At 32.9% G+C, this 72,089-nt stretch overlaps 5 protein-coding genes across 11 annotated transcripts in view; 1 reads left to right on the top strand and 4 right to left on the bottom strand.

Moving 5' to 3' along the window:
* LOC132754249 (dentin sialophosphoprotein-like) overlaps positions 1-12,510 on the bottom strand; it is a 14,198-nt gene extending 1,688 nt beyond the window's left edge. Inside the window, exons 1-5 of the mRNA XM_060744872.1 lie at positions 12,195-12,510; positions 10,021-10,164; positions 5,156-5,263; positions 3,680-4,886; positions 1-505 (exon numbers count right to left, since the gene is read on the bottom strand). The exon at positions 1-505 is cut by the window's left edge and continues 1,688 nt beyond it. Coding sequence (XP_060600855.1) covers positions 1-505; positions 3,680-4,886; positions 5,156-5,263; positions 10,021-10,164; positions 12,195-12,299 — 2,069 coding nt within the window. The 5' untranslated portion in view covers positions 12,300-12,510. The remainder of the gene's footprint in view (positions 506-3,679; positions 4,887-5,155; positions 5,264-10,020; positions 10,165-12,194) is intronic.
* Positions 12,511-28,181: 15,671 nt separating this feature from the next.
* Positions 28,182-57,459, bottom strand: LOC132754248 (putative neutral sphingomyelinase). Its single transcript, XM_060744870.1, has 8 exons — positions 57,374-57,459; positions 56,594-56,696; positions 55,791-55,867; positions 32,685-32,868; positions 31,821-32,024; positions 31,107-31,227; positions 30,233-30,355; positions 28,182-29,516 (listed from the first exon to the last, which is right to left on the bottom strand). Exons 1-8 carry the CDS (start codon positions 57,403-57,405, stop codon positions 29,194-29,196), a joined length of 1,167 nt encoding a protein of 388 aa, XP_060600853.1. The 5' UTR covers positions 57,406-57,459; the 3' UTR covers positions 28,182-29,193.
* On the bottom strand, positions 33,217-54,240 carry LOC132754246 (uncharacterized). Of its 7 annotated transcripts, none has more exons than XM_060744864.1 (15): positions 53,219-54,240; positions 51,800-51,925; positions 51,469-51,539; positions 45,746-45,823; positions 45,034-45,216; positions 44,485-44,616; positions 43,542-44,081; positions 42,929-43,075; positions 40,949-42,518; positions 40,609-40,732; positions 39,217-39,343; positions 37,111-37,229; positions 36,599-36,794; positions 36,177-36,246; positions 33,217-35,762 (listed from the first exon to the last, which is right to left on the bottom strand). In XM_060744864.1, the coding sequence occupies exons 1-15, from the start codon at positions 53,227-53,229 to the stop codon at positions 35,441-35,443; spliced, it is 3,816 nt and encodes a 1,271-aa protein (XP_060600847.1). In that variant the 5' UTR covers positions 53,230-54,240; the 3' UTR covers positions 33,217-35,440. The 7 variants fall into 7 exon arrangements, with proteins under 7 accessions (XP_060600847.1, XP_060600846.1, XP_060600848.1 ...); XM_060744863.1 differs by lacking the exon at positions 53,219-54,240 and adding an exon at positions 52,861-53,209; XM_060744865.1 differs by lacking the exon at positions 53,219-54,240 and adding an exon at positions 52,854-53,208.
* A 3,026-nt stretch (positions 57,460-60,485) lies between the features above and the next one.
* LOC132754244 (caveolin-1-like) lies at positions 60,486-62,320 on the top strand. Its single transcript, XM_060744862.1, has 2 exons — positions 60,486-60,604; positions 61,670-62,320. The coding sequence occupies exons 1-2, from the start codon at positions 60,551-60,553 to the stop codon at positions 61,991-61,993; spliced, it is 378 nt and encodes a 125-aa protein (XP_060600845.1). The 5' UTR covers positions 60,486-60,550; the 3' UTR covers positions 61,994-62,320.
* Positions 62,321-63,164: 844 nt separating this feature from the next.
* Positions 63,165-69,630, bottom strand: LOC132754243 (con-Ins Im2-like). Its single transcript, XM_060744861.1, has 3 exons — positions 69,400-69,630; positions 67,532-67,775; positions 63,165-65,176 (listed from the first exon to the last, which is right to left on the bottom strand). The coding sequence occupies exons 2-3, from the start codon at positions 67,761-67,763 to the stop codon at positions 64,944-64,946; spliced, it is 465 nt and encodes a 154-aa protein (XP_060600844.1). The 5' UTR covers positions 67,764-67,775; positions 69,400-69,630; the 3' UTR covers positions 63,165-64,943.
* Between the last annotated feature and the right edge of the window lie 2,459 nt (positions 69,631-72,089).

The raw sequence follows: 72,089 nt of genomic DNA, 5'->3' as shown, positions 1-72,089 counted from the left end.
ACAAATTCACTCGCCTGTTTAACCGTATTTTGGAACGTGTCCGAAATGTCACTTACAAAGTCGTTGACGTGACTAACTGGGTTTTGAAAATCATAACTTAGATTTGGGAAACCAGAATCATCCATGTTTGTATAGTCTCGCATTGTGTCAACACCGTCACTTATTCTGTCTGAAATATCTATATTTGATAATGGGTTTTGAAAACTAAATCTTTCTCCAATATCTACGTCTTCTGAATCCTGTGTTTCTGGTAATCTTCCACTGAGAACACCGGAAGTCGTCTCAAGAATCCTTTCCGTTAAATCCGAATCTTCGTCATTTGAACGCTTGTTAGAAAGAATAGAAAGTAAGCCGCTGTCATCGCTGTCGTCTGCTTTTGAAGAAGGAAATTCAAATCTTTTAGAAAGGGAATCGGAACTAGAATCATCTGAATCTTTAGTGGCAGAGTCATCTTTATCATTTTTGTCTTCTTTATCATCATTATCCTCTGAAGTGCTTTTTACATCTAAAATGTAATAAATATGTTACTATTAAAATCCGAGTGATACAATGACGTGAATATGGCTGAACTCAAAGGACGGACTGGTACAGACTTTAGACTTCTTAAATTCTTTACATATATATTTAAATAGTAAGGATTAAGTGTAAGTACATGTATTTACATTTCAAATAGCATTGTTGTCTTTCTTTTCACGTGAATCTTTATTTCGAATCTCGGGAATGATTCGTATCATAAACAATTCGTACTCTTAAAGTACACTATTTAAAGTTTAATGTAACGACATATAGTATGACAAAGAAATAAACAACGGATTTGTATGTTTCTTTCCTTTTTTGAAATATGTTGATCATGCTTTAACATATCATGCAAAATAAACAACAAAAATTACAAAAACCGCTACTTCATGTTTCAACTTTCGCATTTTTTTAATAAAGAAAAGAACCTAAATGATCTTGATGCTATAACTACGGAAAAAGAATCGATAAGATCTCTAAAGATCGTGTTAATAAGTCACATGAAAGATCATTTTAGAGCAGGCTATAAATGAGTGTGTCAAGAGATGACTTACTAACTGAACTTTTTGACTTCTCGAGGGGAAAATCAAGCCAATGTCGTATTAATTAAGATCTGTGAAATGTGTCCAACTACTTTTCTACAATAACTTATTTAATATGACGCTTATAAATGTATCACGACACTTTTGAGTTATTTCATCATTAAACCAAAGAGTTTTATCACCAATTTAGGTAGTTTGTGAACTTTTGCCATTTTGTTGGTCATCTATTTGGATAAGCAGCACTTGTGAAAGGTCACCTAATTAAAATGTAGAATAATATGACGGATTTAACATGTGACTCCCTTTCAAAGAATAATTAATGATTGTTGTGCTCTAATTAATTCACTTATTAGAAGTGAAAAAATTGTCAAAAGTTTTGTTTTTTGTTTTGCTTTTGAAGGGGGTCCTTTTTCTTTTTTATGCTTTGTAGATCTATATGAAATATATTTTCCAAATACAAAAAAAATAAATTCAAAATATGTACGTCTTTCACTTTGACCGTATGCTGGTCTCTTTATTGTATGTACATATTTTACCACGTTTTATCCGTTGTTAATTTATGTTTATAGGTGGGTCACTTATGATTGACATTCTCAATTACATTTATTTGTTAAGTTCACATATCTGCCGTATTTATTGGTTTGACCTGTCCCTTTCTGACGACACGTTTGTGAAATATTTCTCAATCCACAATTAATTACGATGAATTATTTCCCTTTTTACAAATGGCCAAATAACCTAATGACCTGATGCACTCACTTTAATCTGAACAAAATACTTTCATATGCAATATTTTATTGTTAATCTTATTTAAAATGTCAAAAAACAGTGTTGTCTATATCCCGTCGTCCGCATAGCTTACAATATATATAGCTGGTAACAATGTCTTACCATTGTGTTGTTTGTATTTATTGCACAGTGAATAACGTTTTTTGATTATCAAACCTAACTCTATTGTCTTATGATAGACATTTTAAGTGCATGCCTTAATCTTTAACTATGTTCTTATGTTCAGTTTAATTATTTACAGCGTTCATATATTCATTTTATAATTGAAAAACAAAAATGCACCGCACCTATAAATCTGTCAGAATGATGCATAAGATACCAATACAAATGTTGCATAAAAAGAACTAGATGGTGTACTATAATTAGATAGCTTTATACGTAACTATTCAGAGCAATAACCGCAAAGCACGGTCGTTGTCCTTTTTAATGTTATTTGTTTTATATCACTAAACAAATATCATGTATCAAAATAATATATATACATGCATAAAAACCAATACTCTTGTGTTAATTATTATTTAAGAAATGTCATATCATATAATTAATTGATGATAATTAAAACAAACAATTATTACCACGATACGAAAGTTCAATGGACTCGAAAAATAACCCAAAAAAAATCGAAAATCATGCGTTATAAAAATCATGCAATATCGCTCTTGTTTAAAATCAATCAATCAAAAAAGGGCTATTTTAAGGGCATGCGTCACATGCTAAACAAAGTTCAATCATGCATCAAGACACGCCATTCTGCAGCAAAAATAAAAAAGAAACGCCACGCCACGCCTTTCATGCCAGCTTGCTTGTTTGAACTTACCTTTAATTAAAAGATGAAGTAATTTTATGCTCGTGCAAAAAGTCATGCATACCTTCAAATTCATGCAGGGTACCAACCATGGTCATTTCCGGTAAAATTTCATGCCACGTGATGTCTTACTTTTATATATCCAACTTCTTTCTTTTAACAGAAATGTGGCGGATCTGTTTCTCCAACATATGATTTTATTAAAACCTGTCTTATGTGCGACTTGTGTACTTTTTTAATCAAAATTCATGGACATGTCTGTCTAAATTACTTTGCTTGGTATTTTATGTACACAAACATATATTTGATAACCATGATACACTGGCTAATCATGCGGTCAGTTAAAAGTTTTTGATTACCGATTACGTACAGGAATTTTAGAAGATTATCATAATGATAAACATTTATTTGCTTCGTTACCGAATGAATCATTTCAGACTTTGGTATCATTATTTAGTAAAACATTTTTTTCAACAACACATAACTCATAATTCATTGCTCAATTTAAGCATTTGCAACAAACATCTCCGAAAATCCAAAACAATACCGCCACATTCCTTTATGTAAATCATTCATTACCTGATATAAACATGCAAAAGGTCCATGCAGGGGGAAATAAATTGGTATAGCATTCAATACATTGCCTTTTTCACGGTATTCCACCACATCATGCTCTGCTTTGATTAACTTACCTCGTCGACCATCTCGATGCCAGTGTCTACTACACGGTCTACAAAGTCTACAATATGGTCACCACCTTCTTCAACAGCATCGCCAGCCTGTTCAAAAACTGAACTTACGCTATCAGAGACAGAATCGCCAATATGACTATACAAATCTCTAAAATTATCTAAATTGCTGTCGTCATTTGCGTAAATCACATTAAAGGGCCCAAAAGCATCGCTAGCAGTATCTGCTATATTAGCAGTATCTGCTAAATTAGCAGCATTTGCGTTATCATTGGCTTGCTCAAGAGCATTATCTATCAAGTCACTAAAACTGTCTACAGTACTATCAAAATCCATACCATCAGGAATATCTTTGCTGTCGAAAATTTCTTCAAATATATCGCTTATATCATCAGTTTCTCGACCGTCATCATTAGTGTCTTTGCTGTCACTTTCGTCGCTATCTTTGCTGTCACTTTCGTCGCTATCTTTGCTGTCGCTATCCTCGCTTTCTTTACTGTCACTATCGTCGCTATCTTTGCTGTCGCTCTCTTTGCTTTTACTATCATCGCTATCTTTGCTGTCGCTGTCGTCGCTATCTTTGCTGTCACTATCATCGCTATCTTTGCTGTCGCTATCGTCGCTGTCTTTGCTATCATCATCGTCACTATCTTTGCTGTCACTTTCATTGCTATCTTTGCTGTCACTATCGTCGCTGTCTTTGCTGTCACTATCGTCGCTATCCTTGCTATCATCATTTGAATCGTCTTTGCTGTCGTCCTTACTATCATCACTGTCGTCACTTTTACTATCGTCATCATCATCGTTGTCATCACTGTCACTATCATCGCTTTTACTATCGTTTTCGTCATTATCTTCGCTGTTATCATCACTGTCATCATCTTTATCATCACTGTCATCGCTGCTGTTATCACTGTCATCATCATCATTATCATCCTTGCTATTACTTTCATCGTCATCATCACTGCTATCACTATCGTCGTCACCATCATCATCCTTACTGTCACTGTCATCGTCATTTGATTCGCTACTGTCACTGTCATTGGAATCATCATTTACATCTCCTGCTTGCTCAAGAATTTCCTCAATAAGTTCGTTAGGCTCGGTTAGAAGTTCTAGGGCATTTTCAACTTGATCTTCCATTGTTTCTAGAAGGTCTTCCATGCTTAATGCGTCCGATTCTGTTAATGACTGTTGGTTTTCTATCATTTCTTCGACGTTATCATTCACATTTTCTGACATTTCATTCAGGGTTTCCATCATTGAATTATCTAAATCACCAAGTAGTTCCCCTGCGTGTTCAGCCATTTCACCGGGCATCTCAAGAAGATCGCCGACGATATCAGCCGCTGTATCAGCGACATCAGCCACTGTATCAGCAGCATTGCTGACTGCCTCGTTCATGTTTTCTGAAATATCACTAACGGTGTCTTGGACATTTTCGATAACATCTGTACCAGACGCTGCTAATACTAAACCAGCATCAAAGTTATTTTGTACCGGTGGCGGGGGCGTCGGTCTTTGTGTAGTTGCCGCAATCCCGCCCTGAAAATGAAGTATTTCCAGCTGATTAATGATTATTATAATTGACTTCAATACGTCTTTTAAGCCTTAATTAAATTAGATAAATTTTTGTTGAATTTATCAATAATTATAGTGTCTTTGAGCACATTATAGTTTATTACCGTGTTGCTGATTCAACGTTATTCAGTTTGAAAAAAAATAGTACATTGAATTACGTTCTGAAGACTTGTGACTTGAATTATTTCTATAGATATATAAAATTATCATGATGGACATGCTAAAATACTAACCAAGGCGTTCAAACTTCCGTCAAGTTTTCTTTTGTCTGCTCCTCCAGCCATCGCCCCGCCAGTTAGAGCGTCACCCCGTCCAGCCAATGCATTCTCTTCTACCACCGGCTGAAACAATACAAAAAATGGAACATCCTGAGCAAAGTCAACGTGTTAGAAGTTATCGTGACTGTTTATTTTCCAGGGACAGAATAAAAATAAGTGATTAATTGTAACAAATTGAAAGAGAACATCTTAATCAAATGTACTTTTTTTATTTATAGTCAATATCACAACTAGACCAACTTTTTCGGACTTGAGACAAAAAGCAATTCCGTTCACCGCCCTTGTTGTTACATATTATTGTTTCATTTCAACTTATACTCTCCGATAATAAATTTTAGGAGGAAATGATTTTGAATTATGGGTGGTATTACATCATATATCTAATATAAGGGGCCCTTAATGTCAAATTTGGCGACTTCTGTATGCCAAACAACTTATTTGGTACATCTATATGTCAAGGTTAAAATCATTATGGCTACACTGTTGTTCTAGTGAGTTTGTAGTGAAAATGGCGGTCTTTTCTGCATGAGATTTCTTGAATTTTATAATTTTATCAGTTTATGTACATGTGAATAATGACAACATGATATTCGATTATACATGTTCAATAAAAAATACATGCAAAAATGTATCACAGAACAGACGTTTCATTGGCAATTGGCTATCACAATTTTGAACGAAATTTACATTTACTAAATGATAGTTTTAAGATTATCTACATTTCTTTTAAGATTATCTACATTTTCTTTTGGTGTACATGTACATTCACTCTCAAACATTGTTAGTCTATCTAATCTGCTAGTACCACTATGATAAATTAAGCGGTCTATGACATTTTAGTAAATTTACTACATTTGTATTACATTCTTTTCATTGTTCAATAGTATTGCGAAGTTTTGAACGCTTAACACCCGTACGCAAAACATTGTTATAGTATCAAATTAATCTCAAAATTGCTGAAGAGATTGCCGTCAAAAGGTTGCTTCAGCTTAGTATAAAATTGTTAAACTGTATTATACTTTGTTAACATATCAATTAGAGTATGTTTAAAACTACTGATTTGCCGATACAATCAGCCTTTTTTAAGTTTCTATAGACCAACTCATAGATATTCAAATAGTTTTATATTTTTCACATATTTTAAAAGTATGACTCTGCTTTTATTTATTTATTTATTTATTTATTTATTGTCAATTTCGGTATAATTAGCATAAAATCAATCATTTTGCATTAATACACCATTCGTGTAAATCCAAAACGGAAATGAATAACAGCGTAAAGAGTCTGATGGTTTATAATCATAAATTTAAAATTAATATGTCAAATTTAATACTGACTTATCAAACTTATAATAAGATACATGCAATGTTCGGGTCGTCAGAATTAAACTTATAATAAGATACATGCAATGTTCGGGTCGTATCAGGAAATGGAATGTCGTGGGCCGTATAATAAAACAAATGGCAGAAATGTTAAATCAAAGCACAGAAGGCGCAGAATTTGTTTGGGTCTCAGAATGTCAGAAAGGTGAAGGTTGTGAGATTATAAAACAATTTGTTTTTGTATAGTGCCACCAATGCTTTCCAGCGTTTTAATTGTAGAGGATTGGCTATAAGACTAATTGCAACACTGATATTCAATCCAATGTTTATTTGACTTAAACAATTTGAAAAAAAAGAGTTGCCTTAACTGGGATTTGAACTCCAGACCTCTCACTTCCTAAGCGAGCGCGCAAACCACTCGGTCACGGTGAATTTATATGTTAACGGCCTGAAGAAAACCATATTATTGTAAATTAGGGTTTGTAACGGCGCTAACTGTTGTTTAACACAGGTGTAAATAATCATGGAGCTTACTTTAAGCATGTATATCTATAAAGAATAAAACAATATTAGAAATCTTCGACCATTCGGGAATTATTTTGCTTGAAAATTAATGCGCTTGTCATGTGACCATATTTACGCAGTGATCTCCCCTGATTTTTTTCGGCCTTAGTGTTACATATAAAGGGAAGTAACCGCTTCAAAAAAACGGACTACTTTCGGCATTTGCAATTAACAGCATTAGAGTCTGAAATTTCGCTACCATTATTTGTTTGGTCTGACGACCCAAACAAATAAAAACGTGTCAGCAATCAAAAACTTTAAACTATGAGTGAGTAAAGTTATTTATTTCATGTTAAATTGATCTATATAATTATAGTGAAATTATTTATTCTTATAAATATAATCATTATATATGTAGGGGCACGTAGATTTTTTTGCCAAGAACACATTATTTTTTATCATTGCATGGAAATAATTATATGTATATGTATATCTTATAGCTACAGTTTCAGGAAAAAAATATATTGACATCATCAAATAATTAGCATAGGCCTATTTATAATTTAAGACATACAAATATATTCATTTATGTATATCATTATTAAATCATTTTAAACATAGCTACATTCAAATGTCTATAAATAGCCTTTATCGCTAGACATGAGACATAGCAAACTTTCCTAGCTTTACAAAGGAAGTTATTGTTTCAAATGAGGACATCAAAATGAGTGTCTCAAGGCAAATTTATACAAAACTTAATGCATTAATAATTTACATACTTTAACTGTATAATTATAAGTAAGTTTCATGGCAAAATGCGGAGTGAGAAATTTTTATAAATATTGCCCACAAAAGGCTACATCCGAGTACTGTTCATGATGCGAACATATTTTTTTATCAATTGTATTTTTCATAATTAATAATTGTCACTTATCTACACACAAGGTATACCTGTGTAAACTGTCATATTGTCATTGATTTATAGGTATATTTTCAAACCTTTGACATTTGCGGGGATAATGTTTGCCTGTTCAGCACGCATGCATGATATATACCGCTTATTATATTGTAGGCAAATAATTTGTTGATTGTCAAGCCGGCCGAGTCAAAGTTAGCGCTAATTGAAGAAACAACGACTAACTGCCTAATTGCGGTCATTAGTTATAACCATGTAAATTATGTGCAAAAATAATGATTTTCTTGTAAAGTCATTCCTTGTTGCGATGTTTTTTGGTTATGATACAGTATGGTGTTACGTTGTGACCACACTTTGCTAAATTTAGTTATATATGACGTCATGAATAAGAATGCATATTTGTAATAACCGAAAATACCTATTTTTGTTAATATTGCGAAAATTGGAATGTGTCCACATGACTGTCTTCAAAACTTACATAGGTTTATAAATCTACTGTACGTTTGAATCTAAAATGTACACATTTTGGTATCCTTTGCCTTAACTCCAATGACGTATGAAAGAGGTCAGAACTATTTCAAAATACACCTGATTAACTTAGGTCAAACGTTACATATATCTATACAAAAAATAGTGGTCTATGACCTAAAACTTGTTTTTGTTTTTTTTCTATTAGTCCACGATCACATTGTCGCCAAAATTATTAATTATGTTGTTGTAGTAACACTAAAAATAAACAAACAAATTTGGTAATAATCATGTGATAACTGTATACATTGAATACAAAACATTCGACCTAGCAATTACATGCAATACGGATTTGGATTTTTGAAATACCAAGAATTTTGTTCCGTCTAGTTTGTTTGCGGCACATTTACTAGGATATGGTTAAGCTTGCTACAATTTTGATTATTAACCACTTCTGTTAAAGTGCTCACACTCAACAAAAAACGCAAATGACTACAATGTATTATAAATTAAGAAAGTAGCACAAAAATGTCTTCAAAAACAGTCCAAAATGATGATGTTGAATTTGACAAAAAATGTAACAATAGTTTTCTCTTCCATTCATATTACAAACACTCATAATTCATATATAAAACAATGCTTTATCATGTTATAAAATGAGGGCTTTTATTGATTGATTGATTTTCTTTAGACAGGGCGGTCAAGCATAACCTACGAAAGTGCAAGCACTTATTTCCAGTAGGTCCTTACCTCAGCAGACTCTAGAGACAGCTATGAGATACAAGGGAATCCGGGAACCAGTCCCTAGCTCCTATTGGTTCTTTTACATGCCCAGTGTATAGCACTGATACATGCGAGGATTACCTGGGTTTCGTATCGGTAAACCTCTAGTTAGGTGGGAAACACTGAAAGTGTTTCTGAAAAATCCCAAGGTTGTTACCCAGGATCGAACCCGGAACCTCAGGAGTGGCAGTCAGTGGTCTAACCAACTGAGCTATCGCGCTTTCTGTGGAAGTGCTTTAGACTTGGGGGATAGGATAGGTTCCACATGTAATGGGAATAAACAGTAAAATAAGGAGCAGAATTAATTCATTTTCATTACTTTTGGTGTGTTGTAGAATCACAATAAGGGAGTTGTTTTAACTATTATGTCATAGATGAATAAACTAAATTCACATACGTACATCATGTGACGTTACTTTGACGTCGTCCACGCACATTTTGAATTAATTACAAAATTATTTAATATACTAGTATAAACAGTTTCAGATATAGATTCAAACATGAATTAAAAACCCTCTGCAAATGAAAGCCACATAACAACCAGTCGAATATGCCTATATATTACATGTTTTTCTCTAATTCTTCAACAGTTATCTTTGTGTAAGATACAATTATTGACTAGAGAGCCATTGAATATGATGTGATATTCGCCGTAAGATGACATATTGACCTAGGCGATATGGTTAATTTGACATGCATGATGGTATTACTTTTTCAGTATTCTAAGATGATATTTGTTTCTTTTAGTGGTTATTCTAATGAAATACGATTTTTTATAAACTCAGGGTTTAACATGTAAGGACTTAATACGGTTTATCTTCACTTACCAGTTCTTGCTTTTCGTCTTTTAAGTTTCCCGACAAATAAAGTCCCACCATGATCCCGGCAAGGGTCAACACAGCCACACTGCCCACTGCCACAGAATGTGCGATCCATTTTTTCGTCCGTGCGTTCGCTTTTAATATGGCTTCCTGGAATTCATTGACAGTAATTTCAGTATTTCAGTGCTTTAATTTCTTAAAATGTAGTCATTTTAATTAGTCTGAAAATTAACGTGTTTATACATGCCGTCTGGCAAATCGGGAAATGAGCGTGTAGACTTGTGTGACTCATTTTTAGTTGTGTTTTACGTCGCATCAACACAATCAAGGGCAAAGCTTTACTGGATAGAAAGACCTTATGTGCTCCTCCGTTTATTATTTCAGGTCAGGTACGAACGGGCACCGGAGAAGAACCATCGACGTTCACTAAGCTAGCTTGTATTGCAACCTAACATCCTAGTGGGATGCGAACTCATCGCGGTGCGGGACAAGTGCTTTGATGTCAACGACCTTAACCACTCGGTCACAGACGCCTCTGCGTGACTGATACATATATAAATATTGTAACTATAGTTAACTTGACATGCATGATGTTTTTACGCGTTATACTTTCAGTATCCCAAGACGACCTTATGTCACAAATGCAAACTCTGCACTTCATTACAAACTGTGAACTTCTGTCAAATCGCAAATTAGTGTTGTTATTAATTAATTGTTACACTTTACATGACGTGATTACGTCAACGGTTAAATATAATACGTAACGTAAACATTTACAAATACGGAAAACAAAGGATAACGTTATTATTAATTTTCTTTCTATCCTTAATCTCTACTTTTCATAGTTGTAATAAACTAATAATAAAGAGTTTTTACTTTTCGCCTTTAGACATTATCCTTATTCATTACTTTTTGTACTTGTTATAATAATGAGTTTTTACTTTCCCCTTCAGACATAGTATCTAATACATTTTTGCTGTATTTATTGTGGGAATAAAACTACAAAATGTAAATTCTTCAGTAGGTCATCATGAGAAAATCGTGTACGGGATGACTTTAAAATAGTCATCAACTTAAAAGATGACATTTGAAGCCAATGACGTTTATAGTCTATAATGTGTGCACTGTCAGAACACGGAGTTTGTCTTCGCTTTTTGTTAGGTCATTACGTAAGCTTAGAAAAGCTACAGTATAGTTCATATTTGAAAGCAAACTTCAGACCAATGTCTTTTCGAAACATAAGTGTAATTTTTGTTATTGAAAATATATTAAAGTTAGGTTCGAAAAATATCGAAAAATATAAAAAAGAAGTACGGTAGGTGTATGAATATGTACGGATATATTGTACTGAATAAATGTCATCAGAATCAAGAATTTTTTTTAAATGGTTTCATATCTTACAATTGACGCGACATAACTATACAGGCTTCATTTATTCTTCATGTTTAGATATATTTAATGGCGACTAGTTTTTTATATTCAGAAAACAAGAGTCTGAATTTGTAAAGTTGCCTGTTTTATAAACAATGCTAATAATAAAGAAAGACAAATGCAAAAGAAACGCTATTATCAGTTATTTTTATCGATTTAAAGTAATATTGTCAAACATTATTCAAATCTCGATAAAAATGCAAAAAAGTTCAACCTTAATGTTGCATATCTTTTAAAGAAAACTTATGGGGACTTCCTGCTCAAAGCATCGAAAGTAAGGACAAGTATTTTTCTATGAATTTCTTATTTTCAGATTGGTTTCTAATACTTTCTTCCTGCCAACGTGCTCAAGAAATGAAACCTCCCAGTGAAATATATTTCATATTCACTGTAAATATTTTCACTTTTTATTTTTACTTGATAACCAAGTGTTTCAATTTTCAAGAGTTATGCATGTCAGCATTTTCTATCAGGTCTATTCTAATTTAGTAAGAAAACAAAAAGAAAAAGAAAAAAATGAATAATAGAAAATAATGAAATATTCGTTAAAAAGTGATTTAATAGAGATCACATTTCACAGTAGAAACATCCTAAATATATTTCACAATATAGAATTAATCTTTAAATATTACCTTATTTTCTTTACTATGAATGAAAATCCGTTTGTGTTTTTATACTCTTAATATTTTATACTCCTTTCTATTAATATGATATTTCGCGGATTTTTTTTTAATTCCATTACAACTTACGTGAGCATCAAATCCTTTTTCAGCATCAATTCTGGGTAAATATTTACTGCTGTAGGTCATATTGCTGTATTGTCCCGATACCTTCTGGTCTGTTCCTCCTTTCATTATTTACAAAACAATTTTCACTAACTTCTTACACGATCTATTAATTATCACGAACCAATTAAATGTGGGCGACTACAGAACACACGTCCATTCACGTTAGCGACACTTTCGTTACCGTCTTCCCAAAACTCCAGTCGCGGTAAAAGAGGAACGAATTTAAACCATGCGAAACGAAACGTTAAATAGATTAACACGTTTTTCTCGTCTTTGCGTTACGTTACCTTTATAATAATAATAATAAATATATTTTACGGTACGTGATAATACCGTGCCGCTGTATAATTATGCAAGATTATGCGTAAACGTCGTAAAACGCGACGTAACGTTGACAGGGCCTGGTTATTACGGCTATGAAAAACCATGTTCGTGACAGCTTTTAATTAGAATAAAACCGATATACCTTGTCTAAACACAAAGAGACATTTGTTGTTTAAGTTTAAGGTATAATAATCAATAAGTAAATTATCAATAAGCCCTTTGAAAAAAATGCATGACGCATACGTATTTTAATTTCGTCTAAGCGTTTGAGTACTTAATAGAAACGGCGTACTAGAAATAATTGCGGACCACATTAGGTGCATCACGGTAAAGTGGTTATATAATGATTCAGCATTTTTACTTATTAAGACAATGATGAATTGACACCATTATGATGATTTCTGGACAAAAATAAATAAACCCAAAGAAACCCGCATTCAAAGAAAAGTGCTTCTGTTAATTTGGCCATTTATTGCATTTAAAATGCCTATAATATTATTTCAAGCATATTGTTGAAGAGAAATTATGTTGAAAATTATATCTATGACCTGGCCAAAACAGATTATTTATTATTTTACAGCATATATTTTAATACATATTATTTGGTATTTTAAAAGAAGAAAAAGAAAACTTCATCCATGTCTATAAAGCTTGAATCGGCCATCCATCTTAAATGTCATTGTCATAATTGGTTCAAACATAAAGCCTGTAACACCCGGATTTCACACGATCACGGTACGATTCACACGAGTGCACATACGGTTCCAAACGATCGCCATACGACCAATGCGGTTCAAGTACGAATCATAATTATGTGACATACACGGTATAGTACGGGTATAGACGGTCTCACACGGCCTCGTACGGTCTTTCTACGTCAGCACGAATTGCACAACGAAAACCTGCTGCCACCCTCGACTGCTAGATCTACCCAGAGTACTTGCTGCATCGCACTAGAATGCATCCAAAGAAAAAGGTTCCCACGCATAGAAGGGACATCCGGGCCCGCCGATCACTCCAACCTCGTGACCCTGCCGAGCCTGGTGAGCTGGGGGACGCAACAATATCTATCTGTCTGATCATGATTTCTAATTCCCTTATTCTGTCATATATTGCATCTGGCATTGTTTTATATAACTATTATTCACATATATAGGTGTTTATTCGTTGAAAGTTCGAAAACTTATTAAGCCAAAGCATCAATATGGGTCAATATATATCAAAATATACAAAAATATGTAATACTTTGAGCATAACTCGAACAAAAGTCGGTAGAACCCTATATAAACCCTGTGAAAGCCGAGTAAATCGATCGAGTAAAAGACTTGTTTAATCGTATCAGACCGCACTAGTCCGTACTTGGAATCGTACGTACAACAATCGTATGTATTCGTATGTAAAACGTGTTCAAACCTTGCTAGACCGAGTATGCCCGTGCTTTATTCGTACATACTCGTGCTACATTCGAGTCTAACTCGTACCAACTTATCTCATGGCACGATTGGAGCTAAATACTCGTACCAGTCAATCCGTTTATAACCGAGTATACCGTATGGGAACCGTATGCCCAACCGTGCTCTGTGTGAGATGGGCTTAAGCTATTTCTTTTTTACTTAAACATATTTCATTGCATATACATACATGCCTGAACTAAGGATATTTTGTCTTGTTCCATTTCGTGACCAGTTTTCAACTTATGATATTTTGCCTTGTTTTACCTCGTGACCAGTTTTCAAATGATGCTATTTTGCCTTGTTCGACTTCGTGACTAGTTTTCAACTGATGATATTTCGCCTTGTTTTAATTGATTGACCAGTTTTCAACTGATGCTATTTTGCCTTGTTCTACTTCGTAACTAGTTTTCAACTGATGATATTTTGCCTTGTTCCACATCGTAACTAGTTTTCAGCCGATGCTATTTTGCCTTGTTCTACTTCGTAACTAGTTTGCAACTGATGCTATTTTGCCTTGTTCCACTTCGTGACCAGTTTTCAACCGATGATATTTTGCCTTGTTCCACTTCGTGACCAGTTTTTTTAACTGAGTATATTTTGCCTTATTCCACTTCGTAATTAGTTTTTAACTGATGATATTTTGCCTTGTTACACTTTGTGACCAGTTTTTTAACTGAGTATATTTTGCCTTATTCCACTTCGTAATTAGTTTTTAACTGATGATATTTTGCCTTGTTACACTTTGTGACCAGTTTTTAACTGAGAATATTTTGCCTTGTTTCATTTCGTTACCAGTTTTCAATTGAGGATATTTTGCCTTGTTCCACTTCGTTACCAGTTTTCAACTGATGGTAGTTTGCATTTTTCCACTTCGTGTTTACTTTTCAACTAAGGATATTTTGCCTTGTTCCACTTCGTGACCAGTTTTCAACTGATGATATTTGACTGGTTCCACTTCGTGACCAGTTTTCAACCGATGCTGTTTTCCCTTTGTACACTTCGTGACTAGTTTTCAACTGATGATATTTCGCCTTGTTCCACTTCTTGACCAGTTTTCAACTGATGATATTTTGCCTTGTTCCACTTCATGAACAGTTTTCAACCGATGGTATTTGCCTGGTTCTACTCCGTGACCAGTTTTCAACCGATGACATTTTGTCTTGTTACACTTCGTGACTTGTTTTCAACTGATGACATTTTGCCTTGTTACACTTCGTGACCATTTTTTAACTTAGAATATTTTGCCTTGTTTCAATTCGTGACCAGTTTTAAACTGATGATATTTTGCCTTGTTCCACTTCGTTACCAGTTTTCAATTGATGGTAGTTTGCATTTTTCCACTTCGTTTTTATTTTTCAACTGAGGATATTTTGCCTTGTTCCACTTGGTGACCAGTTTTCAACTGAGGATATTTTGCCTTTTTTTCCACTTCGTGACCAGTTTTCAACTGATAATATTTTGCTGTGTTCCACTTCGTAATCAGTTTTCAACCGATGGTATTTTCCTTATTTCACTTCTTGAGCAGTTTTCAACCGATGCTATTTTGCCTTGATAAACTTTGTGACTAGTTTTCAACTAATAATATTTTGCCTTGTTCCGCTTCGTGACTTGTTTTCAACTAATATTATTTTTATATATAGTGCTTATTAGTTAGGAAATATCACAGACACTTAGTGTGTGGAGCTCCAAACGCCTTAAAGCTGCATGTCTTCAGATGAGCCAAAATATTTCAATAAAATCAAGTATGAGAAAAATGTACCAACGTTTTAGGAAAAAATAAAAGATTCAAGTTTCAAGTAATAATTGTCATGTTGGCTGATTTTTCAGTAATTATATTTATATTTCTACTGCATTACTAACGCAGTTAGGGCTATATTTGCATAATTTGATCTCTTTTTGGTATTAAGCATGGGATGTAAGTGCCATTGATAATGTGCAAATTACTTCCTTATTTTATACTTTATGAATTCTTTTTCATAAAAATCAGTATGAATCTGGAGGCGTGCTGCTTTAAGATCGGAATAAATTGTATTTTTGTTTATCCCAGTACATACATTTATCTTTTATATAATAGATTCTACCATGTTTTAAAAATCACACTACAACTTCTATTACATACACTGCAATTTTAAGGAGCTGTATTTGTTCGTTTGTTTTTGTGTGTTTTTTTTTTTTCGGGAGTGGGGGGGGGGGTAAGTGTGTGTTTTTCCACTGATTTTAATTTACTTTATTATATACTTACAAATGAAATATTGAGACATTTTGAAAAAATGAAATGCGTATTTTTTATTTTCCGTATTTTCACTGTTCAAATAAATTTTCACTGCAGTGAAACATTTTTTCCGTATTTTCACTGATGTCTTGTCGGACTACTTTCTTTTAAAGTCTGCAAGTACACAAAATTTAATGGATAGTCTTTCAAATTGTCATGTCAAAAGAGAAAAATGTATATAATAAGCAGAAAAGTTTTTTCTATGAATACATGATCGTTTACATCTTCTGGCATGAAAATTATCATATTTCACCCGTGGCTACCGCTCGATGAAAATAAATCATGTATTTATAGAAAAAAAACCTTGAATATCCTCTATGTATTACGGCGGTCAGTCTGTTAAGGACAGTGCCAAATGGTACATGTAAGTGTGACGAAAGATATCCAATAAAATAAAATGAAAATTTTCACTGGCCAGCTCGGATGTTAGTCAGACTACGGACCGTGGTCAGACGTTGGATCAATTGCAATTTCCGGCCATTTCCGTCAGTCTTCTGATAAGGAATAACTGTTGACGCTCTTATATTCCATTGCTCTATTACGGTAACAGGCTTATCATGGGGGAAACATTTACTGTGGCATTGAAAATGTAATCATTCGATTTTTTCTAATATTTATTGTATTATTGAAAGAAAGATGAAAATGAAAAGAATTTATATCCAAAGTCTTCTGTCAGGTCAGGCTTCACCGCAATAGGTATCTGAAAATATAAAAGTGGTTGTCTGATAATTTTTCTTTTAGAGTTTTTTTTTTTTTTTTTTTTTTTTTTGGAGAGCTTATTATTTGTATTATTTTCATTATTATTAAATATACAATCAAAACCTGTTACTAGTTGGGGTTTTTTTTATTACAAGATGATGTCGTAAAATATCGAGCGGGTCATAATCATGATTCCAAGATTTGCATGATTTTCCCTAGTTTTGCGTGATTTTCATTAAATAAAACGTTGGTTGATATCCAAAACTCAGAGGTGTTCAGCATACTTGCAGTCACCCAGGGAAGGGCCCCCTAACCCCCAACCCCTATGATAAGGCATGGAATACCAAGCTATGTCTATACTAAATAATGTTCTAATATAACAGATAAATTTTTAATTGTCATAGCACAATTGGTTGCCAGTTGCAATGCTAAATTATACCCTTTACCCCTCATCTAGTATGCAAACAAACGAATGAAAGTAAAGTAGGCAACTGTTATTTTATCTTGTTATTATGATTCAAAAAATTAAACTGTTCATATATTAATTTAATTAACGACGAAAAGGAAACATTTTTTCTTATGTGACACACTATAATAATCTGTAACAAACTTGCACAGTGTACGTATGTAAATATGATGCAATACTTACTTTGCTTAGGTCAAAGTGTAGATCGCTCCCTATATAGACATCCAAGATGCCAAACAGGTTATCATCATCGTCAAACATGTCGTTGTCGTTAAGAGATGTATCAGTAATGTCATTCCTAGCTGCTGTTATATCCACTTCATCTTGATCTTGGAGAGCTTTTGCTTCGATGTCTATGATGTCATTATCTATTTCTTTTATATTTACAATATCATCATCTGATTCTTTAATGTTTACGATGTCTTCATCAAATTCAATATCTGAAACATCATCAAGCGTATCGCTGTCTGACAGTTCATCATCTGTTGCTGTGTACATACTTGCATCATCAGAATCTGATTCTAAACTAGTATCTAGAGTGTCATTGCTAGTATCTCGGTCTGACATTATCTTATCTGGTTCTAAGTGAATAACTGTGTTACTTGTTTCGCTATCTGACATTTTATCAGGTGGCTTCAAGTGCACAATTGTCTCAAGTGAATCAGTGTCTGACAATTCGTCATCTATGTTTTCAATCGGGAAAGGTGCATCATTTTCGTCGTCTATTGCTTCTTGGTAGGGAATGTATACACATGGTGTGGTATTAGTTCGTACTATTTTGTATGTATCAGATTTGGTTTCAAGACTTCTCAGGCATAGACTGTCATTATTCTCTTGAATTACAGTTGGCATTGTGGTTACATCTGCGTGTAAACTTCCATTTTCTTTCATTTCATACTCGTCATTCACAATATTTAATGCTTGATGCTCTACATCACTTGTTTTTAAGTCTCCATCAAATTCATCTTCTTTCTTTTTCACGTGTATGTATACTCTGGTATCGTGTCCAGTTTCCAGGTGTCTGAAGTACTTCGTAAAATTGTGTCTTCTTCTCTGACATTTCTCGCATATCTGCCGTTAACATTTGAGAGCCCTGTTAAGACTTGAAAACTTCATCCAAATACACGTGGTCTGCAAGACTCAGACATGACCAAATTCTGTCCGGTGGCCAACCTTCCTTCAAATGAAGAACACCAGGTTCTTTTTCAATAGCAACGGCTATAGTATCGCAGTTTCAATAGTATCGCAAGCTTCTGTATTGGTTACTGACGCCCTAAATGCACCAAAGCATAGCATATTCAAATTCTTTAAAGCAGTGTCAGTGTTCGTACTTGACTTTGTTGGCCTTTTACAGTCATTTGTTGTACCTGATTTCGTAAGTTGAGTGACTTCCATTTCATGCTTCTTGTCTAGTGTTGAAATACCATTGATACTATTGGACATTGCTTCTAAAGCGACTTTAAGGCAATCATTGCCTCTATTAGTATTTTCTGAGTGTACCTGTTCAGGCAGTCCAGTTTCTGACATTATTTCTTTGGCCTTTTTATTTTCCAATGGAGCATTGCTGTAAAAGGAGCTGGCCAGTTGAGACAAAATTCTTTCGACGTCTGTTTCAATTTGTTCGTCTTTACGGAACTTTTCGTCAGACTCGACAACAGGTTTCCGGAAGTCTCCGCGTTCTTTTCCTTTGGCATCTAGGCCTTTGTTATCTCCGTTGTAGAAGCTTTTCTTGAATTTTCGGGTAGCAAATTCTACTGAAGTGATTAACGCCTTACCATGTTTCACAGGAGGTGTTTCTATGGTTACACCGGACCGACTTCCAATGCCTATATGTACAAATGTAATACAACTTTGTCGAACGTGGCACTAGTAGGGATGATGACGTCATCATTATTAGCACTAATGAGGATATCTATAACGAAAAAAAAAACGTGTTCTATTTAGAATTATATTGAATCAATTAAAAGTAACCGAGTGTATTTTCAAACAAACATGTATTAGTACCTGAGTGTATTGAATTTTATGCTAATACTGATAGAGTGCAGCGGGTAAGTAATAAACACAAGGCTATCTGACTGCCCCCCCCCCCCCTTTCTCTTTTGTATCATAGTCAAACATAAAAACACGTTCCCTGTTGTCACAATATGAAACCAAGGGGAAAAGTAAGCAATGAACGAGCATCTGAATATGAATATGATATTTCTGTCGCTTTCCCTTTCTCTTCCGTCACAATCGTTTTGATGCGAGAAAATTAACCACTCAGGCCTACGGCCTTCGTGGTCAATTCCTACGCATCAAAACTCCAAACCGGTGTTAAATAGCCGATATACACCTCTCAGGCCGATGTTATTTCTTAATTAGAATGATAATAATAATAATAATAATAATTGATGTTGGCGTTGTACAAATAAATGCACAAAATGCTATGTTACATCCCATTTTATTGTTTTTCCTAAAAAAAATCTATGTGCATAAATCACATTAAGTAATGATGCAGTGTTACATGTAAGAAATATTATCTTATTTTCCTTAAAAGAATTATATAGAAAAATATTCAAATACCTTTAAATGCGCTTTTCGCAGAATATTTTCTATCGTTTGGCGGATTTTCTTCCATTTTTGTCAGAATTATTCGTCTCTAGTATTCATAGCCGTCGGCATTTTGCGGTTTATACTATGCTCATTTAGTTACGTCACAGACAATAAATGCGCCGTCCAATCAAATTTGTAGCGTCGTGTGACGTCATATCTATATTTTGATATAGAGGATATTGAATGAGTGTAGTTTAATACTAAATTTATTGAACGAGTTGAATAAAATCATATTATGCGAGCCTCTGGCGAGCATAATATTGTTTTATTCAACGAGTTCAATAAATTTAGTATTGAATCTACACGAATATAATATTCTATTTATCACATATATAATATAAGAACAGTACTGGCATGCGAGCAGTTCCCGTACAAAAATCATAGTTACTTAAACATTATTTTTTATTACGCTCACTCACCAAAATTTGAATTTTACACATCAATATTCGGCTCGTCACACAAATCATGGAAATTCCATCATGTTCTAAACATAGAATAACCCTTACTTATGAGGCCTCATATGGGGTACCGAAATTATCCATTATTTTGTATGAAGAGAAGTAGTTCCCGTACATAAAATCTAAACCATTATAATTATACAATTTTATTATATCGGACCTATTTTTCATTTACAATTGTTGAACAGACCATTATCTAAGAGATAAATAGATGTAATTCAGGAAATATAGCGTAGACTAAACGCGGGTATCTATTACCCGGTACCGTTACCCCAACGCATTTACATGCAATAGCATGCTTGTATGCATGATATTTTACGCATCAAAGCCATAAAATTATTTTATATAGTAATATTGGTCAAAATTCTGATAATTAAACATGTTTTCATCACATTGCCTACTTATCTGTAAACAGGTGGTATTAGTTAAAAACCTTTTAACAAGCATCACGTGTAAATATTTTGCGCATGCGCGCAAGGACGGAATCCCCCAGAGAAAACAAGGTCACGTTTTGACGACGCAAAGGTTAAAGTGATTTAAAATGAGACTTTTTATACGTACTGCCGAACTGACACTTAGATTTTGTCTCGTTTATGTATCTGCTTGATTTGAAATGAATTTTTGAGGAATGCAAGTAAAAATCAAGCGTTTAAATGAAAAATACGGGTACTGCTTCTGTACGGGAACTGCTCGCATGCCAGTAAACTGTTATAATGTTTAATTTTTCAATGACGCGCCTATAGTGTAACGCTAACATTAGCGCGTTTTAACGCTATGTTTCTATATAGCGCAAATGACGTCACGTCAAAGTGTTATTACACTAGACTAGTGTAATATCGTTTTTATTAAATGGCTTTATTACACTCCTGCGCCGCAGTTTATGTGATAAAAATAAATAAATAAATAGATAAATAAATAAATAAATAAATAAATAAATGAATGAATGAATGAATGAATGAATGAATGAATAAATGAATGAATGAATGGGACCAACAAAGCAACATACCTACCATGATGTGTGTAATGCACTGTTCATACACACGGTTTCCTATGTACATGTACATATCAATCGGAACATCTCGATTATTATTCATAATATCTGAAGATTGACGAAAGGGCCGAGAAATTACGATTTTAAGAAGGAAACTTGTGAATAATAGCTGAGGATGTTCAGATTGTGTGTGTCATTTAACGTTACATGCGACATTTCACGGTCGAGGATTTTACGGGCATGACATTTAGCGACAATGGTGCAATATTAAACGGCAATTGCGACATATAACGGCGCCACACACAAGTGTGTATTATAGTACATGTTCTGTTTTCTTCTCTCACAACACTTTCTTTCAAATTAATGACGACATTGCATATATTGCTGAAAGTGCATATTAAATGCTAATCAATCCATCAAAATGCCTATCCTTTTTTAATGAGACAGGTATGTTATTAATTTAACATCTAAATCACGGTGTTTAACACTTTTAATTTCAGTTGTTGAATTCTTATAAGATATAATGACGTTATATTTGATCGTTAATGAAGTAGATATTCATGTTTAGTACGGAATTTACGTGTACATGTATACGGTTTTTGCCATTTACCGAAATTGGCATACTTAAAGACCTACCAAGACATGATCATCATTTGCTTTTTACTGTGGTAGAGATAAACACCAATTATTTAAATAATAAAAGGGTAAAACTCAAGCAAAGTTAGTTTAAAATTGTCCTTTTTAATTAAACACGCAACTGTGGAATAATATTTTTAAAAAAAATCATGGATGTGAAAATATTAAAAATCCATCGAAATATGGCCGGACATACTGTGACATATGTTGATAAACAATAACATCGGGAACTAAACTGCGGAACAACTATAAAATAGAGAGATATACCTACTACATGCTGATAATTTTTAAGAAAGGGCGACAATTTCATCCATGTAATGCGGATAAACTGTGACAATAGCTGAGGAATCCATGAAGTTCGGCCAATTCATAACATATAAACCGAAGCAACTGGTGCAAAATACATGAATGCAAAGAAAACCACAGAAACGAACCGAATAAACATGGATTGCTGATAAACCTCTAGAACGGACAAAATATCCATGGTTTACAAATAAACCACAATAACAGGCAACAAGATATACTGTAACGTTGAGAAATCTAAGGACTTGTCGCACGAAAAACTCTGGACGACACATAAACTGTAACAACGATAAAATATTCCACCTTTTATACAAAAAAAAACAAAACACGTGAATCGAAGTTGAACTTTTAAAACATAAGAATTCTTTACAGACAAGTTATGTCCATTTTTATTCATGTTTGGCAAGGAAGTTACTCAAGGAAAGGCAATATATTAGAAATATAAACAAGATATACATGGAATGTTGTATGAAAGTAAAGATGGATTCTTTAATTTTAACTTGAAAAAAAGATTGAATATCCATTGTACCAATCCTATTCTCCAGATATTTTCGGGTGGAGGAGCTTAAGTTTGAAACCAGACGAAGGGTCTGGGGTTTCTCTATAATTATATACTACATGTTAAATGGTAGCTTCTGGTACATTTTAGGTGCATATTTTGAAATAGAAGTGTCTTCATTTTTTCACAAAAAAAAGACTGTGTTGATGATAACAGATTTTTTACAACGGTGGGCACTTCTAAATGGGGGTGGGCACTTCTAAATGGGGCCACCGTCTCAACGTGGTGTCACTGTCACTTGAATACAGGGTGTCTGCATAGGGCGGAAAAAAATTGTTTGGGGCGAACTTTCATTTGTTAAGTTCGTGCATAGCAATCATGTGGAATTTGGGCACATATTGCGTTCACGGCAAAAAAGTACAACAATAACATTTAAATAACAACAATAATCATAATTAAATTAGCTCATGTTTTGTTTAAAATTAAAACTGTATTTATTTACATTTAACACACTGAAAATGTCTGATAAACGTGTTTTTATGACAAGAGTACAATGATAGATGTGTGGGAAATTTAATTTATTCTTTAATTTTGAAACATTTCTATAAATAGAAATGTTTTGTGACAAAATGCAAAAACATTTACATATGAAAACAGACGACATGAATTTTATCATGCTTAAATTTCAAATATATTGCTCATGTCTTGTTCTTACAAGTGATTGCATTTTTGTAGTTTGTTTAGGCTTCCAAAACCAATTCGCCAAAATGGATCAAGAGAATATAGACTCTAATTTCTCAAACTTTGTATGGTGTGGTCTTTCCGTAGTTTGTATGTTTTCATTCGATATGGTCTTAATATGAATAAAATTTTCTCTAGAGGTATCTTTTTACAATAATTAACCCAAACCATTGACTTGTCTATTACGAAATTTTTAGATAGTATTGATAACTGATAATGTTATTTGGAAAGAAATAACCGGGAGTCTAGTGGTCGCATCGAACTGACAACATTCCGTTCGAAACTCCCACCCCTAGAAGTTCCATCAAAAATGACTTTGCTTTTTTAATCTAACACTATTAACCACATACTTTACAACAAATAAACTTTTAATTTTGAACAAATCGCATTAAAAACAAGCAAAAACAAACAAAGCAAGCTTTTAATGGTTTATTATGCAAATCTTTTCGTGTAAATTTCGTAAATCATGTATATACATTTTTAGTTTAAAGACTGATAAACAATGCAGAGACAACAACTAGATGGTGGTCCCTCGCGTCTGACTAATGGCTAAGAAGGTTCGAACCCCGTAATGTCAAGCCGTTGTGTACTTGAGCAAGAACTTTTACATCCATTGGTTGGCTCCAAAATGGATTCTAAGAGTATATTAAAGCTTATTACTCTCTACACAAGCGACCTTAAATAAATGCTGTCTTTATGAAAGACATTTACTTTTAGTGGTAGTCATTTGATGCGTCTTACGTTAAAGGCCCATTATGACTCAGTAATGATATAATTTTTAGTTCTCATTTTTGTTTTGTTTCAAAAACTCGTTTGTCACCTAGATGAACTATCTTAAACTTGTTTCTTTGCTCTGATGGCAATAGGTATGATTATTGTGATTTAGTATTTTGTACAGAAGTCAAATACCACTTTGTTTACATTTTTCTACCTTTATGACACGTTGTTTCACGTTCAGTCCTACTTTCTTACAATGTAAAAATTGTTATATGCTCTAAATCCATTTTTAAAACACTATTTAAATTATGTTTGAAATCTCTATAAAGCAGACTTACTAAAATGAAAAGTAACAAAATTAAAAAATTTAACGAAATTATAGGCAAAAATGGAACATTTTGGTAATTTCTAACATTCATGGTTTTCATTCTTGCTAAAAAGCCGATGTGTAACAAAAATAATCGCACTTCATCATAACAACTCATTTGTGTTTAGATTATCTCAAGTAGACTGACATATGGTATATCTTCAAGATCAAAATTAACATAAATTAAAACGAAACTGTATGACTAGACGTCCTGTGAACATGTCTGATAAATCAAAAATAGTATTTTATTGTATAATACATCATAAATTTTACAAAGCAAGGCCTTCAACTTATAGTTTACAAAGCAATGCTAACTTAAATCACAGAAAATGGTAGCAAAACAATTATCTTTTTTTGTTGTTGTTGTTGTTGGAGTTTACGTTCCACCAACACAGTATAGGTCATACGGCGACTTTCCAGCTTTACTGGTGGAGGAAGATCTGAGATGCCCTTCCGTGCATTATTTCTGGCCAAACGGGCACCTGAGTAGAACCACCAATGTTCTATTAGCTAGCTTGATAGCTTCCGTACATGAAACAAGAGGGCCATGATGGCCCTGAAAACGCTCACCTGTATATAAGCCCCTGGGGTAGGGCCAATTTTAACCCAGGGGCTTTTATTTGAACAATTTTAGTAGACACCCATTAGAAGATGTTTCATGATAAATATCTAAACTCTAGCGCTTTGTGGATACACATAGGGAAAAACAGTTACCCCCCCCCCTTCACGGGCGGGCCAATTATGACCCCAGGGATTTTATTTTAACAAACTTGGCACACACTCACTAGAAGATATTTCATGCTTGGTATCTAAACTCTAGCTCTTTGGGTTTTTAAAAGAAGATTTTTTAAGTTTTCACTGTGTACATATATGGGGGCCAATTTTAACCCAGGGGCTTTTATTTGAACAAACTTAGTAGACACCCATTTAAAGACGTTTCATGATAAATATCTAAGCTTTAGCTGTAAGAAGTTTTTTAAGTTTTTACAATACACATATAGGGAAAAACAATGACCCCTCCCCCCTCTGGGCGGGCCAATTTTGTCCCCAGGGATTTTATTTGAACAAACTTGGTAGACACTCACTAGAAGATAGTTTATGCTTAATATCTAAACTCTAGCTCTTTGGGTTTATTAAAAGAAGATTTTTTAAGTTTTTATTATATACATATAGGGAAAATCAATGACCCCCCTGGGGCAAGGCCAATTTTGACCCTAGGGCTTTTGTTTTTGAACAAACTTGGTAGACACCCACTAGAAGATGTTTCATGCTTAATATCTAAGCTCTAGCTATTTGGGTTTTTAAAAGAAGATTTTTTAGTTTTTACTATATACATAAAGGGAAAAACAATGACCCTCTAGGGCGGAGCCAATTTTGACCCCAGGGCTTTTCTTTAAACAAACTTGGTAGACACCCACCAGAAGATGTTTCATGCTTAATATCTAAGCTCTAGCTATTTGGGTTTTTTAAAGGAAGATTTTTAAAGTTTTCACTGTGTACATATATGGAAAACAATGACTCCCCTGGGGCGGGGCCAATTTTGACCCTAGGGCTTTTATTTGAACAAACTTGGTAGACACCAACCAGAAGATGTTTCATACCAAAAATCTAAGCTATAGTAATTTGAATTTTTTAAAAGAAGATTTTTTAAGTTTTTACTATATACAAAATAAGGAAAATCAATAACCCCTCCCCCAGGGCAGGGCCAATTATGACCCAATGGCTATTATTTAAACAAACTTGGTAGACTCTGACTACAATGGACTAGATGATGTTTCATGCCAAATATCTAAGCTCTAGCTCTTTTTAAAGAAGATTTTTTAAGTTTTTTCTTTCAGTTGCCATGGCCACAAGAGTTCTACATGGAATTAAATTCTTTTAAAAAAATTTAAAGTTCACTACCAAAGAAACATTCCTGTGAAGTTTGGATGATATTGGCCTGGCCATTTATGAGGAGATGTTGTTTAAAGTAAAAGTTTATGGACGGACGTCGGACGAAAAGCGATCACAAAAGCTCACCATGTCACTTTGTGGTAAAAATCCGAAGTCCATGTCGGGATTCGAACTTATAGCGGTGAGGGGCAAGTGGTTTGAAGTAAACAACCCTAACCACTTGGCCATGGAAAACCCTAAAAAACATCCTTTTTTTAAAAAATTATTTCACCATCAAAGATATCTTGAAAATGCATAACGTATTCATGTATAGTTATATATTTATAAACAAATAAAGGCCATACTCTTTTACAATATTTTAATCTTGTGACATTATTCAGTGTACAGAAATATATCAGCATCTGTGAATTAACAACAACAACATTTAAGGTTAATACACTTATGGGTGTTAAATAGAATGTAAAACATATCACAGTGTCTTAACAATGGTCCATTAGTTAAAGTATGGCCAGCAGTGAAAAATCACAATTTACAACACTTATATAAAAGTCGCATACAAAACATCGTCAGAAGCTACGGTGCCAATTCCGTATATACTACATTTGATACAGTTATATGTTAAATAGCCTGGGCTACCGAGGACAAAAAGATAACAAAAAGATCTTAGAAATGACACTTCCATACAATATATGATATAAAATTCTATTATATCATGCACAAACTGTAAAAAATAACCCTTTTTCTCTACTCTGCTGAATTTATGTCATGCCCTTTGAATTTCGAACTGCCAATTATAAGATTGCAGGTTTTCATGTTTAAATGTTGAATTCTGCTTAAGTCAGTGCTAGGGGGTGTGGACAGTACCATGCATTTCCCAGTTCCGTCCATGAACGAGCTCAATCTAACCAGGCTCAATCTAACCGAGCCTGCAACATTTTCAATTTTGTGTTTTATATGCATTCTTCAATTTTGTTGTTTTTATGCATTCTTAAAAGGTTCTGTTTTTTTTTTCTTCTATTTCTTTGATCTGTAATTATAATAATGATTATCATTGCATGCACTGTATACTGCCTAAAAAGTGTAGCCTTACCTTGCCCTATATTGGTTGTTATCACTCAAAACTATATATATCAAAATTCGCATTTAGTTGTAAAGCAGGTGCATCTAATAGTATGTTTTGCTTAACAAAATTACAAGAAGTGACTAAAATATCAGGCTATGAAGTGAAAACAAATTGAAACATGAACAAAAACATGAAACATGTCAATCTGATTATGTGTACATCATGAAAACATCAAGCTCTTTTCTACATATTTCGCAAAAACAAATATTCAGACCATTTGCCTATGCCAAATATGAATATTTTTTTTCAAAATAATTCTCCATGCAGAGTACAAATTTACAAATGAGAAACAGATAACACACCTTTCACATATTGCAGCAGTCAAACTCTTAAAAATATAATATTTATTTTACTATTAATATAATATAATATAATATAATATGAAAATGCTAAAATTAAATTAAGTTAGAATAACAAATATCCATCACGCCCAAACCTTCTATGTTTTAACACTAATAACAGTTAATTGTCAGTTAACTTAATTACTAATTGTTTATCATCCAGAATTTATAAAGTTGTAAATGTTGGGTTTTTTTTATTTGTCACACATAATATACACATAAAACTCCTCTTATTCTATCATTTATGTATTATACAATATATGAGAACCTTGAACGCTGTCTCTATATATTAAAATAATTTTTCTTACTTTTCAAAAGGATAGTTTGAAAATATTGCCATAATTATATGTCTATTTGAATCACATGGTGTAATGTTAAATAATGTTAAAAGAACAACAAAAAACATTAAATCTTTCTAAAGACATAAATATGCAACAGTTTAGAAACAAATAAACAAACAAAAAACATACCTATCAAAATAACAGTACATACCTAAAATAAGATTGACCAGCTTTAATTAAGTGAACAATAGCAAAACAGCTGACTTACATTTATTTACATTATTATATTACGTAAAATACATATAAACAGTAAAGTTGTAACAGAGTTTATATAAATTTTATAAGTACATAGCAATTTTAATAATAATATTTATTATCTAATAAAAGCTTTTTCACTAATATTTTGTTTATATGTGTATATGAATATCATTTTCAAATCTACCAGGAAAAAGAAATAATATAACACATCACTGTTTATACAATAATGAAGACTGAATTTTCTAATTACCGAGTACCTTAGCTTAGCGAGTTCGAGTCAGGTTTTATGACCCACAGGTACATACATGTATGTATCTTATCTAGTAAATCACACTAAATACTTGAACTAAGTTAGTAAAAGATTATTGAATGTTTCCAATAAGTAATGAGGTTTAAAACTTATTATTTTGCTTCTATACTAAATTAGATTAAGATTTATGAATGTTTTAAAGAAGTAACCAGGCTCTGAAGGTTAAAAAACTTTATTACTTCCCTTCAACAAGATCACATTTTATCAAATAATTTGCCTATGATATAATCTTGTATTATTTTAAATTTTGTAACAAGTTTTTCATGTCCAGTCTACCGGCCTCTAAGCCATGCACCTCTGATCTTATCATAATCAGAAACTGTGAAATACCAAACCCCATCAACAGAATTAATACTAATTTGAAGAATGTAACAAAATAATCTACGGGATATGGAATATGTATCACAGATATGACGTAGGCTAGAGCCAGGCATAGTATGGTGAAGGCGATGAAGAACCGTCGGTTTGTTCTCGTCGTTTGAAGACCGGAATCAATGATGTTAATGGATTTCTGTAGTATTCCGGACAGGGTTTCTTTATCTGGTTGTTCTATGGGAACTATAAATAGAAATTTGTTTATGATAAAACATAAAAACATAATGTAACTGGGGAAAAATGGACAAAGCAAAAAAGTTAAAACTTCACTGAAATATTTGATACATAGATTAAACAGAAAGCCCTCATCAAGGTTTGAAATATTTTATTTTATCTTTTTATTTATTTTTTTTTTTTTGGGGGGGGGGGGGACTTGACTGTTACAAAATGTCATGCATATACATATAATTCAAATTTAATATCATTTTTTTACCACTGAAACTGAGATTTCATTCTTAAATGTAACCACAAAACCATATAATACATGTAAAGATTACTTTGTAAAAATGGCGGTATAGCCAAGTGGTTGAGGTGTCAGAGGAGCAATCAAATTAGCCACATGGTTCAAACCTTGTCAGGACTAAGTTATTGTTTCCTTCAGTAACAAACTGTACACTCCTTGTTCAATACTGGTTTGTTTTGTACTGGCCTAGAGGTTATAAAACTTTTATTGGAGTGAGTTTTGTCTCCAATCTTAGGATTTTCATTGGTCAATATACATTCTATGCTGGTCTTTGACCAATAAAACACCCGAGATCTGAGTTTTTGTCTCATTAAATCTTTTTTATAACCTTTGGCACAGGTTTCAACTGATTCAAACGTGTTTATAAGCTCTTATAGCTTCCTAGTATTACATAACTGAACTTATATAAATACTGTATAAACTAAGATTGCCTTACCTTTTTTATCTTTTTTCTCTACAGATAATGTTGCTTCAACACCTTCATGATCAGAGTAGCTGAAAGGTTTTCCTGGAACTTTACCCATTGCCAACGAACAGTCCTCGACTACCACACTTACACCTATAACATTTTAAATTACACCTGTAACATTTTAAATAATCTATTTGTACATCAAATAATTTCCATACTCATTTCTTTCTAACATTGTTGTTGCATCAATACTGTAAATTTATGTCAAGTAAACTGGTGAAGAAAGTTCATAATTTCAGGTAAAAGCAGAAATCTTAGTAGAAACTCAGCCATTCATAAAAATAACTGTGTAGATCCCCTTACAGGAAAGAGTTCAGAATTACTATTTGATTGAACTGTTATCAGAACAGAACAGATTAACCTTCAATCTGCTAATTTTTAATAAAGCAAGCTATTCCAGCATTAAAATTCAAAACTACCAAAGAAGCATCTGCAACCATGTGGTTAAGGTTGTTGAAGTCAAATTACTTGCCCCTATCCACTGCGAGTCTGGAATCTGCCAGAGACAGATTTCAGCTCTTTCATGTTAGGATGCTATCCGGCTAGATTTTAGAATGTTGGTGGCTATACTCGGGAGCAGACTTGTGCATGAAATAATGCAGAGAAGGGGCACCCGAGGTCTTACTCCATCAGTAAAACTTGAAAGTAGCCATATGACCATTAAAGTGTTAGTGTGATTTAGGTCTTTATTTTGTTTGTTAAAGATTTTGATAGAGAAAGCCTAGACTCTGGTCAAACTGCAAGTCTCTGCATTTTGGCTTGGCTTTACAATTTTTAGCAGAAAGATTTCTTTTTTTTTCTGTAAGAATTCATTGAGTAAACTGTTACAATAAAATTATACCTTCTCCTTCCTTGTACAGAATATAGTCTATCCTCTTGCTGTTGGCAGATTTGTCTCCACAGTAACTGTTACCTGGACAGTCACATGTGTTACCTTCCTTATCTTCTGTCCTCGTACTTTGCTGGAATGAATAAGTAACATTTTAAAAAACTGTTTATTTAGTGTGTACAGATAATGTTCAGGTTGTCTGGCAATTTTTTTTTGTTCTTATTTTTGCTTGTTTTGTTTTGGTTTTATGTCGTAACACAGTATAATATGTCATATGGCGACTTTGTCTGGCAACTTTCAAAGTTGGGAAGATAAATCATATACATAAATTATATGTAAACTTAAATTTGCAAAGCCTTAAATATAACACCTGCAATGGAACAGAATTGTTTTGTTTTTGTTTTTTAATGGAACAATCATATCAATCATAAATAAAACATTTATTGTCCCTCTTTTTCATTATTTCAATCACAAGTGGGCACCTGTGTAAACAAACCAACCAACAGTCTAACTTTCTCACATGAAAAATTCAATGTCCTGGACAGGTTTCTAACTATCAGAGGTGTTGTGCAAGTGATTTGAAGCCCACCACCTTACAAACTAAGCTAAAGTGTCCTCTCAATAATCTAAAATGATTGGTTTGTAACAGAACTAATTTTCACAGACCCACAAATAACTAATAACTAAAGAAAATTACAAAAAAAAATATCAAATCACAAAATTTACCTTTTCTAACCATGCATCCTTCAGACTTCCGTTACAACAAATCATATTATATCCTAAATCAACAGGTTCAAAGTTCAAGTCTCCACAAAGTAAGGACACATCTGCCATGTTACATGTATAGTTAATAAACTGGCTAGTACTGAACGATTGACAAACTCTGTGAGCCAGATACTCATCATTCTCTCTGTTATATTCTGCATGAATCTGGAAAACATTTAGTTAAATCATGCCTAGCTATACAATATTATTTTTTATTAATTTGGAAAATATTTATTAACATCATACCTATCTATACAATTTATTCTGCATGAATCTGAAAATCATTTACTAAATGTTTTCCAGATTAACACAGAATTCAGTTACCTCGTACTTTAAAGCTGTACAATATATTCTGCATGAATCTGGAAAACATTTAGTTACATCATACCTAGCTATACAGCAATCAAATATATCATTCATATTGCAGTCACTGAATTTATACAATGAAATGTTTAATAAGTTTGTTTTTTTATCTTCACTAATAACTTGAATAACTTGGTTCCTGGACTAACAAGCACAAGTGTCATATACATGTACATATATATGGTAATTAACACAGTTATTGATCTACAAATACATGTCTCAAGTTGCAAGAGAATACCTTTACTAGTGGAGATAGCTTTACTGAGACACCCAGCTGTATACAAACCCATAACAAACTTTTATGCCAATGCAAACACACGATGTATGTTAGATTAGAATAGGCTAACTACGTGTACTTTTTTAAAAAGTCGAGCTAAAAAAGACTGCTAGTGTTTTTACATGGAAAAATTTAAGTCCTAAGAAAAACTGACGGTCAAATGTCACACAATAGATTTTACTTACATGTGTAACATACAAATGTACAATGGTCCCGGAAATGTTTATCTTGGCCAATCCGAGACCCTTTCCACCGAACCAGTCACCATGCTGTATCTTATGACAGTAACCGTTAGGATCGAACCTGTGGTATAATGTTTCCTGGATAGGATGCTTCGAGAACAGGCACAAACCACTGCCTATACTTCCGCTAGAAGTAAAACGTACAGTACATTGAAATTTACTGTTAGTCAGTCATTACTAGCACATAACAAGTAAATTATTAATTGAAGCTGGAATCAATTTTCTCTTTTTAAAGTTAAGATGCATTTTTTCAAGTTAATTTTTTTTTTAATTTTGGCTTATCTAGTACTAATAAACTTTAACCTGCTTAGTGTTTTAAATTATTTTTATAAACAGTTGATTTACTAGACTGATCCACAGTTTGTCGATTTACCAAAGTAAATGTGTTACCATAAATTTAAAATACTGCAATCCTATTGGAGAAAAAATAATTTCAAACACTTACTTTTTTTAAAGCTGTTACCAGGAGAAGTGCATTTTTTACAAGGCAACAAGAGCTGTCGGTAGGACAGCAACGCTCGACTATTCTAAGTGCTTGATAGTAAAAAAATGCTTGATACAGTTACCTCCTCCTGTTTACAGGTTGGGGTAATGATGGTGAACAAGTGTGCAAAGTTTCAAAGCCATATGTCAATGGACTTTGAAAATATTTTAACTATTACAAAAACTTTAACGTAAATTCTAAGTCGAACTAGAAATGTGTCCATAGGACACGGATGCCCCCACACTCCACTGTTCTGTCAATCTTATGACTCTAGGTCAAATATTTTTTGGACTACATGTGCCACAAGTTGAAAACTAAAAATCAACAAAGGGCCATAATTCTGTTAAATTTGGTCGCAGCAAAAATTCCTACCTTTACTACCATCTACACATAAAGGTTGTTCATCCTTGGAAGTTTAAGCAAAATCTGCCATCCTGTTTAAGAGGAGTTGCATTCACAAAATTTCTACATAGTATATAGTGAAAAAATCAACAAAGGGCCATAATTCTATAAAATTTGGTCGCAGCGAAAATTCCTTCCTTTACTCCCATCTTCACCTTAAGGTTGTTCATCCCTGTAAGTTTAAGCAAAATCTGCCATGCGGTTTAAGAGGAGTTGCGTTCACAAAATTTCTACATAGTATATAGTTAAAAAATCAACAAAGGGCCATAATTCTGTAAAATTTGGTCGCAGCAAAAATTCCTTCCTTTACTACCATCTACACATGAAGGTTGTTCATCCCTGTAAGTTTAAGCAAAATCTGCCATGCGGTTTAAGAGGAGTTGCGTTCACAAAATTTCTACATAGTATATAGTGAAAAAATCAACAAAGGGCCATAATTCTGTTAAATTTGGTCGCAGCAAAAATTCCTTCCTTTACTACCATCTACACATTAAGGTTGTTCATCCCTGTAAGTTTAAGCAAAATCTGCCATGCGGTTTTAGAGGAGTTGCGTTCACAAAATTTCTACATAGTATCTAGTGAAAAAATCAACAAAGGGCCATAATTCTCTTAAATTTGGTCGCAGCGAAAATTCCTTCCTTTACTACCATCTACACATTAAGGTTGTTCATCCCTGTAAGTTTAAGCAAAATATGCCATGCGGTTTAAGAGGAGTTGCGTTCACAAGATATCGGGACGTACGGACGGACTGACGGACGGACGGACTGACGGACGGACCAACATTTTGGGTTTAAGAGTCTATGGATAATGTGACTTCATTCAATTAGGTTTTATGTGTCTTCAAAAAGTTTTCTAACATTTCAGTTTTATGTGTTGACTTATGTCCGTATTTAAAGAGTCTAAATAAAAGTATTTAATCTCTTTATAGAACATACATGTTTAACAAGAACTGTAAATAAGAGTTTGATGGTCTAGTTGGTAGAAAACTTAACAAGAGACAAACAATTCCTTTTGTTTGTCTGGATTACATGCATTTCTCTACACATTTTTGTTCATATCTCAGTACTAGGTCCATCTTAATGGCTTTCTTGGGACAACTAAGCAGTCATTACTAATTTCTCAACAGGTAACCATAATCTGTCAGTAAATGGCCTTAGTGAAATTCAGTTATGGCAACAGACATGTATTATGTTGATATTTCATCACGATTTCTGCATGTTATACAAGTTATTTGAATAGGTAAATTTTTAAGAAATTTTACATGGTTATAAATACTATGAAGGGTTAATGATGCACAATGTCACATAATGAAACAAAACAAAACAGAGTGCCTCCTTTATAACTTTATTCATAAGATGGAGAAAAATAACTGTTGATAAACAAAACAACATTTGCAATGAAAAATAAATGTTTTTAGGTAGCCTATATTTTTTCTAACAAGTCCTTAACAGGCTAAAGAAATAAAGAACACTAGATGAAAATGGCTTCAGATCAATGAATAAACAAGGGTAAACAAAAAAATCTGAGGAACAAGGTTGAATTATGGTTACAAAATTCAGATTTACAATGTCAATGTACCATGCACACATTCCATGGTAATACTCTCTCTCCCATTATAATAACTCTATGCTTTTCCTAAATTAATAGGCTAACAGAAGTGTACTATCTTATTTAACCAGTCATTTAAAAAAAGAAACACTGTGTTAAGCTGACTGACCTATATGTAATTTCCATGAAAATCCAACAATAAGTATTTAAGATTAGGACAAATTCTTATGGCAATATGAACAATGTTTAATTAAACTCAGTGGTTTTACTTATGGTTTATATTGCTGATCTTCTTGATAATTAGGTGATTTGCCCTTCTCCAAATCTCACCACCCTTTTCCTGACTCATTTTTTTTGCTTTTAAACAAGCAGGTGCGCGAGGAGTTATTCCACTGTCAAGGTAGGTTTTAAAATAAGTCCTTAACTCTTCAACTTCAGTATCAGTCCATCTCTGACGAGCTGTCATCTTTTTCCTTTTCTTTTTTTCTGGTGCATGTACTTTATCTTCTTCTTCATCTGAGGAAATAGCACTGAAGTTTCTTTTTCCTGACTGTTTGTCTTGAGTACAGTCAGAGTCTTCATGTATACTGTAAACAGTTGATACAAGAATCTTTAAAAATTACATCATATTGATCTAGTCAATGTTACATCAATTTTGGTACATATTTACCCTTACTTAACATCCTTCTAATCAAATAAGCCACTATGTATTGTTGAAATGACAGCATGTCGAGTTGTATTATTGATTTCATGAAGCAATGCCACAAAATGCACTTGGCCTGATTTTTATGCAGACTAGTTAGTTATGTTGTGTCCTTAATAATCTATTTTGTTAAAGATACAGTCCTCAGAAATAGTTAATTGAGAAAAAAAACCATAAGAGAAGCTGCAAGTCAAGCAACATCAAAGTCATCTAGTAATCACCCAGTATCATCAAGCATTTCGAGGTGTAAAATACATTTACCAATTTACTTCTTGACAGCACAACATAATATACTTACCCATCAACAGAGTCTAAAGTCTCATCAACTCTTCTTCCTTCCTGCTGCTCATCTGCCCCATACACAATATCTGAGACATAAATACATGCTTGTATTATTCTTAAATTAGTGGCAATATGTCAAAATATTAAATAATACCCTGCAGATAAATCCAACCAACTGTAACTTAATCTGCAATTAATATGAACATGCTACGAAATTAATATACTAGAATAAAAAAATTTAATGTCAATTCCAAGGACTGCATTATGTGCACTGTTCACTGTCAATATTATAAAAAGAATTAACTAGTTATAAAATGTGATTTCTGAATCAGCACTGAGATACAAACGACCTTAGACTTAATGTCAGAAATATTGAGCTAAGCTGGCAAGCAAATATACCCATTACCAAGAAAATTTATATATAAAAGACAGCTGTACCTGTCAAATCAATATCCTCTAATGACTGCCCCTTGAACTGCCCGGTTAAATTCAAGTCTTGCACCATCATTAGTTTGGTAACATAGACTCTCTCAATCAAACCAGACATTTGCCTGTATGCTTCTCTGTGGACAGGTTTTGTATGGCCAAGGTGACGACACAGCCAGTCCATCTGGTACTTATCAAGATTCATCAGCTGGAAGAAATTGGATTGCAAACTTATAAATAGGGGTCATGACAAAAACTGCTTCAAACATTAACCCCTTAACAAAGATTAAGAGTTGATGCACATGGCCATGTTTTGAGCTCAATGATCATTTAAACAGTATAAACATTCTGACAAAGTTTCATAAGAATGAAAATGTCATAGACCTCAACAGACTGAAGGTTTATGATGCTGCCAAGACAATTTCTTCTTCATTTTAGCAATGTCATATTTCTCAATTTGCGGCTTCTAATGAGCTCTACATTTTTCCATATAGGTATCAATTCATTTAACTGCTGAAACAAACCTGTGACAAGGTAGCAGTATATTTTCTCATGGCCACACTTGTTATTCGCTGGGGCGATTTCAGCTGGCACGAATCGCATGCAATCTTCAAGCTGTCATATGCTCTAATGTACTTGAGAGCTGAAAGGAAATGTACCCATTAAGTGTATTACGCAGAACATCGTAAAAGATTTTATAAAAAGCATAAAAATAAAAAAAAATCATAAAAAATAGGATACTTTGACAAAGATACACAGCATATAAATATTGTGTGATAAAGAATTACAACAGGTGAAAGAGTCCCAAATATTTACATTACATGTACAGGCAAGGTCAATATTACAACTTTGTTTACATATTTGCAACAGAAATTGTAGTGAAATTAAATGTTCCAGAATGTATTAATATGCAAACAAATGGTAAAAACATTCAATTATTTTAGTTAGTTCGATATTCACAACTTTTTCAAGTGTTATTAACAGAAATATAAACATCGACAATTTATGCTTTTTTATCTGAAACCTTGGTATTAGTTGCATACTGATGACATGTATACAACTTCAGCTATAATAGATCATTTCTTTAACAGATGACAATCAACTTTGAAAATTATGAGCACTAATATAACAAGAGCTGTCTGTATGACAGCACGCTCGACTATTCTAAGTGCTTGATAGTAAAAGAGCATTGGTAATGTTAAATTTTTTAAGTTCACAAAAGGGCTAATTTTTTTTTATAAATTCATGTTATAGGCCTTAGAGAGAGTCTAATTATACAGTATTGGCTTGAATATTCGGAAGGTAATGTCACAAGGGTGTTTTATTGAGTATAATAATACTAATTAACTATGAATACATAAATTTGACAGAAAAGGTACAAAGGCTTGTTATTAAGATGTTTTATCAAGTAAATCACTGCTTTATTATTATGAATGCATAAAATTGTCCCAAAAAAGGCACAAACCCTTCAGTAGTTATTGAGATAACAGCTTACAAGCAAAACTTTACCATGAATTTCTAAGTTGAAAAAGTAGAGAAAAAGCAGCCTAAATGCAAGATAGAATTATGGATCTTTGTTAGTGACCTACAATTATGACCCTTAATGCATATGTGAAGTTTTAAATAAATATCTTTAATAGTTATTGAGAAATGTAAAACTTGCATGTAAACATTAACCAAGAGACTAAGTAGAAAAGGGGATATGAATCAGCCTTACTGCAAGATAGAGTTATGGAACTTGGTCAGTGACATACAATTATGACCCTCCAATTATGACCCGAAGTGCATAAGTAAATATCTTTGAAGACCTTCAACCTTTAACCAAAATTTCTAAGTTTCAAAGGGGCAAATAATTCTGCAAATATTGCAGGCAGAGTTATGCAATTTTGCAAACTGATGTACATTGTTACTATAAAAAAGTAATTTTAAATTTCAATTGAATATCTCAAGCAGTAATTGAGATATTTGACTTTACAAAAAAACTTTAACCAAAATTTCTAAGTTCCAAAGGGGCATTATTCTGTCAATATTGTAGGCAGAGTTATCCAACTTGTCAATCTGATGTACCTCGTTATTATAAATAAGTATTGTAAATTTCAATTGAATATCTCAAGCAATAAGTGAGATATTTGACTTTACAAAAAACTTTAACCAAAATTTCTAAGTTAAAAAGGGGCATAATGCTGTCATTATTGTACGCAGAGTTATCCAACTTGTCAATCTGATGTACCTTGTTACTATAAATAAGTATTGTAAGTTTCAATTGAATATCTCAAGCAATAAGTGAGATATTTGACTTTACAAAAAACTTTAACCAAAATTTCTAAGTTAAAAAGGGGCATAATTCTGTCATTATTGTAGGCAGAGTTATCCAACTTGTCAATCTGATGTACCTTGTTACTATAAATAAGTATTGTAAGTTTCAATTGAATATCTCAAGTAATAAATGAGATATTTGACTTTACAGAAAACTTTAACCAACGCAGACGCCGACGCGGACGCAGACGCCGGGGCGACTACAATAGCTCTCATATTCTTCGAATAGTCGAGCTAAAAATGGTTGTAAGTATTTTAAGAAGACATGTATTTGATCATTATGTCTTATAAAACTTTATTTTTCAATTGCTCACCAGTATTTGGAAACAAGTACTTGTTGCTTTCACTTATTCCAGCTGCTTTTCTGGTCATCTTCGATGCAATGAAGTCTAATGGACCCTTCACATCTTGGGGTACAATAACAGGTACAGGTCTTCCACCCTAAAAAGTAAGGTTTACTTGTAGACAGATTTTATAAGACTACTTATGGACAGGTTTTAAGAGACTAATTAATGACAAGTTTAAGAGACTAATTTAAAGAAACTAATAAATTATGGACAGGTTTTTAGATACTAATTATGGACAGGTTTTAAGAGACTAATTATGGACAGGTTTTAAGAGACTAATTATGGACAGGCTTAAAGAGACTAATTATTGATAGGTTTAAGAGACTAATTATGGACAGGTTTTAAGAGACTAATTATGGACAGGCTTAAAGAGACTAATTATGGACAGGTTTAAGAGACTAATTATGGACAGGTTTAAAGAGACTAATTATGGACAGGTTTAAGAGACTACTTATGGACAGGTTTAAGAGACTAATTATGGACAGGTTTTAAGAAACTAATTAATTATGGATAGGGTTTAAGATACTAATTATGGACATGTTTTTAAGAGACTAATTTTGGACAGGTTTTAAGAGACTAATTCAGGACATGTTTTATGAGACTTAATTATGGACAGGTTTAAGAGACTAATTATGGACAGGTTTTAGGAGACTAATTCAGGACAGGTTTTAAGAGACTAATTATGGACAAGTTTAAGAGACTTATAGACAGGTCTTAAGAGACTAATTATGAACAGTTATACTAGACTTTATATATTCCTAGTTGTCGTTTTGTCCAAGTCTTTAGACGGTCCATCCATTTATAACAAAGTTATAGTGAATTATAGTTTAATTCAATAATTTGACCTTGATGGTCAAGGTCATATATAGGCCATGGTCAAACTTGGAGAAAGAAAAATGTCGATTTTGCCTTAAGTGTTTTTTTTTTGTCCAAGTATCAATCAAATCTGTCCATTATTAACAAAGTTATCACCATTTTAGCTAAATTCAAGGTCATATAAAGGTAAAGGTCAAATTCAGTTTGTTCTTCTAGGTCTTGACACAAGCATTGTGAAGTCTGTAGACAATCCATCTATAAATAACAATGTTATAGAAAACTATAGCAAAAATCAAGCAAAATACAATAATTTGAAGACCTTGAAGTTCAAGGTCACTTATGAGCCCGGGATTTGACCTTGAAGGGCATTGTTTTTGTCTACTTATGCAGCTGTATTAATGTTCAGTTGAGTGGAGATTTTTGGCCATTTAGGTAATAGGCCAATTAATTTTCATCAGTAATTCACTTGGATCACAAGATCTAAAAGCTCATCACCAGAATTTCTCAGGAAAGCAAATAATATTTAAAGATATGAAAATTTACCTTTCCTCGAACTGTCATCAACTCTTGAGACTTTAGCAAGTATGTCTCCACTTTTGTTAGATCAGCTGCCACAGATTCGTCAATGTCAGACAGGTCTTTTCTTCTGGCTGCATAACTCTGAAGACTGAGATGTGATAGAAAATATATTATTTCAAGCTACTGAAACACTTCAAGTTGATATAAGGTGACAATTGTTGGATGTTAACGTATCCTTTTATTTAATCTTTTGCAAAAAAAATATTATTTTAAGTTCACCTATTAGAAAAAAGGAAAGCTATCTGAACACAAATTTTTAAGCTTACTATATGTAATAAATGTACTTGCTTATTGAATCACTTACCTAATTACTTCAAGTTCTCCTGAACGCCTTTTGTTATACATCATCAAGCGTGTTTGACACAGAGCATTAATTTTCATGTAATTGTCTGGGATCAGTTCCATAGACTCTAATTGTGACACAAGATATTTAGTCAACTTTTCAATGTCATCAGGTGAAGGCAAGTCTTTGCTTTCTATGTACTTTCTCTTCTGCAGGATAGTCCTGGCAATCTTTGTTACTCTTTCACTCCATTCTAAATTCATTAGCTCCAGGAACGATTTACAATCAGAGACTTCTCTGCCTTCTTGGTTTGTTTTCATCAGAAAGGCATACTTCATATTGACCAATCGTTTCAGATCGTACTTCAATTTTATAGCATTACTGGGTGCTTTCAGTTCACTCATGTCATCCATATCTGGCAATGAAACTTGAAGGGAAGCATCTACAATCTTGTCAAAACAACCTGGTTTCAGAAACTCCCAGAGTGCAGTTTCTGTGTCATCATTATTTTGTTCAGTTACATTTCCTTCCTCATACTCCTTCATTTTTCTCAACTCAAGCAACATTTTTGCTACAAGTCGCATATGCTGACTGGCATAGTATTTTCTCTTTTCAACATTGTCAACATTTCGTCTCAACCAACTTTCTCCAAGCATTAGTATGAGTTTGTCATTTATAACAACATGTCGAACAGTATCTCTCTTCATTGCTGGCAAGACTTCTTCTCTCATGACCTTGCTGGTTTTTGAAGATATAAATCCAGCCATGACTTGGGATTTCAAGACACAGTTGCCTACACTCTCTTTTATTTCATCCTCAGAGCTTCCTTTCAAACACTGGTGAATGTGCTTCTTTAAACCATTAAGTTGAAGCCATTTCCTACAATGGGGACAAGGCCCATATTGTTGAACATCCAAGTAGTTGTTCTTTGGTCGACGGGCAATGAGAAACTCACCCTCTTTCATCTCCACTACTTTTTGATTATTTTTATCATCTCCTAGCTTTCTTATTGTACTGAAATCTGGGTTCGTCATTTTCATTATGTTTCGCACAGCATCTATGTTTCTGTGAGTTTTCATGTGTGTGCTTATGTATTGTACAAATCTAGAGCAATAAAAACAACAGTGGTAATTGTTATATATTCTTTCAGTAGTTTTTTTCCGCATCTGTTGACTTTGCTTTCCGGACAATTTCATGTGCTTTCGCATGTAAATTTTTCTTAAATTCACATCTCTGATAATTTTGTCCTCATCTAACCTTTTCAGTTTTAAATCGCTTACATTTTCCAGGGGAACAGTAGCATCATTTCCAATGCCTTGAACATAACAATTACTATCAAGTGAATCTGCTGATTCAGTAACTCTCTTGTACATATTCTTGGCCGTAGCAGTTTTCTTCTGGATGTCTGGAACAGAGCAGCAACCAAGGCAATCTGCTGATTCATTAACATTTTCAAACAAAATCTTGGTTTCAACAAGTTTCTTCAGATACTTTGACATGTCTGGTGCTGGACAAAACTCTTCGTCTGAATCAATGTCTGAAGGCAAGACATAATCTTCATCTTTATCATCATCATAGCTGAAGTCAGACTCTGAAAAAAACCATGAGTAACTGTCAGAACGTATGGATTTCAATATAAGTGACTTTATATTGATGCATTTGAATTTGCATACAGGGCATAACTTAAGACCATCATGACAATAATGATTAAATAATAGTCAGTTTTCTAAAATGATCATATTCATATCCTTCATTGTGTTGTATGTCTGCTAACAAAACACCAAGTTTACAAGTATAATGTTAACAAATCCGAAGCATATACATCTATGATCCCTTTTTAATCATGTCCATCAATATGTGGCTTTTTCATGGCTATAAATATCCCATTAATATGCCATGTATTATTCACAACATGCAAGTTGACATGGCATATTCAGATCTATTCAATCATACTTTTGACTAAAAACACTACTAAAACTTTATTATCAAACATTAACTCACCACCATTATCACTGTCAACATATTTGTTGTTCTGAATTTCCATGTCACCATCATTACCGTCAACAAACGTGTTGTCTTGTATTTCTATGTCATCATCATTGCCATCATTTGAATCATCTGAACAGCTCTCCTCATTCTGCTTGATTTCTATAAGACAATAACAATTGGTGTTAATAAATTGAATATGCATTTTATTCCATGCTTATTTTGAAATCTTGTCCATCATAATGTGGCCAATTTATTGTAGCTTTATGAGACACATTGATTTAGAATAACTTGTAAAATGAAACATAAATTCTATTCATGATCTTGCTATCTTGTCCATCTTCATGTGACTTATTTTAGAGGCCAAAGAAGACACTCAAGATTCAGAATGTATTGTAAACTTAAACACACACTGTATTTCATATCATTTTCAAATATTATTCATTAAATGCACAAATATTGGTATGTGTTTGTTCCATAAAACCTAAACCTTAAAACCCAAACAACAGGCACAATATATTGAAGACAAATTTAAAATTCTCCCTCCCAACTACTAGATTAATAGGCTATTATGAAAGTAAAAGAAGGATAAAAAAATAAGTTTTCAAATTAAAAGACATTAACTCACCACTGTCATTGCTGGTGACATATTTGTCGTGAATTTCTATGTCACTATCATTACTATCGGCAGATTTGTTGATGTAAATTTCCATGTCAACTTTATAGTCATTGACTGATTTGTTGTTCTGAATTTCCATGTCACCATCATTTCTGTCAACAAACGTGTTGTCTTGTATTTCTATGTCATCATCATTGCCGTTGATAAATTTGTTGTGAATTTTAAGGTCACCATCATTGTCATTGACAGATTTGTTGTTCTGAATTTCTATGTCACCATCATTGTCGTTGATAAATTTGTTGTGAATTTTAAGGTCACCATCATTGTCATTGACAAATTTGTTGTTTAGAATTTCTATGTCACCATCATTGCCGTTGATAAATTTGTTGTGAATTTTAAGGTCACCATCATTGTCATTGACAGATTTGTTGTCCTGAATTTCTATGTCACCATCATTACCGTCAACAAACGTGTTGTCTTGTATTTCTATGTCATCATCATTGCCATCATTTGAATCATCTGAACAGCTCTCCTCATTCTGTTTGATTTCTATAAGACAATTACAATTGGTGTTAATAAATTGAATATGCATTTTATTCCATGCTTATTTTGAAATCTTGTCCATCATAATGTGGCCAATTTAGTGTAGCTTTATGAGACACATTGATTTAGAATAACTTGTAAAATGAAACATAAATTCTATTCATGATCTTGCTATCTTGTCCATCTTTATGTGACTTATTTTAGAGGCCAAAGAAGACACTCAAGATTCAGAATGTATTGTAAACTTAAACACACACTGTATTATGTATCACCAAATACTTTTTTTTTGAGACACAATATTTAAGATATAATTTATACTTTTTCACTCAGCAAACAGATTAACATATTTTTTTTATGTAAAAAATGAAAAAATGGGATCAATGTTTGCAAATCAAAAACAGAAACTCACCACAGTTATCATTTTCAACAGATTTGTAACCTTGATGTTGTATGTTACCACTAAAGTTGTTGCTTTGAATTTCCATGTGACAATCATTTATGTCATAATCACCTGAACAACTCTCCACCACAAATGTGTTTGCTGAAACACAACAACACAATAAATGAATTAAATAAAGAAATCTTCAATCCACTTTGAAAACTTTGTCTATCATTATGTGACTTGTCTTAGAAGCCACAGAAGACATATTATTACAGAACGGAATAATTTGTAAAATGAAACCTGCCTTTCATTTCATACTTTCCAGTCTTATCCATCTATATGTGACAAGTTTTTTAAAGGCCATTATAGACACATTAATGCAGATTATGTTATTTATTTAAAATATTGATTGCATTCAATGATCTTCCAATCATGTCCATCAGTTTGTGGCTCTTTTAACAAGGCCAATAACGATGCATCAATATTGAAAAAAATATGTAACTGTCACCAAACTTACATAGACTATAGATTGAAATTGGAGACAAGATTAAATTTGAAATGTTAAAATATACTCACTACAACCATCGTCAGAATTATCTTTTTGTTCACTGTCACAATTATTGTCGTCAACAGACTTGTTATCTTGAAGTTCCTGGCCACCATCATCGCATCCAATAGTTCTGCTGCCTTGCATTTCTATGTCATCAACATTGGTGTCATTTGTATCATCTGAACAGCTCTCCTCACTCTGTTGGTTTGCTAAAGGACAACAACAATTTTGGTGATAACAATTCATGGAATATTATCCCATGCTCATTCTTACTTAGTAATCTTGTCCATCATTATGTTGCCATTTAATTGAGGCCATAGAAGACATATTTCTTTTTTCAGAGTTAATTGTAAATTAAAATATTCCTTGCTTTAATGACTTCCTAATTTTGTGCATCACTATGTGACTTGTTTACTGAGGCCATAAAAGACACATAAATATGGAACATTTTATAAGATGACACCAAAATTGCATTTCATGATCTCCAATCTTGTCCATCATTATGTGGCTAGTATGTTGTGGCAGTAAATATAAAATATATATATACTATATCACAAAACAAATTACAATTTAAGAATGACACAAGATTATAGATTCAATTCACTACAATCTTTTTTGTTAAAATTAATTATTAGACTGCATGCAAATCTTTAATTACGATAAAACAATGTCACAAAAAAAAGATCATGATCAGATCATTCTGATCATTCAAAGTACTGTGGTAAGCAAATTACTTACCATTCAAGACTTCAGCCAAGGCCCAGTCTATGTCCTCTTTAAAAGCTTTTAGAGTTGTTTTTTTCTTCTTTAAAGAGTCTTAAATATATATAAACTAGAAATGTGTCATCATGCCACGGATGCCCCCGCATGCAGCCAAAATTTCAGATGTTATAATATTTAGTTCCAAATTTGTTTGCACAAATTATTGTTTTCATTTAAAGTTCAAAGCCCTTAAAACTTTTCAATGTTAACACAAACCATTTCCATACAATGTTGAAGGCACTGAAATTATTCAGTCTTAACCTTTTGAAAATAGCATATTTCATATTTGTAGCCAAAATAATGGCTACATACATTTCCACAAAAGTATGAGTGCTGAAACTGAAAGTTCAAAATTTTTCCAATTTTCAAGAAAGATAAGTTTGTCCAAAATCATTGAACCACGACCAAATTCAAACTTAAACTGCTTATTCCTAAGATGTATCTATATTATTTTCAAAGTGAAAGGGACATAACTCTGCCAAAAAAATCATCGAACCATGACCAAATTCCAACTTGACCTGCCCATTCCTTTGACATATCCATATTTCAAATTTGAGTTGAATATGTAACACTGCTGGGTAGATAATGAACAGAAACTGTAAATTTCATATTAATTTCAAAGTGAAAGGGGCATTACTCTGCCAAAAATCATTGAACAATGAACAAATTCGAACTGGGCCTGGGCATTCCAAAAACATATCCATATGTCAAATTTGAGTTGAATGTGTTGTACTGTTGAGATAATAAACAGAAACTGAAAATTTCATATTATTTTCAAAGTAAAAGGAGAATAACTCTGCCAAAAATCATCGAACCATGACAAAATTGGAACTTGACCTGTGTTTTCTAATGACATATCCATATGTCAAATTTGAGTTGAAAGTGTTGTACCGTTGTGGAGATAATGAACGGAAACTCAAAATTTCAAATTATTTTCAAAGTAAAAGGGGCATAACTCTGCCAAAAATCATCGAACCATGACCAAATTCGAACTTGACCTGTATTTTCTCATGACATATCCATATGTAAAATTTGAGTTGAATGTGTTGTACCGTTGGGGAGATAATGAACGGAAACTGAAAATTTCATATTATTTTCAAAGTAAAAGGGGCATAACTCTGCCAAAAATCATCGAACCATGACCAAATTCGAACTTGACCTGTATTTTCTAATGACATATCCATATGTCAAATTTGAGTTGAATGTGTTGTACCGTTGTGGAGATAATGAATGGAAACTCAAAATTTCATATTATTTTGAAAGTAAAAGGGGCATAACTCTGCCAAAAATCATCGAACCATGACAAAATTCGAACTTGACCTGTATTTTCTCATGACATATCCATATGTAAAATTTGAGTTGAATGTGTTGTACCGTTGGGGAGATAATGAACGGAAACTGAAAATTTCATATTATTTTCAAAGTAAAAGGGGCATAACTCTGCCAAAAATCATCGAACCATGACAAAATTCGAACTTGACCTGTATTTTCTCATGACATATCCATATGTAAAATTTGAGTTGAATGTGTTGTACCGTTGGGGAGATAATGAACGGAAACTGAAAATTTCATATTATTTTCAAAGTAAAAGGGGCATAACTCTGCCAAAAATCATCGAACCATGACCAAATTCGAACTTGACCTGTATTTTCTCATGACATATCCATATGTCAAATTTGAGTTGAATATGTGCAACCGTTACTAAGATAATGAACGGAAACTGATGATGACGGAATGACAGAATGACGGAATGACGGAAGGACGGAACAGGGTAACACTATATGCCCCGGCCATTACATGGCGGGGGCATAAAAACAGAAGATTACATGATAATCTTGTAAGCTAAACAGTAAGGAGGCAAACTAAATGAGAAGAAAATTGTTCAATGGTAATTCAACTTCAAACCAGAAAGTAACATTTCAAGCCTTAATGTTTATCATGATTCATTACATGAAAGTATTCAGACAACAAAAATCCTTTTTGTCAGAATTTTTTTTTTAATTTATTTTAAAATTTTCATTTTTTATGGTCATATCCTAAGATGAATTTTGAACATTACATTTATAATTATGACTAAAACCATATACATACAGATTCTTAAGTTAACTAAGCCAATTACAGAGATAAATGAAATGACAACCATGTGTTGTGCAAGATATTGCTAAACTATTATGTACAATTATCTTAAGTTTAAGCCCTGTGGCTTCTGAGAGATAATTTTATTCTTTTAAGATCAATAAATTTAACTTTTTGATTTTTTTTAAAGGGGAACACCTAAGGATCCTTCAAGTTTGGTTTCAATTAAGCCTGTGGTGTAAAATGTATTTGCTTTTAAAGCAACACCTTAATGACACATAATGTACATGGCAATAGCAGTAAGCTCACTTTAAACAACCTTTTGCTTTACATGACATCAATAAAAATTAATTAATACAGTAGGCATCTGCATTTTAAAATATCTGTACAGGAATGTATAATTCAGAACATTTTTCATGCATTGAATCAAGCAATTATAACAGTTAACTCGGGGTTGTCAATAGGAGGCTGGATGCCAAAATGACTGCCACGAAACAAGGAAACACTCTTTATTCTATGTTATTAAATATAGGCCTGAGTATTGCCAGACAAAATGGTATTGCGATATATTGCGATATTTTAATAAATACTGCAATATATTGTGACCATATAGAAATCATGGAAATGAAATATTTGAACACTAAATAAGCTATTCCTGTTTTATGTTTGTGTCCCCTTATGTGACTAAGGTCTAACTTGTTTTTAAGTAAAATAAAAAACAAATTAAGTAAAAAAATCCCGTAACAAGACCGGAAATGAGCTAAGTAAACATTTTTTTTTTTGCAAGATTTTTTTCCTTTCTTTCTTTAAATGCTAATATTCAACCATGTTTTAGACATCATTCTAACAATGCAATTGAAATATTGCAATATTTTAAAATCATATTGCAATATTATATTGTCAGAGAATATATTGCGATAACTGATATATTGCGATATATTGCACACCCCTAATTAAATATATAACTTTTAATTCAAAATAAGCCTTCCAAGAAAAATACCTAGTGACAACCCAGGTTTGTAACTATAACAAAAGCTATTTTAGAACTTTCTTACATTTAACTGCAATGAGAACAATCAAAAGTAAAGGTTTGAAACAAAGCAGTAATACAGTATGCGCATCGCGTTAACTTCCCTTTTCCATGCGAACACTGCAACGAAAATTTATTGAGCATGTTCAATCACAGTGTCACGGATACGATCAGATATCTTAGAGGACACTGAAGTGTGCACACAGTGGTTCATGGTGTCCCCACACGATGATTCTCGGTGTTCATTCGATATTTTTTAACAACAACAAATATTTTTCATAATATTTCCACTGTGGTTTCATCAGCTTTGAAGCACAAAAAAGGTTAAGTTATGTTTAGATATTACCTTGTTTTCGCACATTTATTTAATTCATAATACTGTAATTGTTCCAAGCCAAAACAAACGCTGGGAAGCTAAAGAAAATGTGTGAATATCGCGTTTCTCTATTCTCATTTTTGTATGGCAGACTTGTGAAGGCTCAAATAATACAAAACAACAAGTCTTGACTAATGATCTTTTTAATCATGCAGAGATCTGCCAAGAATTTGAAAGAACTGGGCCCTGGGCCCACTTGGTCTGAAAATGATGGGCCATTTTTACCAAAGTATAGGCCTTGGGAAAATAAGTAAACATTGACCAAAATAACTGTTAAAAAGTTTGTAGATACATGTAATTGAATTTCCCCGGTAATAAAACTTAAATCATATTTTATGACAAGTGGTTCACTTATAATTCAGTACTTTACCAATAATTAAAAATTATGCCTACATGGTAACTTTCTAACTAATATTAATTGCAGGCAAAAATGAAAATATTTTTTAATGGCTGCTCAAAAATTTGATATGCAAATTTATTCACATAATTGCTGGTTCTTACTTGTAATGTCTTATATTGTGCATTATCCATTTAATTGTTCCTACTTTGCACAAAATGTCCCTTACCAATGTATATTGACGAATTTTATTGCCCCTTGTATGCCTCTGTGTAGACAGCATACATCAAAGACATTTGCCGACAGACCTTTTGATCATGAAAAAAGTCATGCACAATGTTTCTCTGATTGGTTTGAATCACCCTGTCAAACATTCTGATGACGAAATATACATCTTTTTTTTACACTTCATCAGCCGCAACTTGCGTGAACTTGAGTGACCTTAGGGTTGATCAAGTTGAACACCTGTCAGATTATACTGTAACTTACAGCATTTCTTAAAATAGCAACACTTTTTTTCAGTTACCGATACTCATTTTAAATATTAAGTAGTTGTATAATTTGTTTGTTTGTTTTATTGGATTAAAGTTACGGTTGTAGAAATGAGTATCTGTGTGGGAAAGGGATTATGAGAAGAAATGCGGTAAGTAGATAACATGGACAAAAGCTATAGGGGAATGGATAAACTCAAGAATATGCGTAATTACAGGAGCATGGGTAACATGTTGCTGTTGGTACCAGTTTTGACTGGATGACTAATAAACCAAGCAGACAGTTTTGTTTTCTTATAAGTCTGGCACAGATTTTAGATGCGCCCATGGCCCTTTGCTGCCGATTTTCCTGCGCCATTCTCATTTTTTTAGCGCCAATGGCGCAAAATCGCGTCCTCGGCAGATCTCTGATCATGTAAAATAATTTTTCGAAAATCCCCTAAAACTGGTTAATTCAGCTACCCGAATATGCATGAGAATGCGCGTTTTTGTGTAAATATGTTGCGGACAAACAAAATAGTCTTCAGAATTTGATATAAATGGGTATTAAAATTACCTTTCTGATTTATAAAGATTTAATCCATCAACTTTTGACAGTCTACATAGTTATTAACAATAAAATAAATGAGTTATCCCTCAAGATTGTCTGAATTCCATACTGCTAAAATGCACAATTTTTAAAACACTCGCATAAATTTATATTAATTTAATCAAACTTGTGCCAAGCAAATTATATATGAAAATGTTAAATTGTATGCACAACACAACTGAAAATATAAATTCATGTAGATTCTAATAAATAGACAAGTTGACCTTTTTACAGGTGCCTATAACCGACACTTCAAAAGAATTGTTTAGACGCTGCGACTTTACTCAACCGAAATCAAAGAGGTTGCTAACTTTGACATTCGCCGATCATTTTTGTGAAGAAAAGATTATACATGTCTTTAATAATTGCTCACGTAAACATCAAGTGAAAAGAAGAAAATATTTTCATCGGATTATTATTAGTTCAATTATTTTAGTGCGAGTCAAAATAGTTTGTGGTGTGTATTTGTCTTCGTTTTTTTAATCAATGTTTGTCAAAATCGGATCCATCGGGCAGCATTAAAAATAGGTTTTTTAAATGGATTTTAATTATTTTTTTTTAATTACACTGGAATGGCAGGTGAGTTGATTTTTACAGAAAAAGAACACAGTGAAATCACTGCGAATGAACACCTCAACACATCGTGTCCGTGACCACCATGTTCGAGGCCGCTTATCACCGTGAAAACCCTTTCTTGGGGGTTCAAAATATGGTGAACACGCTTGAGCAAAATCGCGGGGTAGGGTGTGCGTTGGGAAGTTATGCGATGTGCGTACTGTAGCTAACAACTGGTACTATACCAATGCCTATGTTTTGTAATGTTTCAAATGGCCCAGGAAAAGATACCATATGATCCCTCGTAATACTAAAGCTACAAATAAATTACGAATAATATTCACAAGTGTGTTGGAACTGAAACAAAAATACTTCCATGTAAAAAAAATGCTACATGCAGACGGTAACGTTATCAAGGCTCTGACTCCTCATCTTCATATATCAAGTTGAATGTGATATGTGCCATCAGTTAATAATTGTGAAAAGCAAGTTGAAAGAGTAGGTTTAATATATGTGATAGCTTACTAGAAAGATGAATACATAATCATTAATTGAAGAATAATGAAAAAAACTTACAATGCATCATCAGACCTACAGTAGACAAGTGCTTTGTCATCATGCCATTCTTTCACTTTTACTGGCCATTTCATTTTTCTAGGTAACCCAGGTAATCTACACCAGAACAAATGGATATCCATAGTACTGAAAATTAAATGAAAGATATCACTACATTATCATTGATGTTGGTGTCTAGTTAATCTTATTCTAGAGTGTATTCACAGCGAGCATTTCCTTTCAATAACAAAAAATATAGACACTTATCTCTAATCATAATCCAATTAAATCCATGAAATGAGCAATGATGTTTTCACAGCTGCAAGCTTAATTTCTCCAAAATAAAGATATTGGAACCTTTTGATTTCAATTAATTTTTAACTGATAAACATCATGTTAGGTGATTAACACATGTAGTCTTAAGGTGTAAAGGTCATACACACGTCATGGAAAATTACCAGACGCTGGTGTACACAAGGGAAGAAAAAAATCAATAACACAGTTTCATTTACCATTTAAATTTATAAATAAACCATGGATAATTTAATGAATAAGTATTAAGATTGCAAACAATGAACTTATTAAGAAATTACTTAATAACTGATTTAAAAAAAAATCGGATAAATTTACACAGGTAGATATATATATAAACGTATCCATTAGCTGTAGAAATAACACAGGATTTTACATATCTTTGGGCTAAAAAGAAGTGCATAAAAGTAACTAAATGAATGAAATATGATAAGTTTTCGGTAACATTTAATTTGTTTCCAGTAGTGTCTGGTAAATGTTGCTTTCAGTATTCAGTTATACCCTGAATTTGTGTTCAAAGTAGAAAATTTGTAAAAAAAAAAACTCATTAAAAATTTCAATCATCTAAAAATAAAAATCGCTAAATTAAATGTTTACATACAATAAGATTATGAGTAAGAGTCAATCAAATTCACAACAAACATCAGACTAAGTACATAATGCATACCGGTGCATTATTTGTAAGCACGAAGACACGGTGCATTGTTTGTATAAGTACGAAGACAACCGGTACGAAGACAAATTATCAATTGCAAATACACACCTTTTACCTTACTGTAAATCCCGTGACCATGACAGAAACAGATTAGTCCACAAGTTAATCACTAATACCATCTTAACAAATATCAAAATCAGTGTGCAGAGGATTAAAAATAGTAAAATACAAATTAACACTATCAGGTCAGTCAACACGTCCGCCATTTTACAAATGTGTCTACATACCACTAAAATACGCAATGGAGATTTTTTGGCGCAACGGACGCAACATATTACTTTCATGTCTGCAACAACACATCATTAGAGAAAAGACACGTTCTTTATGTATCTTATTTATAAAAATAAAATCGATAGACGTAGATAATAAAGTTATTAAACATATTAAACACATAAGTAATTTGACTAACTCACCTTGCGCACATGGTCAGATGAACTTTCAGCGCATGCGCGATTATCTGGCAGGTGCTCGTATATTGGTTCCCCACTTGTAATTACTATTTTTGTTCCGCTTACAATATTACACGGAACCATCTAGAAGCAAATATACCGTGACGAATAGCGATTAAAGGGAGACAACACTGAAAAAGGACAGTACGGATGTCCGGTTAGACGGACATTTTTTTCCGTCAAATAATGTGTCTTTTTTCTTATACCATTTCTAAAGACACATAGAACCATTTTATACCTATTACAAATTGGGGTTATGTGGCTAGGCACATAAATCCAGAAAGTCACATAAAGCTGTCCTGTACTAGCATGTAGACACATAAACAGGAATTGTAAGAGCGGACGGACGGACGGACGGACAGACGGACAAGTGCAACGCTATATGCTCCCACATTGTGGGGGCATAAAAAGGGGCATAATTCTGTCAAAATGCTTGATAGAGTTACCTCCTCCTGTCTACAGATTGGGGTCATGATGGTGAACAAGTGTGCAAAGTTTCAAAGCCATATGTCAATGGACTTTGAAAATATTTGAACTATTACAAAAACTTTAACGTAAATTCTAAGTCGAAAAAGGGGCATAATTCTGTCAAAATGCTTGATAGAGTTACCTCCTCCTGTCTACAGGTTGGGGTCATCATGGTGAACAAGTGTGCAAAGTTTCAAAGCCATATGTCAATGGACTTTGAAAATATTTGAACTATTACAAAAACTTTAACGTAAATTCTAAGTCGAAAAAGGGGCATAATTCTGTCAAAATGCTTTATAGAGTTACCTCCTCCTGTCTACAGATTGGGGTCATGATGGTGAACAAGTGTGCAAAGTTTCAAAGCCATATGTCAATGGACTTTGAAAATATTTGAACTATTACAAAAACTTTAACATAAGTGGTTACGCCGACGCCGACGCTCGGGTGACTGCAATAGCTCTACTTATTCTTATCGAATAGTCGAGCTAAAAATGGAAAATTTTAAATAAGGCAGATAACTGAAAAGTATGATGGTGACTACCAAATGATTTTTCATCAATTTGTTTCAATCATGATTCTCTTTATCTATGAAACAAGAGCTGTCGGTAGGACAGCAATGCTGGACTATTCTTAGTGCTTGATAGTAAAAAAAAATGCTTGATACAATTACCTCCTCCTGTTTACAGGTTGGGGTAATGATGGTGAACAAGTGTGCAAAGTTTCAAAGCCATATGTCAATGGACTTTGAAAATATTTGAACTATTACAAAAACTTTAACGTAAATTCTAAGTGGAAAAGGGGACATAATTATGTCAAAATGCTTGATAAAGTTACCTCTTCCTGTCTACTGGTTGGGGGAATGATGATGAACAAGTGTGCAAAGTTTCAAAGCCATATGTCAATGGACTTTGAAAATATTTGAACTATGACAAAAACTTTAACGTAAATTCTAAGTCGAAAAAGGGGCATAATTCTGTCAAAATGCTTGATACAGTTACCTCCTCCTGTATACAGGTTGGGGTAATGATGGTGAACAAGTGTGCAAAGTTTCAAAGCCATATGTCAATGGACTTTGAAAATATTTGAACTATTACAAAAACTTTAACGTAAATTCTAAGTCGAAAAAGGGGCATAATTCTGTCAAAATGCTTGATACAGTTACCTCCTCCTATTTACAGGTTGGGGTAATGATGGTGAACAAGTGTGCAAAGTTTCAAAGCCATATGTCAATGGACTTTGAAAATATTTGAACTATTACAAAAACTTTAACGTAAATTCTAAGTCGAAAAAGGGGCATAATTCTGTCAAAATGCCTGATACAGTTACCTCCTCCTGTCTACAGGTTGGGGTAATGCTGGTGAACAAGTGTGCAAAGTTTCAAAGCCATATGTCAATGGACTTTGAAAATATTTGAACTATTACAAAAACTTTAACATAAGTGGTTACGCCGACGCTCGGGTGACTACAATAGCTCTACTTATTCTTATCGAATAGTCGAGCTAAAAAATTAAGAGAATTCTCTGATCCAGTTTAAATTTTCTTTTTTGCAAGAATATTTTTAAATCTAACAGTATTTTAGTTGAGTAGCTGACAGCAGCTGTTCATGGACTTTTATAGATTACAAATGTATGTTTTATCTTATTTAATAAAATAACCTCAAACTTTTTTACTATAATTTATTGTATAGATTAGTTATGAGAATAGTTTTTGTTACTTTTACATCCCCTTAAATGTCACTCATATATACATACTTAAAGATTATACTATTTAATGTGCAGTAATATTTTCAGCTTTTCCCAGTTATTTGAATGGATTATATTTGATTGCTGAATAACAGGCCCTCATATAAAACTTTAAACCCGTAACCTGCTGTAACCTGAACCAAAAGTGACCAACCTTTTCTGCCAGTATTGATCCAGACAAGCTCGGGAATTGACCAGCTGAATTTTTATATTTTGATATTGAATTTCATTTTAACTAGAATAAACTATTCCAAATTTAAAGCAAGGCAGGTTCATAACACAATTTCATCAAGCTAAAGGTTTATAAACAGTTATTAAATATTTACCTGTAGAAATAATGACTATATGGTAAAGTGTTTCCTATATTTCTTTTCAGTATCTCAAAGTCACCTTTGTGCCATACCTGAAAGAATTACCAAAGTTCTAAATGACAATGCTTTAAAAAAAACAAAAAACCAGGGTGTCCGTTTGACCCTTGAAATGACTCTTTGACCCTTCAAATTTCAAAAAGGCCTGATTTGACACTCAGGATTTTAACTGGAGGGTCAAATTTTGTTAAAATCATGGGGATTTGGCATTGTAGTCAGTAAAATGTAGTCAAAATGACCCTCAGGATTTCATGGCTAGTGATAACCCTGAAAAAACATTAGAAACAAAAAGCACAATAACTTTTAAATGTTACCTTTAAAGTGCCAGTTCCCTAATGCAACATCACAGGAAAGCTTAGTAATCTTACAAAGTACATAAGTCATAAAGTGCTTGTTAAAGCATGCAGATGACTATTATGAAATTTCACTGGAACTGTGTTAGGATATACCATACTTGCATATCAAATATGAAAAATGCCAATGAAATCTGTCAAAATTTAATAACTTGTGTAATGACACTCAGACAAAAATAAGAAACAATTTGTCACAGTAACACTTGCCATATAACAATTTGCCATAGAATTATAACAATTCACCACAGTAAATAAGTTATGTGGCGAATCTTTATTGTGGTGAATCATTACATTATCACAGACAACAACATACTATAATACATACACATAAAACCTCAAATACTTTCCTGTATGTTAACAAATAATGCTAAAATACTATCTGAGGGTATGTGCATTATATAAGTATACCTCTTGAAAAGCTACTATGTCATATGATGATCTTCCCACCTCCTCTCCTATAGCCACAAACCTCTCTTTCCTATTCTTACAAACAAATGGTACTGGGACTCCCCTGAAAATATATCAGTACAGTGTTTAACTTTATAAAAATAAGTTTTTTTACTATATCTTTACGTATTATTGTAGGTAAGTGCTTTTTAGTCAGCATTTATGAAATTAAATAATGTGTTTATTTCAACCACAGCTTTAATTTCAATCAAAGACATGATTTCACTACATGTAGATCTAAAATGAATTTTTGTTAAAAAATGCAGACGTCAACCAATCATAATGGCTTTCCATAGACCAATGAAAAGTCAATTTTCATAAGACTCACTTATTGCTAGGTCTTTTAGCTATTAGTATGTGCCTGTACAGCTAGGGACTTCCCAAAAATTAATGTCATAACAAATAAATTAAACATTGAAAATGAATCAATTAATCGCCAGGTAATTGAGGTCTGTTTACCTCAATAACCTGGCGATTATTTGTGCATAAAAAGCATTATCTAGTGCTTTTAAACAGTACTGTCTGGTATGATGATAAAGTTGAAATTAAAAATGACATCAGTAACATTAAAAAAAAATATTGTTATTTCAATTGTATCCGAATTCCAAACATATCCGGACACTACTACACCGATAATACCAGATAACACGTCATAATCAGCTTGACCTTATCAAGACATTGCTGATAAAATGATGCAAAATTAAATGCAATGTATAACTTTCAACTATTTTATATATTTACCAGCAATTTAAAGTCAAAATCTTTATTTTCATAGTTTAAGTTTACTTGTTCTCGCTTCGCGATTGTCTATATCCCGTTCTTTTAAGAATCCCGTACTGAAATGTACGGTATAGTTAAACGGTAAAAAAAGAGAACAAATTAAGGAAATTAGAGTATAGGTGAAACACAGTGAAATATTTTATTTATTTATATTCATTAAAAAATATTTCATTGAAATGTTCTAGTAATTTTTCACCGTATATAACAGATAACCTGTATATATAGAAGGCCTCTTAAATTTCTAAAGAATATTTTCTTTAAATTTTGTATATATATAGTTTTCCCAAGTATCTAAACTTACATCAGCCTTTTTACTTCCCTAATTAGCAATTTTAGCTAAAATTCTTCTCAAACTCAAAAGGCTAAGGCCTCTTATAAATCAAGTGGGAAAATAAGCACCTTTTCAAACAAGGAATCTTAACCCATTACTTCATGAGCATTTTGTGAAAAATGGCTGTTTTCATTGAAAAGTCTCCCGTTACAAGTTCAAATTGCTATAATACTAAAAAACTGCTTCAACACTAATCAAACTTGGCACAAATGTTGACTGGACCATTGCCTTTGCAACAACATGCTCAGGCTTAAATTTTCTGTTACCATGGCAACGAGGGGACATCTCAAAATTGCCAAAAATCACTATTTTGCGTTGATTTTTTCCATCAAAATTGATTTCAAAGTGCTGCAACTTCTCAATGGATTGAGATAGAAGTCAATGCTTTTCAGCGTTGGTTACACGTTACCTTATGATCAATCTGGGGTCATTTACAGCCTCTCACAAGTCCAAAATTTTCTTGGCGATGAGGGGGACTGCCGCCCCCTTCAAACCCCCCAAACAGAAGGGGCACATCCCCCTTCTGGTAACCCCCTGATGTATCTTTTGGTTGGGGGGCCGCGCCGAAAAAGAGGTCACTTATTTTAACAACATTTCTCAAAACAAAAACAAGTTATTTGGGGCCTAAATAAGGCATTTTTTCATCATTTGAGACAACAAAAGGGGGGGGGATGAAAAAGGCGTTAAAAGGCGTGTATATGAAGTAATGGGTTAACAGAAAATGATGAAAATACTTGAAATTACCCTAAATCGCATTTTTTCATGTTTAAACATGGCCTGTCATATAAATTTGAAGAAAAATTCTTGTTTTGTAGATTTTTTTATTTTTTTCATTAACCCATTACTTCATGAGCATTTTGTGAAAAATGGCTGTTTTCATTGAAAAGTCTCCCGTTACAAGTTCAAATTGCTATAATACTAAAAAAACTGCTTCAACACTAATCAAACTTGGCACAAATGTTGACTGGACCATTGCCTTTGCAACAACATGCTCAGGCTTAAATTTTCTGTTACCATGGCAACGAGGGGACATCTCAAAATTGCCAAAAATCACTATTTTGCGTTGATTTTTTCCATCAAAATTGATTTCAAAGTGCTGCAACTTCTCAATGGATTGAGATAGAGTCAAATGCTTTTCAGCGTTGGTTACACGTTACCTTATGATCAATCTGGGGTCATTTACAGCTTCTCACAAGTCCAAAATTTTCTTGGCGATGAGGGGGAGTGCCGCCCCCCTTCAAACCCCCCAAACAGAAGGGGGCACATCCCCCTTCTGGCAACCCCCTGATGTATCTATTGGTTGGGGGGCCGCGCCGAAAAAGAGGTCACTTTTTTTAACAACATTTCTCAAACAAAAACAAGTATTTGGGGCCTAAATAAGGCATTTTTTCATCATTTGAGACAACAAAAGGGGGGAGGGATGAAAAAGGCGTTAAAAGGCGTGTATATGAAGTAATGGGTTAATACATGTAATATAATATATAACTACATAATTATGCTCAAACAAGGGATCCCTGCTCCAAGCTAAAGATGAACAAATAAATGATATAATAAAACAAAGATGCATTAAATTTTATTGCAGCATAATTATGATAGTTACCAAATTTTCATTTGTAAAGATTCAGTTCCCTACAAAACTAAATATACACAAAGTTTAATGAACATGATATGAGTGTAATTCAATATAGTCCATATATATATTTTCAGCTCATGCAAAAATAGCGTGAGGTAATAATATATGATGCAAAGATGTTCGAAATGATGTGTATGATTTTCTTATTAACGTATCTCATATTATGTACAATTAATATATTGATTTTACCATACCATCTATTAAAAAGTTCAATATTATTGAGTCAGCAATTTACGCAAATATCATAAAATCAGTTGCTACGTTATTATGCTATGTATAAGAAAACATAAAATATGTTTAGATGATTTCTTATTCAGTTATAATTAAGTGTTTTACCATCCTGATATATGATGTTAAGATGTTCAAAAAGTATGTGTATGTGTAGAATTAAGCATAACTCATGTTATGTACAATATATATAAAAATGTGTATGTAAGCGAGTATTTTTTAATTTTTTTTTTTTGGGGGGGGGGGGGGTGGGGGTGGGGGGGGGAGTCATTGTTATTGTCAATTACAACTTACAAGATACTGTAAGACAGTGTTATATAAATCACTGAATATAGTACCATTTTAGTAATAAATAGGAGCTTTAATTATTGCGAGAACTTAGCAATATTATGTTAGTAAAATATGATATACGTTAGCTAGTAATTTAGTATTTGAAAACGCATATTGTATATATAAGATTTTCTCTATAATCTTAATATGTTAAAATAATTAATGATTAAAGTTATAATACTGATCAAATGTTGATATTTCATTCATTCATTTGTTTATCCCATGTTGAATGTGTCACTGTTTCATGATGATTAAAACAATTTGTAAAAAGAAAATATTTTACGCAAAACGCGACGTGACATGAAACGAGTGTGAAAAATACCACAATCTATACGGTGACAACTTTTAATAAATCAATGTAATACCGACAAAGTTTTTTTTAAAGCTCTATAGTATTTACATTGTCCAGCTTGATTAGTGATAAATGAAAAGACAATCTTTGTCATTATAACTTTGACAAGTTGATTCCCGTTATGATATTCTTAGCAACGGATCAAAAGTCCACTTCATGTATAGTATAAATACGCGTACAGAACCATTTGTGGACATCAAACGTCCTTCGGATCTAGAGCATTGCATTTCTTTCTCGACCTAAACTTTGTAAAGCACTGTCAAGATGTCAGTTGATCTTGTAAACAGAGATCCAAATGGTCTTAATGACCACATCAAGGTAAGTGTTTTTTCGTAAACATTTCTGTATTTATAACTGTTTTATTCGGAATTATTTTTTAAGTATATTTTCTTATCTTTAAGTGTTGAGTATGCATGTTGCAATCTTTAACCATTATTTAAAAGGATATAAAGCTGCATGCATATTTACTGGATTTTTTTTATAGAATTTTAAAACAGTAAATTTGTTTCCATAATCTTACGGTCAGTTCTTGTAAAAAGTTGTACCATAGAATGTCATTGTTATCAAACATACATTATTATATGTAAACAGAATAAAAACTTCCGGAACAAACTATTATGTTGCTATTTTAAGTAGGGTTTTATAACTGTTTAGCAGTGATATCCTTCATGCGTCTTTCTCTCTAAATTATAAAAACATACGTAATATTATGTCTTACATGTATTTTGGAAGTATTCTTGTTAATCATTCAAATGATAATTTTTGCAGCAGACATAATTATAACTTTATACACTTGTGGATCATATATGAATTAAAAATGAGTCTCAGTTTGAAATATGGTGAACACAATGTATGAATGATTGCATAAATTTTAAACGCTATATAATGTTTAGGTAACATTCATATTAACAGATTATGTAAAATAAAACAAATTCACTGTTAATCTTATTTATCAGGTTTTTTTCAAAGTATAATATACGTACAGTATCTCAATGACAATTATAGCACTTTAAGATAAATAATAACAATTTGCATGTAAATATTATTGAATATTGTTTTAATTTTTAAAGTGGGCTATTTGGAAAATATATATACCATTAGATTGTTATAGATATAAGATGTAACAACGTGCACTTTACTCTTTAAGTTTTAGCATAGTTGTACATACATAATTATACATAATTATGTAGTTCATGTAAATACACAAAATGAACAATTTCTTAAACAAAAGCAACAGTACACACAATACATTTTAATATGCATTATATTGGCCACACTGCAATCTACAATCATATATTTTTTTAATTACAATATAACAAGATATTTGTGGACATGAACACCTGCTTGATTTGCTATTATATATTTGTATTATTCATATTACAGGTCCAGTTTGAAGATGTTCTAGCAGAACCCGAGGGGGCCCACAGTATCGACTGTGTCTGGAAATTATCCTACACCTGCTTCAACCTCTGGCTTGGTCTTTGCTACAAACTCTTGACCCTCTTCTACGGGATCTGTATTGCTGCCGAGTGGGGATGCGAATTTGCCGCCATTGCTTTCTACCATATTTGGTACATCACGCCACTATTGAGAATTTGCGAGATCAACTGTTCTGTGTTTACAAAGGTCACGAAGACATGTTTAAGCTGCTGCATGGAACCGTGCTGTGAAGCTATCGGTGGTCTGTTCGTCCACTTTAAGAAATAAACATTGAATTCGACTACTATATATGAGTATGCAAAATTCAATTATAGTGTTTGCAGTTGCGTTTTCTTGCTCACTACATGATATTATATGAATTTTGATACAATTTCTATGTGACTTAAATAGACATTAAAACAGTGGAATGGTATTGTTTCCAAGGGACAGAGAAATAAAACAACGTTCCGTGCTTCTATTTACGTTCGTGGAACTCTTTATTACATTTTTTACTGAATTTGAAATATCATTTGATAAAACAATTATTACTCATTTACCTATATCTTGATAGATGCATATATATTACGAATATTTTTCTATATTGTTGAGTTTTAATAAAATGCTATGAAAATCATATACTGATAGTTTTTCTTCTCCTTTGTAGCATTGTTAAACGAATTCATAATATATTATACTGGAACTTGACTCATAAGTATGTGACGAAAGACCGGTAGGGGCATTTCAACTTCACGAAATCCTTATTTCATCTTCGTGAATTCACAATTTCAACCTGATGAATTCACGATTTCAACTTCATGAGGCTGAAATCCTGAATTCGTGAACTCCGTATGTTGAAATCGAAATTAAAATTGTGAATTCACGAAGATCAAATCTGAAATTCATGCAGTTGAAATGTCCCCACCGGTCTTTCGTAGTATATGGTATAATTTTTCTTACTCCTAATGCATGTAGTGACTATTTCATACGTCCGATGTAATTTCTCTTGAATCAAATATATTTAGAAGGATACTTTAAGCTTATAGACACTGTGGAATCCGTTCCTGAATCCAATCAGTACTAAGCAATGAGTGTATAGTTCCTTGTTCAAGGAAACAACGTCTTGCCCTTGAAGGGGTATGAACCCACGCGGCCAGCAAATTACTAGTCCGAAGCATTAAGCATTCGGTCATTGTGTTTGTTCGTTAGCTTTATTATTGTCAGGAAATTACCTCCCTTTATTTATTATAGATAGCATTATTATATAGGATAATTTCAAACTGTTTATCATTGTTATTTCTCAGCAATAACTTCATGTAATACATTGAAACTTCAGTGGACGCATCTCTACAAAGCAAGGTTATGCAGGCTATGTTTATGTCCCCTTCTGAATAGTTTTATGCAGTTGTGGCCCTTTATTTATCTTTTTATACAGCAAATAAAGAGAAGATTTGAAATTATTTAACCAGGCTATTTCTCAGCAGATTATCATTTTTATATGTTACCGTTTAAAGAGCTCAATTTATTTATGTAAGATTTTCAAGTTTATTGTTTCTGAGCTTTTTGGACCTTAGCGGAGTTCCTTAAAAGTGAATTGGCTTATAACCGGCACAGTTTTGATAAAAAAAACTATAGAAATGTATCATTTGGATATTCTTATAAAATAGTGTTTGAAAGAAAACAATGTTGATAAAGTTCTAAGTGATTAAGTATGAACATTTTTATGATGAATAATAATATTTTGTTCGAGAGCAATGTATTATCTGCTTAATAAATAAACATGTACAATGTAACTATGTAATATCGGGTTTGCCAACAACTTCCATTTATGAATTATTCGTGGTTTGTTACTAAATACTTTGAATGTAATTATTTATTGTATTACAGACCTTCCATTTTAGACCAATTCACTTTAAACATAATTTTAGGGAAAACATACTAGTAATTATGTGGGAAGTCTGGTACATAACAGAGGTTTCAACTAGTTTAATCGTAGAATAATAATAACAAACGAAGAATAAAAGATTTGTTTGACTGTATAATATCATAAAAATTAACCCTTAGCCTTATGGCTGCAACGGACTTTATTCATGCGACCAGTGTTGACCATGATCAGCCGGCGCATCCGTGCCATCTGAACATGATCTGCATTGTTCGATACTCTTTCCTCAAATATTTTTAACATTATAGCATGATAAATAAGCCGCGTCACGACAAAACCAACATAGTGCTTTGCGACCAGCTGTTCGCTTACCAACTCTATTACAAGTAAAGAAACTGATAGCGAACAGCATGGATCCTGATCAGATTGCGCGGATGCGCAGGCTGGTCTGGATCCATGCTGGTCACAAACGCACTATGTTGGTTTTGTCGTGACGCTGCTCAAATGGTTTGTCCAGACTGAAAGATGAACAAGTGCATTTAAGATATTTCACTTGAAAAGGGTAATTATCACTAATTTCACTTTTCTTTCTCAAATAAACAATAAAATTGGGAACATTTATACTGATAAACATTAATGACGGAAATTTGAAACATTACTTGTTATTATACATGTATAAAGTAAAAGTATAGCATGGGTAAATGTTTTATCGGTAAATGTCTTAAAGTAAATTTCTTAAATTGTAAATGTCTGAGATCAAAATAATATAATTAATATCCTAAGGTAACATTCATCTAACCTAATACACAAAGTTCACTTGCAAAAAAAAGTTAAATATTAAGTTAAAAGTTAAACTTGTTTTATAAACTGTTTTATTATTGAACTACCCCAGAATTTTGAAATCAATTATTTACGGTAAGGTCACGTTGCGACGGACTATTTAATTGTCAAATATTTTCACAATAAAAGCTATATTCCTTATATGAAACGTGTTAAAGATATTCTCTATCACTGAGTCAATATAGCTTAGTTTGTATAGGAATACAATGTTAATTAATTTGGTGAACACTGGAAAATAGAAATAAAAATTTAAAAAAAAAATCAAAATTATTTCAAAGATGTTCTGATAATCTTCTTCTTGCTCTAATTTAGTCAACTATTACACATTTTTGTTATTACTTTTCATAAGTATTAACAGAGTACCGAATTAAAGAAAATACAGACGAGTCGCATGTATTATGACTATTAAACACGTGTTATTGTCTATGCATTATTATTATTGAACTGTTTACATTTCAATCCTTTGCAAGTGACTAGTATTTTCAAACGTCTTACTCCATAGATTTTTTTATCTCGAAATTAATCGTTAGAGTGATCATGACGAAATTTTGGTTCCTGGTCTCGCACACTTCTTTTAAATAATCCTAGAAAACTTGGTTCCCCTCTACAGTATGAAAATAGTTCAAACACAGAACAGCGGTGATAACAGCACTCGCACACAACTCCACGCTCATAGAAGTTCGATCTTTTGACCAAATATGAATTAGCTTCCTTTCTTTTAATTAAAATCCCATGAAGGTCTCTAGCGTGACCTGAAAATAAAATTTAAATTATAATGATAAAGAAGCTGTATATGTACATACTGACTGAAGAATAAGATTATGTCTGTTCACTGTGACACACTAAAAGAGCACCCCGATCAACAATGCCGTAAGACACTCTTTTGATTGACTGCATAAAGTTTCGCCTGTATCAATTCGCTAAGTATGCACGATTTTAATTATACATGTAAATGTATCAACTTTTTTTTTTAACTTTCATTTTGTATTTCACTTCTAAAACCATACGTGGACTATCTTTTATAAATGCACGGGATATTTATTTATAACCATGCTCCACGGTTTGAAACGCTAAGGTATTTAGCGTTTATTCAAATACAAAGGCGGTGAAAATATCATTGCGTTATTTATCAATCATCTATGCAAACTCGTAATGCACATTGACAAGAAGGCACAATCTTTAAACAAGAGGGCCATGGATGCCCTATATCACTCACCTGACTTAAAGAAATTGACAAGGGACAATTTGGGATTGATAGATTTAATTAAATGAGTGATATTAGGCAAATTATCTAGGTCAACTGGTATCAATATTCAAAACTGGTTTGATATTGGACAAGCAAGTCACATTTTAAGTGTATGTCTCAATGTGAAAATAGATCATTGGGTCATAATTAATGTTAACTGTTACCAAATTTCACCAACGTGTTATATTGATTATATAGTCAAAATGTCAAGGCTGAGCAATTCAAGACAATAAAAAAGTATTTTTTTTTATTTTTTTTTTTTACAAAATGTTCTCTTCACATGAAAGAAAAAAACGATGGCAACAAGTGCAGAGGCCAACTTTAACACAATACCCGTGATTTGAAAAAACTGAGGTCCTTTAGATTCAATCCAAATATAGCCTCCTAGGTTTTAGAGGAGAGGAATTGTTAAGTTCTTACAAACTGTATATAAAGAAACCTAATACCCAAACTTTGTGCATGCCAATTTTGACCCAAGGCTATAATTTAACCAAACTTAGAAGAGGTCAACTAGACAATCCATGTCCAAAAAGCTCTAGCATTCTTGATTTCAGAAGAGAAGATAATTTTAAGTTTTAACTATATGTAAATTAAACATGGAAGAGCTATTTAAGCTCTAGTCTTCTCTGTTTCTTTTTGAGTTTTTCGATATAGTTATGTACATAATTATAAAAGACCAATGACCCTAAGACGTAGGGCCGTTTTTTGTTATTCTATATTATTGCCATTTTTTTACCTTCGGGCTATCTTGTGTGAAGATCTTGGTATAGGTCTAATATTTTTCATGACCCATTTCTTTGCAGTTTCAGATAAGTGTTTGCTATATACATATGAGCCGCGTCACGACAAAACCAATATAATGGGTTTGCGACCGCATCCGCGCAGACTGATCAGGATCCATGCTGTTCGCTATCAGTTCTCTAGTTGCTATAGGGTTTGCAAGTTGGTTTTGTCGGGACACGGCTCATATAAGGAAAACCTATGATAATGCTATCCGGATTTTTAAATGGAATTTGTTTTAAACAAAACATGACAGAAGACCACAGAGGGATCATTCCCGCAAAACTTGATCGCAACGTGCTTTAGATGGAGGTGATTTTTTTAAAATAAATGTTTTACGTCATTTAAATAACGACGCTCGACGGTCACAGAGCAATAGCAACAGCTCATCTTAAATACATTGTCGTGGTGCTCAGGTAAGCTAAAGAGCTCAACTTGGGCAAACTTAGTTCAGATATTGTGAGACATTTCTTAGTCAATTTGCGTTATTTCTAAGTAGGAACAGATGAAAATGAAATTTGGCAACCGAAAATTTTAAACAGTTGTGTAAATGAATCGGACAACTTCATTTTGATGTCACAAACCTAGTTCAGGGGCAGTTACTTATCTCTCGAACGTTGACCAGAATTTATGTCAAAATCTGTATCAACGACAGTACCTTGACCTGCCTTTCTGCAAACGTTTACACTTGCAAACCCACTATCATCATATTCTTAATGATATGATAAATATCAAGATACACTTATAAATATTTTTATTTTTAAAATTCTATTTATAGATGACCGAAAAAAAATCCCGCCTTTAAACCGCGTAACAATGTATGCATGAATTTGTCATTCGCCTAAAAACGTAGTCCAAGTATATAATAGGACAATCCAGTTTCTTTTTCTATTTTGCTTGTAATAAGCTAGCTTTCATGACATTTTCTTTCTTCAAAAGTTCAAAGCAACCTTTATTGATATATGTGTAAGAGAACATATATTTATGTTTATTTTACATGACTATTTGTATTGAAAAGTGAATTATTTTCACTTCCGGTTTCGATAAAAACTCTTAAAATGGAGGATAGAGCTTCATTTACCTTCCGCTATGTCTCGTTTCTTTCTAAATCCACCATAACTAGGGTATTCATTATATCCTCCAACACAAAGTAAATCTAAGGTCTCGTCAATTCGGCTGCCACAGATGCCGTGGGGATGAGGCCCAAAACTCTTCGTAAATGGAGAGCATACCCTGTCCCAGTTAGCTAGAACTGCATTGAAGGAGTACATGGTGAAAATTATTGTTAAAATCATCCATTTCTCTATGCGCATCTTTGCAGAGAGCTGAAATTAAATATAAGACGTGAAGTTACGTAGAATAAAGATAATTGGTACGTAGAATAAAGCTATTTGAAGAGTCATCTATTGGAGGTAAAAAGGCATGTTCTTTATTGCATGGTGGTCACTTACAACAGTTATGTTTATAGTATAAATGGCAAAACTGGATAGCAATTTTGTAACAAATTAAGTATTTGATGAAATAAATCATCTATAAAAATACTCTTTTCCTTAATTTCACATGAAACAAAAATTTTTGAAACAAATACTTCTTAAGTGATTTTTAGTTACCTATGTGAAGCGGTAAACAAGTGATAACCGCTTTTAATATTTATATATATTGAAATCTTGCTATCCATGCATAGTTACGAAACAAAAATTCAGTGTTTATTTTTATGTTACAAGTAACGTCATTATACGCTGATAGCCTTGACATTATTTCGATGGTGGACTTAGTACCTGTCAGTACACAAATGCTGATGTATTAAAGTTTCATTTAAATTATTCATCCGGTTGTAATTTTTGGAAAATGACTATAAATAAATGAACAACATGAAAAACGATAATAAAATCATCAAAACACTTGTACAAGTAAACAAAATCAACGAGATTGACACGTTCTGAGAAAAGTAGCATACCTTCAGATTCAAGTTAATTTTCGTGAAAATTTTGAAAATATATTAAAAGAAAACAAAAATTCTGAAGTGAACAAAAAAATCTTAATATTGCTAACGGCACTTACAATCCATTTAAATTACCAAAAAAAGAGGTCAAAATATGTTAAGTGGCGCAATAGAAATATGGTGGTATATACTGTAAAAAAACTATTCTTGAAAAACGAACCAGCGAATGAACTGAACATTTACACACAAATTATTGGTCTAGGAACATAAAACTCGGAAAATAATTTAGTCGCATCTTGTCAAAACACCTCAGTGGAGTCCCTTTAATAACGATTTTGGTTATATTATGTTAATACTGGATCATATAACCTTATAAAGACGTTTGACAGGTTATATGGCCGAGTTATGTTTGCTATATAACCATTTATACTGCGCGATATTACCTCTTAATATAATCTACCTAGTATATAAATAATATATTACACTATAGGCATTAATACCTATTTGCCGCATAGATAACTATATTTTACTTCTTTTGCTCTGTTGGCAATGATCATAGTAATGAGTATTTTGTATGGAAGTCAAATTACTAGTTTGTTTACATTTTGCTACCTTTATAACATATAACTGCACTTTCAGTACTACTTTCTTCAGTTGTTAAACATGTAAGATGCTTTAAATCCATTATTAAAACATTCTTAAACACACAATTAATATTTCTATTAAATAATATGGATTTCTGAGGCATAATGTGCCTTTAACGTAAAGTTCGATCTTTTCATATCCATTGATTTCCCCTCTTTACTATTTAAAGAGGCCAGAGTGTATGCAAATGAGCATAGAGGTAATGTCCAAACTTTCATCTAGCATGCGCACAGCAGATGATACATTTCTTTTTGGTTTGCTATCTTGACCGCTGGCTAAAAAAAACACAATCCCGTTACGAAACCGTGCGAAATAAACTGTTCGATGTCGACATAAACCAAACTAGAAAAATTTGTACTCACCTTCGGGAAAAAACTGAAACGGCGCACCAATGAACGGGCCTTGAAACACCCGAAGCTCTCTGGTCCATGCTAATATCTAACCAGTGCAAAAGTCCGTGTAATTTTATCCAGTATCTGTGTCACAGGCTTTAGAGGCGAGGCTCGTGTCCGGCCTTTTACGTTAGATAATGTAAACCGTTCATGGTAACCGAGGATTTTGTAAGGGTCAAGCTTGTACATGTAAAATGCAATTAAAATATTGTAAAGGTTGAACTTGTTGACCCGCATATTTCTGATTTCTTTTGATAAATATATTTTTCAGCCATTTGTCGCTTCAATTTATTTACTCAAAACCCGCCCACTTCTCAAAATTTTGGTGTTTTACATTAGTCCACATCCTGGTGTTGATTTTAAATTATCTTTACATTAAAGATTTATCGCATTAAGTAATCAAATATGTGTAACTTCTTGATACCATACAACTTTAAAATAAACATCAGACAAGTATTACTGACCATTCGATTATTTACTCTAATTAATATCATGTCATTTTTCTATAAATAGTTCAAAAATGACCACCATGACTTACTTTATAATCTCAAGAGTATATATATTTTGTCTGAATAGAAGTAGGGCAAAATCTAGAAGCAAAATGAGGAAAAGGTTTTGCTTCTGTCAGCAAAAGTTTTAGGCCAGAGAAAAAGTGAAAACAATGATTCCGTTCTATGTAAAATTGAATATATTCAAACGACAAAAGAACACAATGTCTTGAATACGGTGTCCCGTTAGGGCCATCGCGACACACACATAGCTTGAAACAACGAAAACACGAAAATACGACAATTCAAAATAACGGAACCACGATGGTTTAAACCGATAATTTTTTTCCCCCTATTCTTTCCTGTCGTTTTTTTGAGGGGTACTATTAAATCTGCTACAAATACTTTTTTAAGGGGCCACCTTTCGAATAAAGGGTTTCTTTAACTGAACAAAATCGCGCACTTGTATTGTTCAAATCTTTAATCCCAAGATTTGACCCGCGTCCAAAAAAACCAAACATAAGGGGTTCGACAACAGGGATCCAGACCAGCCGCGCCCCGCCAGTCGATCGGGATCCTGCTTTTCGCCATCATTTATTAACTTGTTATAGGGTTTGTAAGCGAACAGCATGGATCCTGATCAGACTGCGCGGATGCTGGATCCATGCTGGTCGCAAACCCATTATGTTGGTTTTGTCGTGACACGGCTCATTTGACTTTTTACATTACATTCCTTATAAACTAATTATTTCATCATGTTCAGTGACCCTTAGTGACCCCTGTGTCGTGAGGAAGCTAAATCAAAGCACTGAAAGCTATCGGGTCGCCGACCTCGTTTTTTAGTTATCTCCCCTTTGAATTTGAAAAGTTTGCTTATATAAAGGGCAGATAATTCACAATCAAGGTTAGCGAGTCCTTTTTTCTTCTTATCTGTTGAAAGATTATTGCATAATCAGGCATCCTGCCCATACACAAATATAATACAACATTATTATTTAAGTATGAAATCAAGGATTATCAATGTCAACATTTAGTTCATGATGCATAATTAGCATGATAAAAATTGGCATTTTCAATAGAATGTAAGAAATATCATATATATATTTTTATGAAATATCTGGTCTAATGTTGTAACGTCAATAACGTTTATCCTTAATAGTATTAAGTTAATACACATATCACATTTTTACATATTACTTTATACACAAAACACATCTTCATTTGGCATATTAACTGCTTACAGCAAAAAGTCACATCATCAACTATTATAGGGTTAACGCACGTTTTTCCGTGTTATAACGTCTGCAGAGTCCCGAGGAACGGTTGGTGCCCGAGCCCGGTAGGGCGAGGGCTCCAACAGTTCCGAGGGACTCTGCAGACTTTATAACACGAAATAAACGTGCGTTGACGCTATTATAGCATAATATTTTAAAACAGATTCGTGATTTCGATTAAATACAAAACATATACATTAAATCCTTGTGCTTGGACGGTATTTATCCAATTCTACATGTTTTACGTATGCGTTTTATTTTTCCGGGGCCAAAATCTTGGGAAATACAAATGTTCAGAACCGAACAAAATTTTGAATTTTAATTAAATTTATTAACTTAAGAAAAAATACACATTAAATTACTCTACCCAAGACAAAACATGACCCTCAGAAATTCCTAGAATTATTTCTGACAGATCAGTGACATCAAAATCGTTTTTTTTTCAAGCACACAAGTTTATAAAAAGAATCAGGCACTAAACATTATTCTTTCAAAGAAATATAAAGAGCATTTATCAATATAAACATCAATAAAAACAACATTTTCTCATATTCATTTTGTGTTATCTTGTTATGTAAGTTATTCGGGTGGTTTGTTTACATTGACAACGGTCCGTTTCTTAGAAAGGGCGACAACTAAGATTAGCAGCGATGTATATACGCCGTATTTCCGTCATAGTTACTTGAATGCTGCTCGCCGTTACTTATGCGATTGATGCCCTCGAATCAATAATTTCAATATAACAAAAGTGCATGGCTCTTTGGCAAACAAGGCCAAATCGTCATTTTTTTGTTTGTTTACTGGACCCTGTATGTATTACGCATAGGTAAAACCGGGCTATAACAAGAGCGCGTGACTATGTTAACACATGGTTTTGGTCCCGTTATAACATGGGCAA

The sequence above is a fragment of the Ruditapes philippinarum genome, unplaced genomic scaffold (assembly GCF_026571515.1).
Source record: "Ruditapes philippinarum isolate M1 unplaced genomic scaffold, ASM2657151v2 ctg3862_1_1_1_1, whole genome shotgun sequence".
Lineage (NCBI taxonomy): Eukaryota > Metazoa > Mollusca > Bivalvia > Venerida > Veneridae > Ruditapes > Ruditapes philippinarum.
This window is presented reverse-complemented; position numbering and strand designations above follow the sequence as displayed.

Excerpts from the sequence above, each read along its gene's own strand:
- LOC132754246 (XM_060744863.1), bottom strand. The coding sequence starts at position 52,883 with ATGGTCACGGGATTTACAGTAAG. Across the intron at positions 44,082-44,484 it reads TGTTGAAAATGATAACTGTG|AAATCAAACAGAATGAGGAG; the intron begins GTGAGTTTCTGT and ends ATTGTCTTATAG. Across the intron at positions 36,247-36,598 it reads AGAGGATATTGATTTGACAG|ATATTGTGTATGGGGCAGAT; the intron begins GTACAGCTGTCT and ends TTTATGTCTCAG.
- LOC132754248 (XM_060744870.1), bottom strand. The coding sequence starts at position 57,405 with ATGAAAATAAAGATTTTGACTTTAAATTGCTG. Across the intron at positions 30,356-31,106 it reads TCTGTACAAGGAAGGAGAAG|GTGTAAGTGTGGTAGTCGAG; the intron begins GTATAATTTTAT and ends AAAATGTTATAG. Across the intron at positions 29,517-30,232 it reads AGAGAAAAAAGATAAAAAAG|TTCCCATAGAACAACCAGAT; the intron begins GTAAGGCAATCT and ends TTCTATTTATAG.
- LOC132754244 (XM_060744862.1), top strand. The coding sequence starts at position 60,551 with ATGTCAGTTGATCTTGTAAACAGAGATCCAAATGGTCTTAATGACCAC. Across the intron at positions 60,605-61,669 it reads GTCTTAATGACCACATCAAG|GTCCAGTTTGAAGATGTTCT; the intron begins GTAAGTGTTTTT and ends TTCATATTACAG.
- LOC132754243 (XM_060744861.1), bottom strand. The coding sequence starts at position 67,763 with ATGCGCATAGAGAAATGGATGATTTTAACAATAATTTTCACCATGTAC. Across the intron at positions 65,177-67,531 it reads GAAACGAGACATAGCGGAAG|GTCACGCTAGAGACCTTCAT; the intron begins GTAAATGAAGCT and ends TTTTATTTTCAG.